The 69,802-nt window shown below is 55.9% G+C and overlaps 1 protein-coding gene across 2 annotated transcripts; it reads left to right on the top strand.

Moving 5' to 3' along the window:
- Positions 1-50,684: 50,684 nt before the first annotated feature.
- On the top strand, positions 50,685-69,224 carry NGFR (nerve growth factor receptor). 2 transcript variants are annotated; one of them, XM_045526236.1, is made up of 6 exons: positions 50,685-50,874; positions 57,304-57,445; positions 60,682-61,041; positions 64,677-64,929; positions 66,114-66,274; positions 66,939-69,224. In XM_045526236.1, the coding sequence occupies exons 1-6, from the start codon at positions 50,803-50,805 to the stop codon at positions 67,238-67,240; spliced, it is 1,290 nt and encodes a 429-aa protein (XP_045382192.1). In that variant the 5' UTR covers positions 50,685-50,802; the 3' UTR covers positions 67,241-69,224. The 2 variants fall into 2 exon arrangements, with proteins under 2 accessions (XP_045382192.1, XP_045382191.1); XM_045526235.1 differs by having other exon boundaries at positions 66,936-69,224.
- Positions 69,225-69,802: the final 578 nt, after the last annotated feature.

Genomic DNA, 69,802 nt, shown 5'->3' with positions numbered 1-69,802 from the left:
TGAGTCCCCCCCCATAGAAACCCCTCTCTCCTCCACCCCCATCCCTGTGAGCCCCCTCTCTGACAGCAGAGCAGCTTCCTCCTGCTGATCTCTGGGGGCCCCTGAGGGTCAGCTCTACAACACGGACCCCGGAGATGGTGGATGAGACAGGTTGCACTGGTTTGCCCATGTCCACCCCCCAAGCACACACAGTGTGCCCCCTACCGCCACCGGCACCACCACGCAGGCCCAGCCGCGAGGGCTCAGCCGGACCCATGTCCTGCCATTTCAGCAGGGCCTGCCAGGCTTCAAGTAGATAAGGGTCTGGTAAGAAGTGAACGGCGGGGGGGGGTAGCCTGGTAGCCAAACTCTGGGCCCTGAATCTGTACGATGGGGAGGCCCTGTGGTCTAGCCTCCTTGCAGGATCATTCACACACATCACTATTTCCCCACTCCCACCCTCTCCCACCCCAGGGACGGCTCACCCCAGGCCCGAGTTGGCAGGAAGTCACTGTCTCTGTCCAGCCTCAATTCTTCCCACCCTAAGTGCAAGCAGGGACTGTAGGTGTGGGATTCAGGGAGGGAGGGAGAGCCAGACCCAAAGGGAGCCGGAGACAAAGACAGGAAGCCGGGGAGTTAAGAGATGGAGAGACAGGGGATGGCAGGGAGGGAGGGAGAGAGACAGGCAGAGGGGAGGGAGGGCGAGGGAGGGGGAAAGAGGAGACCGAGCTAGTGAAGAAGTGCTGAGCCAAGACAAGGAGGAAGGAAGCTATTGGCCCCCCTCCATCCCTCCCTTCACCTGCCTCCCCTTCAGCCAGGCCAGGCAAAGCTCCAGACACAAATGCATCCCATCATCCCATCGGGCATCTGGCACGGAGGCTCCAAACTGCTCCGTGCTGAGCTCACCTGGCCAAGGTGTCAGCACTCACCAGCATCCCCCCAACACCACCTAGAAGAAGATATTTCTGGGGATAAGAAAGAAGCCAAAATCTGGTTGGGCCCAGTGGCTCATGCCTGTAATCCTAGCACTTTGGGAGGCCAAGGGGGGAGGATCGCTTGAGGTCAGGAGTTCAAGACCAGCCTGAGCAAGGATGAGACCCCATTTCTACAAAATATAGAAAAATTAGCCAGGCCTGGTGGCGCATGCCTGTAGTCCCAGCTACTCGGGAGGCTGAAGCAAGAGGATCCCTTGAGCCCAGGAGTTTGAGGTTGCTGTGAGTTATGGTGATGCCATTGCACTCCAGCCTGGGCAACAGAGCAAGACCTTGTCTCAAAACAAACAAAAAGAAGGCAAAATCTGCCCAAGTTCCCCTAGGGGGCTCAGGTCGTTTCTAGCCCCCTGCACTGTTGGAAACCCTCTCCTCTGTAACAAAACTGCGCTAACCACTATGAGGCCAGGCCTGTCGGCACAAACAGAGCTACCCCCTCCCCCGCCTTCCGCTTTGCCTCGCCAGTGACTATTTGCTGACTGTCTCTTTCATGTTGCTAATCGCCTGGCCCCGTCTAATTGGTAATTAGCCTTGAGAGCCCAGCCTGTGCTTGGCTAATTGCTGTTTGTCTCACCCTCATCTCCGGCAGCGGGGAGCGGTGCCAATGCGGCCGCCTGGGCTCTATCCGGGCTGCTGGCATCCATGCCAGGCTCTGTGGAGGGTTCTGCGGCCCCACCCTGCTCTCCTCCAGGGTGCTATGGGGTACAGCCTCTCTCAGTAGCCACCACATTGGCCCTGAGGGTGGTCCCAGGCAGTCATTCTGGGCAGCTGCAGACTGTGGCCCCAGCCTTCATGCACATTCCACACCCAGTTGTAGACAAAGACAGTCATGGGTGAGCCACCGTCCCTGCTGAGGGGTAGAATCTGGGAGAGCTCCAGGGAGGAGGTGTCCGTGTTGGGCCTTGGAGCATGTCTAGGATCTAACCATCAGAGAAGGGAGAAAGGGCATTCCAAGCAGAGGAGGGGGAAGGGCTGCTTGTAAAAGAAGGCCCCTAGGCAGGGCTGGACAAAGGGAACTGGAGGTGGCTGGCCCCGTGTGACTAGAGGGGCTGGAAAGGAGGCTGGAAAGCTAGGCAGGGCTGGGTTTCCTGCTCCAGGCAGTGGGAGCCATGGAAGGTTTGTGAGCTGGGGAGAGGTACAATTTGCTCTGCTCTGGGGGTATCATTTCGGAGGGCACAAGGAGGATAAGGATTGGAGAGGGCAGAAACCAGCTAACTCAGCCAGCACTTTAAACATGACTTTAGAGGACTTCCCACCCTTCTGTGACAACTTTGCTTGGCTAGGGTTTGTTTTACTTACTGATTTATTTTAATTAAGATCGTTCCAACCAGCTTGTCCCCTCTACTTGGAATCTTTTTCCTCTTTAACCCTGTCCAAATCCTACCAACCTTTTAAGCCCCGGGCAAAGCCTGCCTCCTCCAGGAAGCCATCCTGCATTTTGTAAGCCCTTCTCCACATGCTGGAGGTAACCTCTTGGGCATACTGGATTTTGAACTTCATGGCAGGACTTTCTCCCCTCTTCACCCTGTCCTGAAGCCTCCTGGAAGAGGGAAGACCCACCCCTGCAGGAGACCCCACACGTGTTGTCCATGTCGCCCTCGACTGCTCTGGGATGGGTCTTGTCCTCCCCACTGAAAAGCAAATGTCTGGAATCCCTTGGTCATCTTTAGGCCACCCCCACTGCCACCCCACCTGGCACTGTGCACAGGGTAAGTGCCTGCCGGTGGCTGTGTGCTGAGTGATGCTTTCCTGCCCAAATGGAGAAGGCACCTCTCGTTCACCAAGTGGACTCCAGTGGCTCCTGACTGTCCCCCAAACCCAAATTTACCCACCATGGCAGGGAACTTTGCCTTTGTCCAGGAGAGCCAGAGGCCTGAGCTGCCAGTTCTAAGACTGGCTCAGAGCAGGAGTTTCCCAAAATGTTGGGGGGCTCCTGGGAAGATTACTTTGAAATGGACCACACATGGTTAGATGAGTGAGTCCTGGTGCTTTTATCAAAACCATCAGTAACATCTTGTGTTTTCCTTTTGTGGCCTTTATTTCCTCTAGCAGTGCTGGCCTTGTGCCCCAGGGGAAAAAATGCACTAGTACAGCAGTCCCCAACCTTTTTGGCACCAGGGACCACTTTCATGGAAGACAATTTTTCCACGGAAGGGGGCGCGGGATGGTTTTGGGATGATTCAAGCACATTACATTTATTGTGCACTTTATTTCTATTATTATTACATTGTAACATATAATGAAATAATTATATGACTCACCATAGTGCAGAATCAGTGGGAGCCTTGAGCTTGTATTCCTGCAACTATACGGTCCCATCTGGGGGTGATGGGAGACAGTGACACCCCAAGTGTGTTGCTTAGGTCCAGTCTACTCCATAATCTCATTTTGGTTGCTGTCAATGCAGAAAACCCTGCTTCACAAAGATAGAATGTTGGAATGGAAAGCAGGCTTTTCAGTGCTTTTGTGGCAATCTCAGGATATTCTGCCTTGACTTTAATCTAGAACATATGGAGATTTGAAATTGTCTCAAACATACTTTTAAGGCCACCGTCATTTGTGATCTCAAGTAGTTGATCCTCTTTTAGCACAAAGTCGATTCCCCTGGCTTATTCACAAATGGGTCGCGGATCCATTCCTTCCCAGTTCAGGGGTCTTTTGTGGTTGGGCAGTAATGGTTGAACTCTTTTGAAAGCTGAGATAGGTGATCATGCACCAGCTGGGAGAAAGAAGGCCCTGGCTCAGTCTCTTTCAAAATCTCTGCTAATGTTTGAAACGTGTCAAAAATCCCAATGTTCACTCGTTGCCCCTGTAGTTCCAGTGTGGCTTTGAACGCAGTTGTCGTTCTCCCCTGAAGTGACAGATTGAGTTCGTTGAGCAGGTTGAATATGTCACACAAGTAACGAAGTTTTGCGACCCATTCTGTGTCACCGAAATGTGCTGCCAGTGGTGACTGTTTTTCTAAAAGAAATCTCTGGAGCGGCTCTCGTAACTCAAAAACTCTGGCCAGTGATCTGCCTTTAGAGAGCCGTCTCACTTCCGTGTGTAAGAGGAGACGTGTGCGCCCTGCATCCGCCTCCTCACAGAGCCGCGAGAACAGACGTGAGTTAAGGGCATGTACTTTAATGTGGTTGATAATTTTATCACATCCTGCAAAACGTTGTTTAGTTCAGGTGACATTTTCCGCTAGCCAGCATTTCTCTATGGGTGATACGGTGTGTAGACTCACATTCAGGAGTGACCTCCTTGACCCAAGTAGTGAAACCAGAAAGCCATCCCGTCATGGCAGCCACTCCGTCCATGCGTATACTGACACAAAATGACCTGTTCAGTTTTCCTGATGTGTAATCATTCAGAGACTTGAATAGTCCTGCAGCCGTGGTGTTGGTTGGCAATAAAAGTGCACGTAACATATCCTCATGCACATCCTTCTGAAAAATATATCACACAAGAACAAGGACTGTTGCCTTATCAACATAGGTAGACTTGTCAACCTGGATTGTGTACCCCAGTGACTCATTAATCCTCTCTAACAATTGTGCCTCAATATCCTCTGCTATTTCATCAATTCATCTAGTTATGGTGCTAGCCGAAAGAAGAACACGTGCCACCTTTTGACCTGCAGCCTCTCCTAAAAGTTCGTGGCAAATGTCCTTAGCAGCAGGCAGGATCAACTCTTCCCCAATAGTAAAGGGCTTCTTAGCTTTAGCAATGTGCTCAGCCACTAAGCATGATGCTGTCAGTGCACACACATCTGATGAAATGGTGGCCTTCAACAATTGCTTCTGTTCTTCGTGTTCACAATTTTTTCTTTTGCAAAACCTCCAAAGGCTTGTTTTTTAATGCAGGGTGCTTGGTCTCCATGTGGCAAAGCAGTTTTGAAGGTTTCATGGCTTCCTTGGATAGTCGGTCACCACATATTATACAAAGCGGGCTTGGAGAATGTGAGTCACCTGTTGCAATAAATCCATAATTTAATTAGGACTCTTGGTATTTTCTTTTAAATGCAGCTTTCATTTTGTCGGCAGTCTTAGTGTCTTCTGCTGTCTTATCATTGGGTCTCTCCCCCTTTTCAAAGAAGCTCTCCGGCAACGTTTGTTTTTTACTCATTTTTGCTGGGGTTAGCTTGTGGGCTTACCAAAGCTGCCTGAGATAAGTGCGCAGTGTGGGAAAGAGGGGTGGACAGAAGTGGTAAATAAAATAATGGGCGGGCCACGCGCAGACTAAAATAAGCGTCGGATTCTGACTTAAAGCCCGCCATCAGATGCAGCTGTACAATTGAAGTAAGATGCTCACTTGCCACTATAAAGCCTGCCACCAGATGCAGCTTAATTGTCACTTGCCACTCACTGATAGGGTTTTGATATGAGTCTGCAAGCAATTGATTTATTATGGTCTCTGTGCAGTCAAACCTCTCTACTAATGATTATCTGTATTTGCAGCCACTCCCCAGCACTAGCATCACTGCCTCAGCTCCACCTCAGATCATCAGGCATTAGATTCTCATAAGGAGCACGACCTAGATCCCTCACATGCGCAGTATACAGTAGGGTTCGAGTTCCTATGAGAATCTCATGCTGCAGCTCCTCTGACAGGACGAGGGGCTTATGCAGTGATGCAAGCGATGGGGAGTGGCTGTAAATGCAGATGGAGCTTAGCTTGCTTGCTGGCTGCTCACCTCCTGCTGTGCAGCCCTGTTCCTAACTGGCCCCTGGGGTTGGGGACCGCAGCACTAGTACCTTCCACCCGGACGCAGCTGGTGGAGCTGCAGTAAAGGGGCGGGTAGGCACATGAGCCCATTGTCCTCTGCCCCCAGTTAGGCCCCAGAAGAAAGTAACCTAAGAGCCAGGGTTGGAGACCCCCACTAAGAGAGGACCCTGGGAGAAGATTTAGCACAGTGTTTTCAGGTGTGTCTGGGAGATCTGTGGGGTCTTTGCATAGGCCTTGGGGGGACACTGAAGGGCAAAATATGGGCATTATCTACCTCAGTGTTCCCCACAAGTGTCCTTCAGCAGTGCCTGGTTTGCACAGTCACTGGAGACGTGGGCTCTACAGTGAATCTTCTAGGGGCTCAACTGGCTCTGCCCCTTACTGTCCGTGTAACCTTGGGCAGGTTACCCAACATCTTTGTGCCTCTGCAATATAGGGATGACAACAGTAATCATTCTACTTGAAGGTGGGCTCTGATGGTGGCAAAAATCGATAGCATCATGCCTCGTCCTCAGCAGAACTTTACTAAATCAGCCTATATTATTTTACCATCCACTTAAAAAAAATCCTCTCGAGCCTATGTGCCAGGCTTAGGGAACAGCTTGGCCCAGTGCAGGCGAATGGGGAGGATGCTCCTATAACTGTCCCACTTCCTGGGAACCCTTCTTTCTGGCCAGCCAGGGCTCAGCTTGGAGAGATGGAGAACAGCCAGGTGTCCCATGCCCTGATCCTTCTGGGAGCCCCTCAGCCTTCCCACCTCCAAGAACATTCAGGCCTTTGAGATATGCCCCCAGCCTGCCCCAAGCCTCCCCTCCACCCGACAATGGGGGCTTCAGAGGGGCCCGGGTGGCAGGACACAGCCCCCTCTGTGAACTGGAGCTGACCGCCAAGCTGCTGAGTCTCAGAAGACACATTCCTCTTGGGGCAGGGGAGGACAAAACGAGGGGGCTGTGCATTGGCCCCTTGGCCTAGCCCTGACCTGAGGAGCAGTTGTCACTGGGGCTTGGACAAAGGTCCCCTCTTCCTGCTCTCTGTCCTTTTGGTGCCCACCCAGGGAATGGTGCCAACAAGGGTCTGTCCCAGGGCCAAGAAGGAAGGCATGAGGCTGGGAGGTGGCGAGGGGTCCCCTCCGGGTTTTAGCGCAGCACCCACAGTGCGCTGGGTGAGGTGGACACGTGGGCGGGTGGCCACCCAGGGCAGAGAGTCTGCAGGAGCTTGTGGTGGCCACAGGCTGGGGCACTCCCTCCTCCTTCCCCGTGACCTCTCAGTCCTCTGAGCCATCTTGGAACATCTCCAGCATTCTCAAAATTCTCCTCTCCCCCTCAGGAGCTCTTTCTGGACTCATCAGGGGGAAGGATGGCTTCACTCAGCTCTACTTAGTCCGAGTAAAGGAATTCCAACGCCACACAACAGCTCTCTCCCCTCGCCGAGACTGGTGTCCAGAGATGTGGAACCCCTGGTCCCCTAGCAGAGCAAAGATAAAAGTCTGAACCAGGAAGTCCACCTTCCCCCAGCAGCGCTGTCTCAGGCTTTGGGGAATAACAACGGCTGACATTACTGAGCCCTTGCTAAGGGCCAGGCCTTTATTGACATCACCTCCCTTGATCCTTGCACTGGAAGGTAAGTGTCATCACTGTCCCCAGTGTAGGAAACGGAGGCTTAGCGTGGGTAAGCAACTTGCTCAACGGCTTGGAGAGGTGAAGTAAGCCACCCCGAACTTATACGTGAAGTAGTGGTAGAGCCAGGATTTGGACCCAAGTGTTTCACTTCTGAGATTAATTTCACTAAAAGCAGAAGCCTGAGAATGACATCCTAATCCCTGCAACAGGCCAGCTGTGTGAGGGCCAAGAATCCTCCTGCACAGGATTCTTGCTAGGGAAGCAACAAGGAGGCTAGAAAGGAGAGACTGGTAAAAAAACGGTGAAGACTGGTAAAAAAAACGATGTATTGGTGAAGAGGTGAATCCAGGAAACTCCTACCTCGGAGTCATGAAGGTGTTCATTCGTGAATCCGTCATCCATCCGATGAGCTCTACTGAGTGGCCACAGAGTGCAAAGAACATGAGCTGGAGCCTGACAAACTGAGTTCGGATCCCAGCTCCGCCATGATTCCCTGGGTGACCTTGCAGGTTGCTTTACTTTTCTGAGCCTTAGACTCCTCATCAATAAAACAGGGATAATGAAAGCATCTCCTTTGTAGGGTTGTGAAAACCACATGCTAGGATGCGTAGGAAGGGGTTTGTACGGTGCCTAGTACGGAATGAACACTCAGGGAATGTTAACTATTGTTATAACTTTTTGCTCCTTGCCACGTGCAGGGTTCAGATGCCAGTCACAAGGATGAGCGGGGCTGCCTCTCTGCCTGGACAGATGAGGGGAAGAGAGAGACTAGACAGACACAGTGCAGCAGGTGCCAGGAGGTCTGTACAAACAGCCGTGGGGACACGTACTGTGCCTGGAGGTCTAAGGAAGGCTTCCAGGAGGAGGTGACCTTATCTGGGACTTGAAGGATAAGTAGGAGCCTATGAGGCAGACAGAGAAAGAAGAGATAAAGCCATTCCAGCTGAGGGAACAGCAAATGCAAAATGCTCTAGTGCAAAGGAAGCGTCTTCGAGGGAGCTACATGCATCTTGGCAGCCAGGAGGCTCTGGGTCTGGCTCCAGAGCTGGGTGCGAGGTGGGGCTAGGGCAGGAGTGAGGCTCTGTACACGGGCAGGGCCTCCACACTCTGCTAAGCACTTTGCATTTTGTCTCACAGACATGAGGAACCAGTGAAGGGTTTTGGCTAAAGGCAAAACATGGATTACATATAAGACACTCTCAGTTAAGTGGATCTTAAGAATTGAGGTTGGATTCTGAGAATTTCTGATGATTAGGGACACTTGGGATTTCTTACGGCGGAAGTGGCAGAGCCTTTTGTTGACGTCGAAGGAGCAAGTGGACAGGTCTTCGGTGGAAATGAGAGCTGAGGACTGAAAGTGGCTCCTGAAAGGAGGGGAGTTAATTCACAGGACTCAGGTTCCTCCCTGGACCTGTCTCCGTGTGGCCTGCGGGAGTAGAGACCCCGCCTGCTTTGGGGGTGGGGCTGAGATCTGGGGGGTGCGTGTGTGTGAGTGTGAGCACAGATGGGGGCCGGAGGAAGGACCTAGATGCCACTCTGAGTCCACAGTCTGGACCTGGGAGAGGTAGACCGAGTCATCCCCCACGGGGTATGAACCGAAAGAAACCAGAATCCTGTCCTACGACTACAGTGGAGACAGGGAGAGTGAGCCCCAGGGCCCTTTTCTGCGCCAGCCTGACCGAAAGCCTCCAAGGCACAGATCTGGAGTCCTGCCCACCCCGGTGGAAGGCTCTAGAGCAGTGATTCTCTGACTTCAGCCTGCATCAGAATCCCCAGGGGGTCTTGTTAAAAGGAAGATTCTGACTCAGCAGGCTGGGATGGGGCCTAAAAGTTGTGCATTTCTATAATAACGAGACAAGCCCCCGCCCCCACGCTGATGCTGGGGACCCAGGAACCACTCACTCAGGGGTCAGGATCTAGAACAGTGGTCTGCCAGCCTGGCTGCACATTAGAGTCACGGGGGAGATTTTAAAAAGAAAAAGGATGATGCCAGGGCCTCACCCAGACCAATTGAATGAGAATCTTTCTGGGTGGGGCCTGGGCATCCATAGCTTTAAAAGCTCCCTAGGTGACTCTGGTGCACAGGGAGGATGCGGAAGGGCAACTGCTCCAGAATGTGCCCATTCAAGCTGGGGGCAGGGGGTTCAGAACTCGCTTCCCAGCGGATGGTCTAGAAATAGAATGCGATTCACACAGTCCCAGGACATGCCCTGTGAACGGCATTCCTGGTAACCCCAGAAGGGCAACCGAGGGGGATCCATATCAGGAAGGGGAAGGGGCAGGAAGGGCAGCCTCCTCTCAACTCTGTCCCACCAGCCCCTTGGAAGTGGCTTTGTCCAGTGTCTGAGGCACTGGGCTAAATATAGCCTGGGCTGGGGGCTGAATTCAGGCTATTGAGGCCTGTTGATTGCCCCTGCCCCAGCTCCAGAAGGCAGAGGAGGCTGGGAAAGAAGGGAGAAGGGTGGGGAGGAGGGGAAGGGGCAGGAGATAGTTTGCTTGGCCATTTAGAAGGGGAAATCTGAAGCCGGGCATGGTGGCGTGCAGGCCTGTAGTCCCAGCTACTGTGGAAGCTGAGGCGGGAGGATAGCTTGAGGCCAGGAGTTTGAGACCAGCTAGACAACATAGCCAGACCCCGTCTCTGAAAAAAAAAGGGGGGGGGGATTCAAGCTGGCTCATCTTTAAAAATGAGGGCATGATGTGGGGAACAAAGGAGAGATATTCCTTACTTTGTGCTATGGACTGAACTGTGTCCCCGAAAATTCATGTTAAAGCCCTAACCCCCAATGTGACCATATTTAGGGACAGAGCCTTTAAGGAAGTAATTAAAGTTAAATGAGGTCCTAAGGGTGGGACCCTGATCTGAAAGGATTAGCGTCCTTAAAAGAAGAGGCAAAGACACCAGAGCATGCTCTCCCAGCCCCACCCCCAGCCCACGAGCCCCTCCACTCCGTCTCACCCACAGCACATGCACCAAGGAGGGGCCACGCGACGACATGGCAAGCAGCAGCCATCTGCAAGCCAGGAAGGGCTCCCTAACCAAAAACTGAATTGGCCAGAACTTGATGTTGCACTTCTAGCCTCCAGAACTATGAGAAAACAGATTTCTGTCGCTTAGACCACCCAGTCCGTGCTGTTCTGTTATGGCAGCCCACGCTAAGCACCTCGGAAGCTCCATCCACCTTTCACGCTTTCATCCGTTTCTCCCAGAGCCAACTCCCCTTCCAGAATCTTTCCCCAGGGGGAATCCTGTGATGGTTAATTATATGGGTCAACTTGACTGGGCCACTGGGTGCCCAGATATTTGGCTAAACATTATTCTTGGTGTATCTGGGAGGGCGCTTCTGGATGAGATTAACGTGTATGGGTGCCCTGAGTAGGGCAGCTCACCCCTTCAAATGCAGTTGGGCCTCACACATCCCACAGAGGCCTGAATGGACCAAAAGGTGGGGTGAGGAAGAATTCGCTCTCTCTAGCTGACTGCTTGAACTAGGACGCTGGTCTTCTGTCCTTGGATCAGAACTTACACCACCAGCGCTGCCGGTTCACAGGCCTTTAGCCTCAGATTGCAGCTGTACCACCAGCTTTCCTGGGCCCCCGGTTTACAGACAGTGGATCAGGGGACTTCTCAGCCTTCATAACCCCTGAGCCAATTCCTTATACTAAAGCAAATTGTGCGTGTGTATGTGTGTACATACGTGTCTCCTGTCACCTCTGTTTCTATGGGGCACTGTCACTAAGATAGCTTCACTTCCTTAAATGTTGCTCATCCTTGTTTCCCACCCAACGCACACGAGGAAGTTCTTGTACTCTAACCACCATCTCTACAGCTGCAACTAGACGTGTGGGTAAGAAGAATGGTGCCCAAAGCCCCAGCCTGCAAAAGCATATCTCTTTGTTGGAGTGTCTACCGGCGGCTTAAGAGAGGCACAGGGTGGCCTGTGGGGGACACCTACCCGTCGCATACAAAGCTCCTCAGGCAGACAGGCACCCCGGGAGCACACACTGCATCACACGCAGACGCACAGCATCCCTGGCACACAGCGTGCTGTGGCACCAAAGCCACCGCGAGGAACGCGGGCCCTGCGGCTTGTCCCCACCCGGCCGGCCGAGTGGTTAAGCGGTGAGTTTGTGCAGCAGCAAGGCGAGAGGTACATTAAGGACTAGCTTCCTGGCTGCAGCCAGCCTGGCTCAGCCTTCCTGTTAGAGGAGTCTGTGGGCAGCCTCCACCCAGAGACACAGCTCTGCAAAACCGCAGCCCCCCTCCCAGGCCTGGGCCCCCACCCACCCGCCGGGCCCCCTCTGGCGCCCAGGCAGGAGCCGTTCCTGCACCTCCTGCCAAGGCCCTTCCAGATGTCTCCGAGCAGCAGGCCAGAGCCTCCAGGGGTCTCAGGTTGGGGGCAGGTGTGCGGAGCTGTCCTGGCTCTGCTGTCTCAGCTCCTGGCGCTGATGGTTAACAAGTCTGAAGGCCTAATTGGTTTGATTACCTTATTGGGGGCAGACCCCACCCTATGCGGTCCCCAGTCCACATCTGGTGGTTTAGGGGGGATAGCTCATGACTTCCAGAGCCCCCACCGTGAGGAAGATAGTCCCTTCCCCTCAGGGGCCCTGAGCTGATGGAGGAGACACAGCCCTTGCGTCAGGACTCCCGATCTGATGAGTGTGAGCGCCCTGGAGATGAGGGAAAGGAAGGGTTGGGGGAGACAGGGTGGGGACTGCTCGGCTGGACAGGTGTGGCAGAGGCAGGGCAGGAGATGCCAGGGAGAAGAGTACGTGGTGACAGGGTTGGCGTCACTGCAGGCTCCTTTTAAGAGTTACCAGGAAGCCCCCAAAGGCAGGAGCTGTGTCTCCCACCCCACAGAGGGGAGGGGCCCCTGCCTTCTGTACCCATCCTACAGCTGGGCCAGGGTCCTGTGAACTCGGGCTGGCAGCTCCTCCCCTAGGTGCCCCAACTAACAGAGGGGCTTCCGGGCTGCCCTGGGGCCCAGATCGGTCCAGCCTGTCTCCAAGTAGAGCCTGTCTGCCTGGGCCCTGGGTGCTGCCCCCCATCACCCCACTTCTGCTCCTCTAACGACGTCCACCTCACTGTCCCATGTAAACCAGAAAGCAGCCCAGGGTAGGGGTGGGTAGCCACTGTGCTGAGGGGAGGGGGAGCCATTAGGGAGCTGAGTTGCTGTAGGACTAGGAGGATTCTAATCGATGGGCTCATGTTATATTTATCAGCTACAGTACTTAGGCGCTGCCCTGAGCAGGACTAATGGCCTCCCCATTGGAGACGCCATTACAGGAAGTGTAGGGGGAGGGGTGGGGTGCTGAGAGGAGATGGGGACCTGGCAGGGTCTACTTCTCCTGGCAACTCCTCCACCCCCACCCCCGCCAGCCCCTACCACAGGGGCTGCTGTCCTGCAGGCTGTAGGGATAGGATGAGGTAGGCACAGAGCGTGCGCCATACTCTTGCCCTCTCCCCACTGCCTGGCTGGGAGGGATCACCCAGACTCCTCAGCCAGAAAGTCACCCCAGTCACCTCTCTGCCTCTCCGTTAGTGAGGTCTTTTCCTCTACCCTTTCTGGTTACCTTGGCTGAAGCTACTCCCTCCCTACCCTCATTGCTTGAATGACAGCCATTTGGGCCAACCAAATGGCTCAGCTTTTCCTGGGGTGGAGCCAGCAGTGGTTGCCATGGTGCTCTTTCAGGGTGGTGGGTGGAGGGGGGTCTGGATACTTCCTGTAACAGCCTTAATTGCTCATTTATTTAGGGCAATTAGTCCCTGGCGACCCTCCCTTCCGTGACCCCAGCAATGGCTATTCTCAGCTCACACAACATTCCACTAAGATGGGCTGGGGCCTGGTCCAGAACGAATGGGGGAGGGAAGGAGGCAGGGTGTTGGGACAGAAGCTCCCAAAGTCTGAGAATCCACATTTAGAGGCTGACCTGGTCAGACTGCTGCCTGTCCTGTCATTGGCCCCTGCTCCCAGCATCCTGTTGGCCCTCTCTGGCCGCCCATTCAGCCCTGAGGGTGGACCCACCCTTCCACGCTCCCAACATTGGTGGCCTGTGGACAGCTGCACTCCCCACCAATAGCACTACTGTGCTCCCTGGCCACCCCCCCCCCCGCCCCAGTCATGGGGGGCTCCTGCAAAAGCTTTGCCCCTCCCTCCCCATGGGCAGCTGCTCCAAGAGCTGCAACTCTCAGGGTGTCACCCCTTGTCTCTCCAGGTGACCACAGGGGTCCCCTCATCCTGAGCCTCTGCTCTGCACTCCAGCACCCTGCTGCCTGCAGTGTCTTAGTTCAGACGACTAGAACCTTGGCTCTGGAAGGATCGCATGGCACAGATGGAGGCAACTGCGTTGGCTCCAGGGAGACGACACAAGCCGGAGTTCCTCGATGAGTCCGAGGCAGAGCCAGGACTAGAACCCAGTGCCCTTGCTTCCTGGTGCAGTGCTCAGTGGCACCGCAGTGACATCTCCGCCAAACTCCATTCAGGTCACCCCCTCTGCTGGCCCTCCCTTCTTGTCCCTCTCAGCCCATCCTGACGGCAGAGCCTCCTGAAGGCCCTTCCATGGCAGCTCCTCAGCCACACCTGGGCTCAGACTCTGTCCCTGTCACTCCTCTGTGCCACAGACACTCCCCCCCACTCCTTCTCTCCCTGCCCCGCCCTCTTCCCGTCCTCTGCGCCCCACACTCTCCCCGTGTGGAGAGCCCTTCGCTTCTGTGGGGCAGGGGGAGTCCCTTTAAAGCCCTCCCTCTGATGTGTCTGGGAAACTTCCAGATCATCCGTGCTCTAAAGTTGAAGCAAGCAACTGGGGCCTGGGGGCTCAGACCCCTTCGTTTTTCCTTTCAGGTTTGCAGTTTTTGCAGGGCAAGGTCGTGAGTGCCTGGCGCTCCCTGTGGGGCAGGGTCGCCCGCTACGCTGGAGACTTTTCTCCGCTCCCTGTCCTGCCTCCTCCAAACTCACCCCGTGTCGTTCTCACGCCCACCAGTGCCTGCCGCGCCAGCCTCCTTCCTGTGACCCTGGGGAAGCCCTTCATGGGGAGGGGGCGGTGCCCAGGGGCTTGGGGACAGAGAATCAGGGGAGGCTGCCTGGACTCAGCCTTGGTGTCTCCCTGGCTCTGGAACAAAAAGAGCCATGTCGGGGGTGACCTCACCCTTTGGGCATCCTCCTGCTGGACAAAAGGACAATTGTTCCCCAGACTGGAAACAGGAGGCAGAGGATGACACTCTGATCCTGGGACCCTCTTTAGAGTGGCCACACTTGTGCCCGACACAGCCTACGCATGGGGTGGGCAGGCCAGCGCAGTGTCCCGCTGATGGCGGGACGGGACGCTGACCCAGTTTGGACTTCGAGAGAAAAGCCTGGAACGCCCGTTAAGAAGCTCCTCCCAGGGCCTCGCTCCAGTCTTGGGACGTGAAAGGCCACCGCTCTGGAGCTAGAGGCGCACGCTCTTTACCTTCTGCTTTCTCTTGTTTCCCAGCTTTGGCCTCTGTTGGCAGGGAGGGGGCAGAAACTTCCATTCCCTGAGAGAGCAGTGGATTTCCATTTCCCCCCCCAAAGTATTGGGACCCTTCAAATCAAATCTTTCTAGAGTCTGATCAGTAACACAGATGCAAGTGGAGCTACTGTGGCTGAGGTGGTGGCAATGGTGGGGTAGGGGCCGAGACCTCAAGCCCCTCGCCCCATCCTGCCCCATTGGGGCTCTCGATTCAGATTTTCCCCTGGGTGTAGGCAAAGCGTCAGCTTCTTTGACTCTCTGCTCCATCCTCCTTCATCACCTTGCCCATAGGTGTTCCAGACTCCTACCTCTTCCTGAAAATGAACTTCACCTCCCCACATACCCATTCTTTCTTACCATGTCTCCCCTGCACTTTCATAGTCCTCCTCCTCCAGGAAGCCCTCCCTGACTTCCACTTTATGTCACTCCCCCGGCCTAGGTTCATAGCCCCCTGAGCTGACTCCTGTCGAGGCCCTCCCTATATGTTGTCATCACCCTTTCTCTTAGAAGCTCCTTGAGGAGAGGGACCCTGTCTTTTCACCCTAGAATACCCACTGCCTGGTTCACAGCAGGGCCTTGTGGAAGGGAGGATGTGAATGACTCAGAGGCAAGTGCTCAGTTTGGGGTTGCGGGGGGCTGGCCTTGAATGGGCTTGGCCAGGCAAACACTCTAGACCTCAAACCTGCCCCGTCCCATGCATCCAGACAGCCCGGCACAGACACTCCAGCTCCCCAACCCCCCAAGAGCCACCACCCTCTCTCACACCGCAAGCCCCGTATGGGGTGGGACGGGGCTGGGGAGAGGACTGCCCTCCAGATGTTGTTGGAAATCCAACACGTCCCCTCCACCCTCCCTCTCCCACTTCCCGCTCCATTTCCCCTAAATATTTACTGATTTTTATTTACATTCTTTGCCCAAGGTGCCCAGCCCCTGTCAGGTCTCATTTGCTCGCCCCGTCCCTCCCACCAGCTCCCCGCCTCATCCCTCAAATCCAGAGCCAGAGTTGTGTGTGGTTAGGAACAACCTCCCCCTCGCCCCCCCCTGCCCCCCGGCCCAGGGGTGTGGGGGGAGGGGGGAGCCAGGGGGCTGGTAGCTCTGGGCAGCGCTGGGGGCGGGTGGGGACGGGGCAGCTTGCCTACACACTGCCTCCTGCCCCCAATCTGGGATCGCTTTAGCCAGCCGCCTTTGTTTCACAGGGACTTCTGGAAGGAACTGAAGGAAGCCAGATGCCAGGGGCACCGTCACCCAGGGAGGACTCTGAAAGGCGGGAGGAGCGAGAGCTGGGACAGACGTGACAGGGAGTGAGACCGTTCTGTTCCTGGCATGCCGGGTGGTTACTTGGGAGCTGGCCACCCACTCTGGGCCTCCTTTCCCCCAGCTCACCAAGGACCCTGGAAAAATGATTTTCCCTTCCATTCTCAGGCTCCAGCCCCGCTTGCCCTCTACCTCTCTCAGTTACTCAGCCAATTTTTACTGAGCACCTACTATGTGCCAGGCACTGTCCCTGGTGCTGATGGTATGTCAGCAAACCAACAGACAATCATGCTTGCCCTGCGGAGCTTGCTTTCTCATGGGAGAGTACGTAAATTATGGAGCCTGTTTGAAGGTTGCAAATTCTACAGGGAGGGGAGAAAGCAAGTCGAGGGGAGTGGGAGTGCCGGGAGCAGAGCTGGGGAAGGGGTGCAGTTTTATAGAGCAGCGTCGGGGAGGCTTCACTGAGAGGGCGAGGCTTGAGCAAAGTCCTGCAGGAGGTGAGGGAGTGCGTGGGGCTGCACAGGACCAGGGAGGGGCTTGAGCAGTGGGATAGGGTGGGCGGGGCTAGGAGAGGAGCACAGGCACAAGGTCTGTGGGGTTTCTGTGATTGAGATGGGAGCCGCTGGAGGGTTTGGAGCAGAGAGTGACACAACTGGACACACTAATGCAACGGCGTGATTGCTGCCTCCCTTGCACTCCCTCCTCCGCTCTGGTCACGCTGCCTTTCCTTGTCCCGCTGTCTCCTCCTTCTCAGCTACCCTGGGATGTGGTTCTCTCTCCCTGTTACCCTGGGCCTCGACTATCTCCCAGGCAGACTGTGGCTTCTATAAAGCCCCTCTACTCCAGGAAGCCCTCTAAGATTGCACAGAGGAGCCTGTGTGACTCTGCCTGGGCAGCAGATGTCCTTTCCCTTCCTTCTTCCCTTCCCATGGGAGAGATGCTAAAAGAAGGAGATTGTGATGCCCATCTGGGGCAATCCGAGGACCAAGAGAGGGTGAGTCAATTTCTCAAGGTGTCTCCCCAAATAGCCAACATGCTGCTCCCCACAAGCCTCTCCTCTGAGTCTTCACACAATTGTCCATCTTCCTTCTCCCTCCTCATCATCCTTCCCCTCCCCACTGAATCTCCACCTTTAAGCAAGGGACTGAAGTCTTCCACGTCCATTCTCTGGGCTGGGCCTGGGGACGACCATTTCAAAGGTAAAGGTGGAGCAAGCACCGGGCTCCCAAAGCCCCAGGACCAGAGCACTGGGAGAGAACAGCAGCCGTGCCACTGTGGTGGGATCCCTTTCTCTAACTGGCCCCTCCTCCACACCCAGTCCCCAGGGGGCTGCCTGTTCTGGAGCAAACTCTGTTTTCAAATGCAACCAATTGCTGGCCAAGCACAGAGCTGGTGTCATCCTCTTCCGGCGGGGCATGGACTGTGGCTTCCCTCCTAGCCCCCGGCAGTTAACCTTCCTCCCACTCCAAGGAGCCCAGGGCTCTGAGCTCCTGGTCCTGGCTTGACTAAGACCTCGCTGGGGTGACGTTTTACCAGGTGCATCACTCATCCGGGCCTCATTCAAACCACTATTTATTGAGCACAAACTATGTGCCAGGCACTGTGCTAGCCTGGGGACACAAAGAGAGCAGAGCAGACTTACCTCCTGCCCTCAAGGAGTCTGCCCTTTAGTGGGGAACAGGCATCAATCAAATAGCCACACAATGCAGTCAGAGTGACAATTGTGGTCCGTGCAAAGGAAGAACATGATGCCATGAGAGTACGTATGCAGGATTCGACCGGCCAGGAAAGCTGGGGACCTTCCACGAGGAGGTGATGTCCAAGCTGAAACGTGAGGGGATGGAAGAACAGTCCAGGCAGAGGAAACAGTATATGCAAAGGCCCTGTGGCAGGAGGAAGCACATACAAGATGCTGGGAGAAGGCAGATGAGACGGGAGTACAGGGAGCAAGAGGGACGAGTGGAGTGAGAGGTGGGCAGAGACCGACAATGCAGGGCCTTCTAGGTCACGTTCAAACTCTTGAGCTAAGAGCAGAGGCAGCAACTTAGCATTCTGAAGTTGTGTTCGGTGTGGAGGGGGCGACATGATCATCTCAGGCTGGTGCAGATCAGGGGTAATGGGAGTGGGGGTGGGAGTCTGTTAGGAGGCGGTGGCAGTGGTCCAGGCGAGAGCTGCTGCTGGCTTCAACTAGGAGTTGGCAGGGGATGAGATAAGGGGAGGAGGGCGGTGTCAAGGAGAATGACTGGATTCCTGCCTGCAGGGTTTCTCACCTGTAAATCGGAAAGAAACAGCTCTGCTTTCTCCTGGCAATAAATGAATTAATGGAGACAAAAATTCTCCTAGGAAGGCGCTGGAGTGAGCTGTGAGGGTGGCGTGGCTTACCGCCTCCACGCAGGTTGTTGTCCCTTGGATCTACCCCAAATCCTGCAGGCTGTCCATACCCCTACAGAACCTGAAAGAATGTGTGCACTTAACGCTGCAGCGAGCATGATTTAGATCAGACTGTCCGCTGCCAACGGGCTGGGGGAATACCGTTGGTAGAACCAGGGGCAGGGGATGAAAGAGGAGACAGGATCCAGGTGGAGGGCCACATGCCTGCAGCCCGGCAGAGAGGCTGTAAACACCTCCTGGAACGGCTCGGGATCTGGCGAAGCTGGCCTGGCCTGGGAAATGGGAGAGCCCAGGTGGAGGGAGCTTCAAAGGAGATCGCATGCTGTGTATCTGCACAGGAAATGCTCTTCAAACACCCCTACCCCCTACAGCCCACCTTCTGGGACCCCTGTTTGACGGAGGACATAGAGCACGCCCAGAACACAGAGAGCTGCAGTGGCCAGGGTGCCGGGTATAGGTGCAGGAACTGGGCGGACACACAGGGAGCACTCCTGGCTGGAGATGGTCTGAGAAGTCTTCCTGGAGGAGGAGGAGGAGGAGGAGGAGGAGGAGGAGGAGGAGGAGGAGGAGGAGGAGGAGGACACAGAGGAGAAGGCATTGAGTACGGGTTTGGGGAATGCTGGTTTGTCAGTCCTCTCTGGCTCAGCTGGGATGTGCTCATTTAAGCTGACCGCAAGTCAGATGTCGGGGAATGCCCCCCGCCATTCAGCCTCTCCCTCCAGGATCCCATCTTGCCAGTTTCCAGGCCCTCAGCATTCATCATCCTGCCCTCTCCTCATTCCTTTCCCCCTCCGCCAGTTTCTAATCCCATTTGCTTTGGAAAATCTGCGTGCGTGGCTCCCTGCTCCCACCTGCTCCTCCCCCCAGGCCCAGGGTGGCCCCCTGTGTGAGCACCCAGTTGGCCAGTGGTGCTGGCATTTGGGGAGGGACTGAACATCTTGGTCTTCCCTGAGCACTGCTGCACCCAAAGGAGGACCCTTGGAGGGACTGGCCTTGGCCTACAGGTATGGAAGTTCAAGTGCAAGAAGGATTTCCTGGGCTGCAGAGGGGGACAGCTGAGGGGCTAGACTTCAAGGAATCAATTTATACGCAACTGGTTTTGTGGAAAGCCCACAGCTGAGGGCTTGGTGGGGGAAGAGCAGAGCCTCAGAGAGGAATAGGGACCCTGACGACAGACAGGCAAAAACCAGCTGTCAGCTCCATCAGCCGGAAGGGACACTCACTGGGAACACAGCACCCGGGCCAGAGTGGGACGTCAGTGAATGCCTGCTGAGAGAAGAGAGTTTTGGGTTCACAGTTCAGTTTTCCTCTTTGTCTCCCTGAAGCTCTAGTTCCTTGTCTGCAAAATGGGGTAGAAATCTCTCCCCTTCCTATGTCATCGGGGTCTCATGGGGAACAAGGGAACCAACGGCAGTGAAAGGGCCTTGCAAACACCACGGAAAAGGCCTGAGCCCAGCACCGTGCCTTGCCCACAGTGGCCGCGCAGGGTCGAGCGAATGAATGAGCGACCCGATCCCTACCAGACCGCATGCTCCATGCAGGCACAGACCTGGCCTGTTCCCCTCAGCACTGCTTTCCCGGCTCCTGGTGCGTGGCCAGTGTCTGATAAATGCTTGGATTGAATAAATGAATGAATAAATGAATGAATGAATGAATGGTGAGACTTAATCCTACCTTTGGGAAACTTCTAGAACTTCGCAGTGGTGAGACTTATGCCACAGGGCAACGAACCAAACTGGCTTTGGAGGCAGCAAGGTCTTGGTTTGAGTCCTGACTCCACCAACAACCGGAAGGCAGATGAGGAAACGCTCAGAGACATTGAGTGACTTACCTAAGGCCCCACAGCAACTAGTCAGTGAAGGGATCAGGATGGGAACCTGGGATTCTGCCCCCAATACCTGTGCTTTTCCTACCACAGGAGGCTCCTGCCTATGGGAGAATCTACTGGAGCCTCCATGACTATCCGCCGGACAAGCTGGAATATTCTTTTGTGGTGGGAGGGTGTCTCCTGCTTACACAGCAACTCAGTGGCTCTCTAGTTGGAGGCTGCTGAGTCCAATGAGAGGCCAAGGTGTCCCAGGTCCCGAAACTCACACCCTTGCCCAGGATGTCCATGTTCAGATGAGAAAACCGAATGCAGAGAAGAGAGCTGCAGATGGAGTCTCCTGCCCCACAGGTCTCTGTCGCATCTACACACAGCCAGCACCTCCCCTCCAGCAGCCGGGGCCAGCGCTGCACCCTGAGTGCTCCCTCAGACCCATGCTCCCTTGGGCAGGGACTTGTCAGGCCACAGCTGCCCTTCCCCTCCCCACTGAACTTCAGGTTCTACCATTCAGTTCACTGCTTCCTAAAGCAGTCACTGTGGGACTAGTGTCTTGGGCTGTTCATAGGCATTTCTTGCGAAAAAGAGTGCATGTGATGGAATAGGTTTGGGAAAGCTGTGTCAAATGTGCTAACCTGGCTGCATGCTAACCTTGCAGAACTTCTCAGAGCCTTTATTGTGCTCGTGCGGAATGTGAATCCTCAAGTACTGGGAGCTCCATTAAAAAGCGTTTTCTAAATTTATTTGGCCCAAAACTGTTTCTTCAGGAGCATCTCTTAGGACTGGTGTGCTCTTGGGCACACTGGGGGAATCATTGCTGTAACTATGGAGAGAGAGCGCCTGAAGGCATTTAAGCAGTCAGAGGGCCTGATCATGTCTTAGAAAGACTGTGGGGTGGACTGAAAGAACCGAGACAGAGGCAGAGAGGTGCCCTCTGTCTTCAGATTAGGAAGCTGAATCAACAGTCTGTGAGAGAGGAGCAGAGCCCTTCTGCTAGCCAGGCACTGCGCCAAACCAGAGTATCTGTCTTCCGTGAGCGTGGAGTTGAACGAGGTAGACCGAGGACCCACCAGGAGCTCTTCTCCAAGGCAGAAGATGCTAAGTGCTGCAAACGGAAGCACATCTCCGATCCAAAAAAACTCCTGATGACTTATTCAACTGGCACTCCATGGCTTTGGCTGCCTTCCTTTCGTTTTTCTTTTCAGGAATCAATAAATGATTTGAAATTAAGTCAGGTGGTACATTTTTTTTTTTAAACACCCATTCATGGGGTTGATGGTCTCAGCATTCATCCCCAAAAGTAACGTGAGGTCAGCCGACCACCCCACTGGGGCATTGCAATTCAAATGGGGAGACTTGGCTCCAAGGTTTAACTGGCAAATACCTAGTTTATTTTTAGTCTGTCATGTTGTCAAAGGTCCAGTCTCTTGGCACTGAGGACACCTTAGGTTCAGCCAGGCTGGGAGGCAGGATGTGGTAATATCTGCATCCTCCCTGATCCCATGCGCCGCCCCATCCCACACCCACTCTGCAGCTCCAGTTCATGCAGACAGTGAAATGGGCTAATGCAGCCCCTCCACCTCCCCGGGTGGATCAGGCAGCCCAGAAAAACTGGACAAGAGCACAGTCTCATTTCATTGTCCCTCCAAAGAGTCAATGTAGGATACTGCCAGTTCTGCATAAGTCTTCCCTCTCTAGCTTGGATATTTGTCCAGCTTGGATATTTGTTGGGGTACCTTGGAGCAAGCACTGGGCTAGGAGTCAGGAAACCTGGGATCTGGTCTTGCCTCTGTCACTACTGTGTGACATTCTGTGGGCCTCAGTCTCCTTAGATGGACAATTTGGGTCTTGGCTTTTGACTTGCTGTGATTCTCCTGAAGCTCCCCTCCTCCCCAGAGATCATCTCTGAGTTCACAGTTGGAGGCATTGGAAACACCTCCTCCTCTCTGCCCTCACAGGCTGAATTAGCATGAGATCCCCTCCCCAAGTCTCTCCTCTCTCTTTAGAACCAACCGGTTTGTTTTCAAACATAAAATCTAATTGGGTCACTCCCCTCTTCAACAACCTTCAATGGCTCCCCCTTGGCTTCAGGATAAAACCATCCTTAGGATGCCATCAAAGGTCCTTGGTGATCCAGCTCCTGCCTATTCTCCAAGTGTCTCTCTTACATCTTGGCCACATTAGGCTCCAGCTTCCTAAATCTCGTTGCAATTCCGCTAAAGGTTGGTGTCCCGCCCCTGTGCCTTGCACATGCTGTTTTTTCCTGCTCAGAAGAGCTTCCTCCTGTTGGTTTACCTGAGGAGTTCCTATTTGCCCTTCAAGTCAGGACTCAAATTCTGTCTCCTCTGCAAAGCCTTCCCTGTTAGCACTCACTAGGTGATGGTCACTACGCCCAGCAGCCTCCGTACACCGTCATTTATTTCTCACACCCCCACAATGTGATTTTTTCTTCCCACTTTACAGATGTGGAAACCAAAGCTTAGCAAGGAAAGGTAACTTGCCCACGGTCACCAAACTGAGCAGTCAGGATGGAAACTCCCTTCTTTCTGGCTCCGAGGGCCCGAGTATTCGTCTACTTTTAGCTCCTGGATCACGCAGACCACAGCTTGGGCACACCCCTGTCAAAGATCACTCTTTTGCTACATGGTTCTTGTGTGTTTGCATGTCTATCATCCCACTAGACTGGATGCTCCCTAAGGGCAGGGGCTGTGATGACTCACGTGGCACGTGCCTGACACATAATAGGTGTGCAATTAATGCTGAGTGAGGAAGGATGGAAGAATGTGCTTAGGGTCCCCCCTTGAGCCCACAAAGCCTCTCACCTCCAAATCCTGTGTAGTTAGTAATTAATTAGCAATTCATTACCCATTGCTGCTGTAATTAATTGCCACAAATTTAACAACGTATAAACAAATTGAGCTCCGAAGTCAGAAGGCTACAGTGGGTCAGCAAGGCTGGTGCCTTGCCTTTTCCAGTGACCAGAGGCTGCCTGCGTTCCCTGGCTCATGGCCCCTTCCTCACATCATTCCCACCTCTGCTTCTGTCGTCACATCTCTGGGACTCTCCTGCCTCCCTCTCTCCCTTATAAGGACCCGATCCTCCCGCATCTCAGGATCCTTAATTTAATCACATCCACAAAAGTCTCCTTTGCCATATAATGTAACATATTCACATGCTCTGGGAATTAGAACATGGACATCTTTGGGGAGTCATTATTCTGCCCACAGTGCCCTGGAAACTGAGTCAATTTGGGAAGAAAGAAGATTTTTGAAGTGTCCAGTGAACCCCCTGTCTGGCCCCATCTGTAATCAGAGGGATGGAACTAGAGGATCCCCAAAGTCTTCTTGAGGGATATTCTATGAGCCCAGGTGTCTAACCCTGAAGCAGGGGGGATTGAAGTCAGATCACTCTCCTTCTCTTGCCATAGATGACACCTGCCCACTCCAACCCCAACTTTGACTATCCCCAAACCCCCTCACCGCCCCCCACCCCACTGAGCCAGAGTCTTGCTCCTCCTGAGACCAAGGCTGTGCAAGGGACCCACAGACCCCTCTCCCCAGGATGGAGGGCTCTGTCTGGGGGTGCTTCTTTGTACCTACAGAGCCTTGCTTGCTTGGCACTGAGTCCTCACTGGGTGTCTTCAGCAGGCAAAGACAAAGGACGAAAAATGCCACTGCTTCTCATGCAAAGATTTTTCAGGGAAAAGTTTGGTAATTTAACTGGGAGATAAAATATTTTTATATAGAAGCAATATGGATATGTTATGGAGAAGAATACAAAATTGGCCAGAATTTTGGAAATAAAACTGGAGAATCCATTGTGGGCAGCCACTGAGGGGAAGGCTGCAGGAAGCAGAGCAGAGGCCTCTCCTGGGGGCCTGGAGGGGCCAGGCTGGGGAGTTGAGAGAGAAAACAGGTGTGTGTTGGGGGCAGCCAGGAGCGAGGGGAACAGGAGGAGATGAACCACAAATCTGTGTTGAATGAGGCCTGGGGGAGGTGGGGTGAAGAAGACGTGCCCCCGCCCCTGCCCCGGTCCTGGCCTCCACCGGTTCTTCCTCCACAGCCTTATCTGGGAGAGGCAGATGTTTCTAGATGAGGCCAGATGCTGAGAAGCGGGGAGGGGACTGGCCCCTTTGGGCTTGGAGTAGGGGGGCGGGGGATGAAGACAGGGCAGGAAATGAGCGAGAAGGCAGTGTGATCTCTAGCCAGGGCCTTTAATGCACCAGCCAACTGATCCTCATGGCAACTGGGGGAGGCAGGTGTCACCCATTTTACAGGTGAATCAACTGAGGCTCGGCACCACCATGCCAGCTTCTGAGATTGCCCACCTGCCCCTTTACCACCCCTTGCACACCCTGGCTTGGGCTTTCTGCTTCAGATGGACAAACCCGCTCCATACTCCCCCAGGGACCCCCCTCTTCTCTCTCCTAGTCTCGCATAGAAACCTCCTCCCTCTTTTTCCCTGTCCTTGCTCTTTTGTCCTCTCCTTGCCTCCTCCTCCAGGAAGCCCTCCTGAGGCCCTCACTCAGCCTTGTCTTGCTGCACTGCCTCTTGTTCTACCTGCCCCTGCCCCAATCAGACAGGGAGCCCCTGTGCGCTCAGACTGCTCCTGCCATCAGTTCACCTCCCTTATGGGAGGTTGAGGACTGCTCACTTACAGTCCTGTGGGGGGGCAGGCTGGTCCTCCGTGGCAGGCGCCGGGCACGGGAGGAAGTACAAAGGGAGCCGCCCGGAGGCCCCAGATGAGGTGAGAGTCTTGGCTTCGTCCCCAGCCCCATAAAGAAGGATGTTAACAGCCTCATGGGGAGCGGGCGAGGGGCGATCAAAGGGCTGGGCCGGGGGCTCACTGCCGAGGGGACGGCTCCGTCCACCTCTGGGTCAGTGCTGGCACCTCCGTTCTGCCCCACCAAATGGAGTGTTGCAGACTGCGAGGCTGCTGATTAAAGGAGAGTGGTTTATACCAGCTCCCTATGCCGTTCTACCACCCCCAACCTGGGTCCCCTTGGACTCCCCCCACCCAGCCACAACCAGGGTCTGCTTCTTCCTCCCCCCAGGACACCCCCGCAGCTGTTCCTTTCCTCCTGTGGAACCAGTGAGGATCAGGTGGAATCAGCTGAGAGACGAGACCCGGAAAAGGGCAGGAGGCTGGAGCTGGCCTGAAACAACCTGTGCTCCCACCAGCCTGAGCTGCCCAAACCCGGATCTTAGAGAGCTGGGAGGCCTGCCCGGAAGCAGGAAGTTGGGAAGCAGAGCCGGGTAGGGGCAGCTATGGGAAAAAGCCTAGAGCAAGTCACCAAGGCATAGAAGGAACCCAGAGCCTGGTGGTAGACCCCTGGGTAGAGGGGTCAGAGGTGGTAAGCGTGGGGGGCGGGGTCTGAGGCTGGAAGGACCCCTGGTGGGAGCAACCTGGGTGTGCCAGGCCCATGGCCCCTGGGAATAGCCAAAAACAATGCTTTATTTCACAGATGGGGAACAGAGGTTCAAAGGCAAAGAGGGATGTGCTCAAAGTCACACAACCATGAGTCAGGGCAGGGCCAGGACTAGGATCCAAGTCTGTGTTTGGGATTGAGGGGTGGGGGCTTGTCTCCAGCACCACGTGTCCATCTAAATGGATGGCAGTGGAGTTCTCTTTAATTTGCGTATCATTTTCCTATCGTACATTTCATTGTACCCACATTCTCCTTGTCCTTCTCCCCAAGATTCTAATCCCAGGCTTTTCCCCTTGCATTGCTCCTTCCCTGAACCCCAACTCTCCCGGACCTTGTCTGTCTCTAGTAACCCCAGACCAGCCCTGGGAAAGGGTGCCACACCCCACCCCACTCAGTCCCTGGGAGTCTCCATCCCCCAGGCTTCTCCCTGTGTCCTGCCTCTGGCCATACCGCTGATTTCCACAATTAACTGACTCAGCAGAGCTATAGCCGTCCTCTGAGGGTGTGCCTGCCCTGCCCTCCTCTCCAGCTGGTCCCTCATTCTCTCAGCAGCCACCTCCCGGGACAGCAGCTTGTCAGCCCTGCACAGCCCACCTCCAAGCCACAGCTCCTGCTTCTCTTGCACACACCGTGCTAACTGTCCAGGGCCCTCCACACGCCGTGGAACCATAAAGTAATAAATCCATAAAACATCAGAGCTGGAAGGGACCTCAGAAGCACCATCTGCCCTCCACCTCGTTAAACAGATGAGGAAACTGAGGCCCACAGAAAAGAGGTGACTGGTTCATGGTCTCCCACTTTCGTTCAGAATTCGGATTCCCTGACTCCGATCTGTGTCTTCCATGCACTTGTCCCAATCACATACTTGTGGGTCTAGGGGTCACAAAGACCGTGGCCAAGTCCCAGGATTGCCTTCTAGCAAGAGCCCTTTAACTGGACGGTTTCAACTCGGGAGAGAGGCCCAAAAGGACAGGAAGCTGGAGAACAGAAGAGGAGGAGAGAGAGGGTGGCCCACCCAGCCACCAAGCCTCTACTGAACACATCGAACGTGCCAGACCCTATCACAGAGTTGAGCACGTAAGTCACGGCCTCTGCCCAGGCCTCTCGGGCAAGGGGGGTCAGACACACATGAATTGCACTGGCCTGTGTGGAAGTGCTAGGCCAGCAGTTTGAGCAACGCACTTGTAGGAGCGCAGAGGAAGGAACAATTCATCTTTCCTGGGCAGGGCAGGGGAGGCTTCAGCAAGGAGATGACATTTAACCAATCATGGAAGAAGAGTACGAGTTTGCCAGGTGGAGATGGGGAAAAGGCCATTCCTAGCAGAGGTGACAGCGGGAGCAAAGGCTAAGAGGCAAGGTGCGCAATCCCATGTGGCCTGTGGCTTACTGGGTATTGAGGCACAAGTGGCCAGACACAGGTTTAGAAAGGTATCCTGGGCCCACCTGTGAAGGCCCTTTAATGTTTTATCCTGAAGTAATGGGGAACTGACATTTTTCAAGTAGGAAGTGCACTCTGGCAGCAATAAGGAGGAAGGAATGGAGTGGAAGGGTCTGGAAGGCCCACGGGGACAGTGCTGGAATTGTCCAGGGGGAAGAGGCCCAGGCCTGAGCCACACCGCTGTCACACAGCTGGGGAGTTGGGGCCCAATGAGGAGCCCATTTTGAGGCAAAATTGACCAGACTCCACACCCAAGCGCCTGGTCAGATGTGGAGGAGGAAGAGGGGGAGGGAGGAATGTCCCCAGGTTGCTGGCCTGGGGAGCCAGTGGCCACCGGTACCTTTTGTAGAGGGGAGAGGAGTGGGCTGGGGAGGGAGACATGAGCTCAGATTTTAACACGTTGAGTTAGGGGTCCCTGTGGGACAGCTGGTTGGTGATGTCAAGCAGGCAGTTGGATAAATGACGCTGAGTTCAGGACAGAATCAGTCGCGTGGCTCAGAGGTCATCTGCTCAACCGCTGACATCAGACAGAGCTGGGTTCAAATCTGAGGCCTTGGACAAGACCCTTAACCTCTGGAAGCCTTGGCAATCTCATCTGTACAATGGGGAAACTAATAGTGAGGATCAAATGAGGCAAAGTCGTTGTCACATAGCAGCCAAAGCATTGGAGATTTCTCCCTCCACCTTAGACTCTAGTTCTCCAAATCTGATCCTAGGAGAATCCAGGCAGAGGACTCCCATCCTCCCCTGCCAGTACCTGACATCTGCTTGATGTCAACATTGACCAGTCACTGGAGTGCAGCGTTGGGGTTCCAGCCGGCTGCGAATGAATTCAATACAAAGACCCCCCACCAAGGGCTCAGAGAGGTGGCACTAGGCAGTGGCCAGGCTGACAAGGGTGTGACTGTCCACTACCTGGCTGGGCTAGCCCCTTCTGTGGGCTTCCACTCCCGCCTCTGCTAGAGCAGGGACATGTTTGGATGACAGGGGTCGGCTTGGGTGATCCCCGAAGCCCTAGCCCTCTACCTTGGAGGACGGAGGAAAGCTGCAGGTCGCCCAGCTCCCAGGCGGCGCTAAGGGGTCATAGCCCGGCGTTTTCTCAGCTTGAACCAGTCTGGCCGGATGGGCGGGGCAGGTGGGTGCGCCCAACACCCTCGTGCCATGCAAATGACACGCAAATGACCCAAATGCGGCCCCGCCCACCGCAGTTTCCCCAGCGTGGGGGTCTTCTCAGCAGTTCTGAGGGGGAGGGGCCGTGGGGAAGAGGGGCCGTCAGAGGGAAGAGGCTCCCCGCTCCCGCCAGGGCCAGGACCCCACTTTGGTGGGCGGGAGGGACGAGCCAGCCCGACTAATGGGCTCATGATTCATCCCCGAGCTCTTGTCTACGCTAATTGGCTCTGCCAGCGGACTGATTCATGGCAGGGAGCCGGGCTCTGGGGGACCCCCGTGTCCCTACCCCGCCTCCCGCCCAGGATGGCTGCGTGAGGCTTTTAGATCCAGGATCCGTTCCAAGGGGCCGCTGCCCGGCATCCATCAGCGCTGACAGACTGCTCCGGGGCGGGGGCTGGGACGGGGGCGGGGACGGCGACACGGAGCTACCGTCCGATGCTTCCGACCCCACCGGGCACCCCAGCCACGGAGGGGCATGCGAGGGCAGCCCGGCCCTGGGCTGGGTCCCAGCGAGCGACACTGGGGACATCCAGGCCGGTGTGAGTGGTGAGGGGTGGCTTCCTAGGGGAGGGGGAGATAGGGCGCTGTGGGGAAATGGGAAGAGCATTGAGGACAGGAGGAAAGTCTTTGGCGAAGGCTTGGAAAGGAGAGAGGGCGGGGCTCAAAAGGGACAGAGAATTGGGAGAGATGAGGGTGGTGACTCAGGGAGCAGAGATCTGTCACATGGTGCTCCTAAGCTTCATCTTAAGTTGTCCAGAACAAAACAGACCTAAGGCTTTGTTTGGGAAACTGCTGTGTGTCTGAGCCTCCACATCTCAGGACCTCTAGTGAAAGAGAATGACCCCCAGGCATCGGTACTTCGGGGAAGCTTCCTTTGGCAGTGTGTTTGTCCCAGCACCCAAAACCCCTGTACTGTGGGTCATTCTGTACATTTCACAATGACAGAAAGTGTCCACTGGTGCCTGGCCCCCGTGGTACAGGGATGGGTTGGAACCCTGCTTCCTGGACAGGACCCCCTCCCACACCCCTTTTCCTCTAGAGCATCTCACTGCGCAGAGATTTTCGAGCTCTCCAACGCCCCTAATGTCTCTACCCCACATCTGGATTGAGGCAGTGTGTGGGGCTACACCCACCAGGCTGGAGGGGAAGGGCAGCTGTCCATCCCGGCTGTCGGATTCAGGGCAGAAACCAGGCAGGGGCTAGGCAGGGCAGGACTGGGGCTTGGAAGGGGCCTGGCTGAAGCCCAGGAAATACCTCCTGCTGGAATCCATGAATGAACACTGCCCTGCAGCCTCCGCAGACGGAGGCCTGGGCTTGCAGCAGAAGATGAATGGAGAATACAGTCTGCAGCGAGGCACCACCAGCCTCTTGGCGGCTCCAGCCAAGTGCCCAGGCATCATCTCCATTCCTCCCTTTGACCCAAAGCCACATCCAGAGTCAGCAAGGCCCGCTGGCTCTAATTCTAAACCGAACCCAGAATCGGGCTCTTCTTTCTGTGCCTACGGCTGCCAGCGGCTCTGGGCTGAGCACTACAACAGTCTGGGTCTGGTCTCTGGTCGCAGCCTCCACGCGGGCACCTACAATGCATTCTCCAGACGGCAGCCGGAAGGATCTTTTAAAGACACAAATCAGATCTCATCACTCCCCTACTCCAACCCCTCTCGGGCTTTCCATCACATTTAGCAGACAGTTCAACCTCCTTGCCTTACCTTCCCAGGCCCTGTGTGATCTAGCCCCTGGCTACCTGTCTGACCCCACCTCTGGCCAGTCTCACCCCACTCACTCTGGCCTTCCTGCTCTGACTCTAAATCTAGCAAGCTCATTCCCGCTCAGGGATTTCAGGGTCATCCGCATTTCAGGGCCTTTGCGCTTGCTGTTCCTTCTGGCCAGATTGTGTTTTCCCCTCCTTCCACACCTGGCTGGCTCCTTCTTGGCCTTCGGGTGTCAGCTCACATGCACCTCCTCAGAGAGGCTCTCCCTGACCACACCACGGGCAACAGCCCCGGGCACTCTCTGTCATGCCATCCTGTTTTATTGTCTTCAGTAAAAACTATCTGATAAATTCTCATTGATTTGTTTAAAAATCTGCATCCTGCCCTGCACGCCCAGACCTGCCTCCTGAGCCTTCCCTGCACTGGCTGCTGTTTCGGGGGGTGTCTGGGTCTCCTAGCACTCTGAGGGCTGAATGAGGGAGTCAAAGGGCAGGACTTGCCACCAGCTTTTCCTAATGGAATATTTCTTCTTTTTGGGGGGATGGGGAGGTTTGTCGTCTCCATGCCTCCCCTACAGTGGGACCCCTGGCCCTATCCCATGGCCGGCCCATTCCCTCCACAGCCACCTTCTCTCCCACCCCCATCCTGCCCCCCTGCTCCCCCAGGCAGGAGCCTAAGGCCAGAGCTGTGGTGGGAGGGTGGTCACTAGAAGGTGGTCCCTCCCTGCGCAGTGTCTTCACGGCTTTGTAAGGGGACAGGGGACTAGTGAAGCTGGCAATGACACTCCCAGCAGTGTCCAGGAGTCAGCACCCTCCACACCACCACAGCCATGGCCTGCCCCCAGGGGAGGAGTGAGAGGAGGCTGTCCCAGGAAAGAGGGTTCCCTCTCTGCTGGGTGTGGCCACTCCCTGCAGGGCCGCTGCCCGCTGGGCCAGGAAGTCCCTCTACCTAGCCTCCATCCACTCTGCTGCAATTTGAGCTCTCAAGTGACCCGAGTGACCCCAATCCTCCCACAGGATTTACTTCTCTTCCTCCCACCCCACCACACAGGAAACTAGGGGCCAGGGGTCAGGACAGAGGAGGCCAAGTTCATGTCTTCAGTGTTCAGAGGCCAGGGCCGATGGGAAAAGGCTCTGATGTACAATCGGCAGTGGGGCCAGTCTGGAGGAACAAATCCCATTTTCTGGAAGGAAAACTGAGGCCGGGAGGGGTGGTTCCACCAGACTAAAGCCACTTGGGGACCAGGTTCCTCAGGCTGCTCCTGCCTTCCCCCCTCCACCCCCAGAGGACTCTGGCTTCCCCAAGCTCCCGCCACAGACACCCGCGGAGATTTCCGAAGTTCCCTGGGCTTCCTCCTCTCTCTTCTCCTGTCTCCCCTAAGGGGGGGTGGTGGGCTTCCTGAAGGAACATGGGAACCTTTGACCCTGGTGGTGGCCACTGCTGGTTCTGCCCAATGTCCACACCTGGGGGAGGCCGCTGGCCTCTGTAGCTGACTCAGTGGGCACCCTGAGGCAAGTTTTGTTCCTGCCCTGAGCCTCAGTTTCTCCGTTTGCATAGTGAGAGGAAGGGTCCCTTCCAGCTCTGCAGGTTTTTGTTCTGGGAAGTGTGTCCAGCTGGGAACATGGGGGAGGGGCCACGCACATACAAGGGCACGGGGAGTGGCCACAAAGGGGACTGCGGTGGAGACTGCAGTGCCATTCTGACATCTGTCACTTGGGCACTCTCTGGCCCTTTTCATTTCATTTCTTTGCGGGCTCTCTTCTTCCCCATGCCTGGCCCTGTTAACTGGGAGAAGGAAGACCAGGCTGGGAGCTGTAGAGGGAAAAGCAGAAGGCATGTGGGACCCCCAGTCACCTCCCATCCTGCTGTAGCCGTCAACCACTGACCATCGTCCCCCACCACCATCAATCAGCTGAGGAGGGAGGTGTGGCCCCACTCTGGGGGCTACAACTTGCTGGGAGGCACAGGCCTTGTTCCTCAGGGAGCCCCAGTTCACTGCAGGGGGCGTGGCCCCTGCCCTCAGGCCCTTTTGAAAGCAGAGGTCTCCCTGGCCTAAAGTCACTCTTCCCAAAGTTTACTGACGTTAAGACATGAGGACTGATTCCTCCAACATCAGGAGAGACTTGGCAGCCACCCCAGCTCCTGGGGGCTCAGAGAGGGTAAGACCCAAGTCTGGGACCACCCTGTGAGTAAGCCATGGAGGTTGTTGCGGGGTGTGGGGTGAGCCCACTCTTGGGGGGCACCAGAAAAGGGGCAAGAAGCCCAACAGGTTGAATTTCCAAAAAGTGCACCAGGAGCAAGCACATTTTCTCAGCCATCTTGAGTGTGGTTTTAAATGGGAAACACAAGCCACCAGGGCAGAAGCATGTTTAGACGAAGAGTCCCTCCCTCCCCCACCGCCTGGGAGCTTGCTTTCTGCAAAGGCAAACATGCGATTATATTTATTTCGCAGGCCTGGGAAGCCTGATTGTCACTCCTCCCCTCCTCCCAGCTGGGAGCATGAGATCTGGGCTTCACCACCAGCGGTTTCATCTCCCAGGAGCTTGGGGGTGGTGAGAGTTGCTGGGCTCAGAGAAGAGGATGGTCAGGATTCCAGCCTCTGCTTTCGGTGACCTGGAGAACCTAAGTGAGCCTCAGTTTTCTCCATCTATAAAATGGAGGTGATCAGATCTCCTCTCATGGTAGCCAGCCTCCAGCACTGTCCCCAGTGAACTTTGCCTCCTGCTATCCCCGCTCTGTGTCCCCTCCCACATTATACAGGGCTAATGTGTGTAACCAATAGAATATTGCAGAAATGACGGCATGTGACTTCCAAGGTTAGGTTATAAAAGACATACGGCTTCCTCCTTGTTCTCTGCTAGATCACTTGCTCCGGGGGAAACCAGCTGCCATATTGTAAGGCCACTCAAGCAGCCCCATGGAGAGACCCATGTGCCAAGGACCTGAAGCCTCCAGCCAACAGCCAGCATCACCTAGCCAACCAGGTGCACCATCCTGGAAGTGGGTCCTCACCCCAGTTAAGCCCTCAGATGACTGCAGCCCCAGGGGACATCTGACTACAACCTCTCGAGAGACCTCTAGCTAGAACTACGCAGCAAAGCTATGCCCAGATCCCTAACCCACAGAAACTATGTGAGATAATAAATGGTTGAAATTGTTTTAATCTCTAAATTTGGGGGTAATTTGTTCTGCAGCAATAGGTAACTAATGTACCCCAACAGTCCCTAATTCTCTGGCTTGGACCATATCAGCAGCTGCCCCGCTAGTCTATAGGCCTTGGGTCCCTGTATCCCATTTTCATGACCCCTCCATGCTAAACCAGCCTTCTTTACCTTTTGTCATCTGTTTATGCTTCCCAAACTTGCCTGAGCTTAATGATCACCTGGGACCCTTGTTAAAAACACATAATCCCCCAGAGCAGCAGTCCCCAACCTTTCTGGCACCAGGGACCGGTTTCATGGAAGACAATTTTTCCATGGTAGGGGTGGGTGGTGGGGCAGAGTTCAGGGGAGGCGGAGCTCAGGCAGTGATGCGAGCCTTGTGGAGCAGCTATAAATACAGATGAAGCTTTGCTCACTCTTCCGCCGCCCCTCACCTGCTGTGAGTCCAGTTCCTAAGTTTCATGGAAGACAATTTTTCCATGGATGGAGAGAGTGGGGTGGGGAGCTCAGGTGGTGATGTGTGGCCCAGTTCCTACTAGGCTGCAGACCTGGGGGTTGGGGACCATAGCCCTACAGGGTCTGAGTCATCCCAGAGAGTCTGTGATCCAGCAACTTTGGAAAACTCCAACCTATGTAGAAGCTTATTCCCCAGCTCCTGGCGCATAGTAGTTATTCAATGAATATTTTTTTCAAAAGCTCTGTTTCTACCCTTATCTCCTCGTGGGACACCACGTAATGAACACACGTGCCATGTACCAGGGACTGTGCTAAGCACTATCATCTATTCTCACTCACTGAGGTGGTCGTGCTAGAAAGCTGGGAGCCAGGACTTGAAACCAGCCACTTTCCCGCTCTAAAGTCTACTTTTAACCACTGCCCCACGCCACAGCCCATAGGAAGCTGCCACTGCCCACTGTCTGGTGTCCCCCTGAGGGCTGTCTTCCAATCCTTCTCTCATCCCACTTTGGTCCATTTTGACTTAATACACAGTTCTGGCAGCTCCACTGTGCCAGGTGAGCTCTCCCTGTGCCCCAGCCAACCCCTTTATGAACTTCCACACCAGCTATTCCCTGCCTCCACCCCTCCTCTGTATCTCCACCAAACTCTGTGGTTTCCTCTGCCAGGAAACCTTCCTGGGTTGCCCCCTTCATTCTCATGCCTGCTTCTCTGTCCCTAGGTCTAGGCTGGCTTCCCAGGGACGTCTGTCTGGCTGCCCCACCCCACCTGTCTCAGTCTCAAAGCTCTGCAAGGGCCAAAGACTCTGAACAGGAGTTACTCAGTTCAGATGCAGCCTTGTGCACTGCTGTGTGATTTGGGGTCAATCACTGGATTTCTCTGAGCCTCAGTTTCCTCATCCCTACAATGGGCATTTAAAACCTGCCTCCCATGGCTTTTGGTGAGGACTCAATGAGACGGTGATTTTTAAAAGCACCTTAGAAATTGTAAAGTGCTGTATAAATGTGAAGGGTTAGTAGATATGAGCTTTTTCCAACGCTGTGTCCCCTCACCTTGCCCCCCCCACGCACTCTCACACCCTCTGTGCAGTCCAGGGGTTACACTAGCTCTCCCCCAAACACCCCGAGTCCTTGCTCATGCTGCTTCCACTGTCTGGAAGGCTCTTGCCTTTTTTCTCCGCCTGGCTGGCTCCCATTCATGGTCCTCAGCCAGCTCAAGTGTCATTGCCTCCACGGAACCCTCTGCTTCTTCTCCTGCAGGAATTAATGCTTTCCATCTTCCACGTGGGTGCCTTTCCTGTCCTTGTCACCCGATTTATGTCAACATATCTACTTCCCCCAGTGGACCGTCTCATTCACCTCTGTATGTATGCATACATGCAGCAGGCACTCAATAAATGCAGATTAGCTTTGCTTTCCCTGCTCTACATCCCAGTCCTGCTTAATCATAGTCCAGCTGCTTCTCCTTGCTATCCACAAATATTTCCTCTTTCAAATAGGTCTTCATGATTCTCTCTCCATCAATTACCTGCCCTCTGCAAAAAGAACCCAAATGAGGCGTGACTGTGGTCTGCCGCTCAGCCCCTCTCCTAGGGCCTGGGATAGACAAGAAAGGCACAGGAGGGTGCAGGCGGGTAGGAGGCTCCGGTACCCCACCCCCATCATGGGGAATTGGCTTTGGCTCCATTGTTGTAGGGATGGGGGTGGGGGGGTCAGTATTTGGTTTTCTGGCATTTCATTTATGCCTTGGAAGTTGGCTTGAGCTGTCAGGGGAACTGGGGAGGGGAGCCTGGCTGGTGGCAGGGGGTGTCTCCATGAGTAGTCCCTGACATCTCATTGGCTTCTTCCCTGTGCTGAGGGCAAGATCAAACATCAAACGCGGCCCGGCTGGTGCCTGGGCTAATGGAGCCGGGCAAGCCTCTTCCAGATGTGTGCAGCTGTTTGCTCCCGCTTCTCATCCAGAGTCTTGGGCTTGGAGACCCATGTGAGCTGCTCTGTGGGTCCCAGATCCCCGGGTTTGGGGTGAGGAGGCTGGCTTCGCCTCCTCCCACCTGCGACCACAGCTCTCCCCTGATGGAGACTCTCTGCCTCCCCTGCTTCCCTTTCTCCTATCCAAGGATTCTTCTAATGCACCATCCACTGGGAAGTCCTTCTTGCTGTAGAACCTGCATCCTTCCTGCTGTAACAACATATCTCCTGGGACTGGAGGAAGGTAGAGGAGGAGAAACTCTCAGGCAGAGAGGAAGGAAAGAGAGATGCTCGGGATCATTTGACATGGGGAAATGTGGGGAGATAATGAAATATGTGGAGCTCAAGTTAATTTGAAAATGGGAGCACTCCACTTCCAGGCACTCAGCCGGCAGAGAGGATATCAGCCTCTTAGCCGCCCAAGTCCCTCTTCCCAAATGCTATCAGCTTCTAATAAGGATGTAATACAATTGAATTTATTACAAACTTAATTGTTTATAGAAATTGACCCAGCCGCAGACAGGACTGGGAGGACTGACCCAGTGGGAAGATGGGCGAGCTGGTGAAATAGAAGAGGGGAAGGGAGAGGATGGGAGGAGGGATGGGAAGAGGAAAGGGAGGAGGGTGGAGGAGGAGAAGGACTCAAGGAAGAGAAGGAAGGAGGAGGGGCGCTGGATGGGATGAGAAAGAAGTAGCTGAAGACAGACTGGGGCAGCCTCAGGAGGAAGCGGGGAGGAAGGCAGCCCCCCGAGGGAGGGAAGGGAGAATACAGACAGGTGAACGGGAGAAGGCGGCCAAGCAAGGGAGCAAACCTGCAGACAGGGGAGGGGCCTCACTGCCCAGAGAGGGCGGCCTCTGTCCTTGGAGGGGACCCAGGCCACAGGTGCCCAGCCACGCTCAGAGGACTGGGGACAGCGGAAAACATGGGCATTATTGGGGGATTGTTGCCAGAGGGAGAGAAAGTGGTGTCCTTTCTAGGCCAGCAGGAGGGCTGAACACTTAACTATGGATCACCCTCCTCCAAGGTGGCTTCCCCAGGTCAGCAAGGGTCAGGCCACTCCAGAAGGCCTCTGGGGGGCTGAGGATCTGTGTGGAGGGGTTTGAGCGAATGGCTTCCATCCCTCCCGGCCTCCATCTGTGAGACGGGAGGATCACTCTGCCTTCGTATCTCCCAGGAATCGTGTGGGATTTGGAGCAGAATTGTCTAGCTGGGAGCTGGGAGGAACATCAGGTCGACCAGAGCTGCCTCCAGTTGTCACATGGAAACCTGAGGCTCGGGGAGAGGAAGTGGTGTTTCCATGGTCACCCTTGGATGGTGGCAGGGATGGGATCAGAACTCGGGTCTTACTCCCAGTCAGGAGCTCACTCTGCAAAACCACTGGAGACAAAGTTATCAAAGGATTTCGGTGCTTATTTCTAAAGTGGCAGAAGAGCTGGAGGAATGGCTGTCAGTCCATGGACTCCCATAGGTCCCTTAGCCTGAGACGGAGAGGCTATGTTGACCCTCACATGGGTGCAGGTAGTGGCTAGGCGGGACACAATGGGTGGGGCTTGCAGAAGGGCAGAACTTCCAGAGATGGGCTTTCCAGGGTTGGTGCAGAAACAGGGATGCCCACAGTGCACATGTGGGGACTCCTTTTGCAGGAAGGCTTATTGGATTGATCAGAGCAGTGGGCTGGCTTTTCTGGCCAAGCCCTAGCTAGATCTAGAATCTTCCAGGACTATCTCCTCTGCAATGGGCTGTACATCACATGTCCTTCTCTTTGGCTATTCACTCCCTCACCCCAACACACGTAAACACGGAGAGACACACATTCTTTCATTCATTCAACAAACACAAGCAATTAGCACATACCAGGCACTGCCCCAGGCACTGGCGGTTCACCAACATGGTGCCCATCATCGAAGAGCATACAGCCCAAAGGCAGAGGCAGACATGGTCTATGACAATAGGAAAAACCACGGAGCCTGGCATGTACCTTTGTTGAATGAATAGTGTGAACATACTGCCGGGGAGCAGAGGGGAGATGGGGGCTCGCTACTGTGGAGGCCGCCCAGGTAGCCACAGGGGAGCAGCATTTGGACGAGGTTCAGGAGAGTCTGAGGTCCTTGCAGGCAGGAGCTGTACCCCTGTCGTCCCCAGATTCCACCACCCAGCGCAGTGCTGGGCACAGAGCAGCGGCACAGTGAGGTTTGACAAACAAATGATGTGTTTGGGTTGCCAGTGACAGAAAGCCATCTCAAACTGGCTTAAGCCAAAAAAGAGAATTTATGGCTCAACATAACTTAAAGTTCCTGGAGTAGGGTTATGGTCAAGTTCCAGGTAAAGCTAGGTGCAGGTGCTAAATGTCGCCACTGAGCATGTCTTGGCTCTGCTTTTTTCTGTGCTGGCTTTATTTTCAGTCAGGCTCTCCCCAAGGGGTGGCACCCCTAGCACAGAAAAGCACTTCTTTCCTGTAGTCCCAAAGAAAGCCCAGGGCTGACTCTCATTGGGTGGATATAGTGATGTGCCCATCCCTGAACTAATCAGATAGCCGGGGGTATTATATATGCTAATATATATTATATGCTAATATACCAGGTCACATGGTCACTTTGGTCACATGACCACCCCAGGAGTGGGAAGAGAGGTGAAGGTGGAGTGAAAGTAAGCTTCTCCTCATAAAAGAATTGGGAAGAGAAGGTTTCCCATAAGCAACAAAGGCAAAGAGGTGGTGGGCAACAGATGTCCATGACGAATGAATACATGAATTATTAGATAAATGCATTGGGCCTTGAAGGGTGAATAGGAGTTCACCAGGTAGAGAAAAGAGAGTCACCTTATATGCATGTGTACACACACAGAGTCTGATTTCACATCCTGTTTTATTCTCATCCCTGGCTGTCCATCCGTGTCTGTTCCCATCCGTGTGTCTGGATCATCCTGGAAGCCCCAGAGGGCAGGGACAATGTCTGCCACACTCCATCTGGGCACTGCCCAGGCCTGTCCATTTAGACACTTAATCAAGGCTGTTTGGTCTCTGCAGCTGCCCTCCCCTGCAAGCAGGGTGTTCTCTCCCTTCCCTGGCAGATCCGGGCTGGGCCAGGCCACTGTCCAGTCCCAGGGGAAGGGGTGGAAGCAGTGAGGAGCCAGAGATGCGAGAAAGGGATGTTGGGGACCCCCCTGCCCACAATCTCTCCTGTTCATCCGGGATTCCTCCCTGCTCTCACTGGCATCAGAAAGTCCTTAAAAAGTCACTTGTCAATTGTAAACATAATCTGACATTAAAGGAGAGTTTTTGAAAAGGACAAAACACAATTGCTCCTCTCCGGCCCTTGAGCATGTGGCATAATGAGTTTAGATTGAGTTGCAATTCCACTGTTTTCTACTTATTTCTCTCCCATGCTGCACCTTGCTTCCTAATCATAGTTTATGCCGCCTTCTACATCCCTGATCCCCTACCAGTGGCTGCGTAAGCTGCTGTTGGTTCATCTGCTCTTTCCCTCCTTCGTTCCTTCATCCATTCATTCACCCACGGTTACTGAGTACCTGCTATGCAGGCCTGTTCTAGACAAGGACACCCAGATTACAGATAGAATCACTCCTCTCCCCAAGAGGCTCAGCACCCAGACGGACAAGGGGGGAAAGCACTAACCATGCCACAGTGTGCTGGTGACAGGCAGGGAAGCACAGGGTGCCTGAAGTCCACATTCATCGCTCAGGCTGGAGTGAACTGGAGGGTTTCCTGGAGGAGGTGATGCCTGTGCTGGGTTGAGAAGGATGAATAGGAGGGAGTGAGACCATCCCAAAGGGGGACATGGTGAGGTGATGAGGCTGGAGAAAGAGGAATGATGAGTATCATTGGCTTAGAGTGTTTTCTGGGGCTGAGTTCTTTCCCCTCCCTCGCTGCCATGCCTTCATTCATTACTTTGCTTGACCATTCACACAGCTCATTATTCTAACCTGCCCCCCTCAGTGCCACGCACAGGCTAGGAGCCGTGCAGCCCAGCAGGGATCTTCTGTTGGGACCCCCGTGGAGCAGTGGGCAGCCCTCTCCCGGATTCTGGGGGTGGATGCTGAAAGTGGGGGTGAAGACGTGGAAAGGCACCATTCTGCCCCTGAGATCCAGAGTTGGGCCGAGATTGAGGGTCACACCATAGCCCCCCCCATAAAGCTTGGGTGACCCCATTGCTGGCTCACTGGAGGAAGGGCCTCTAAGGAGGACTGGGAGGGGAGAGGAACCTCAAAAGGCAGAGGAAGGAGAGAAAAGCCGCCAGGGAAATTACACGTTTCCGAAGCTGCCTGGGCTGCAGTAATGAGAACCAGAGAAGGGGCTGATGGAGATCAGATTGTCCCGGGGCTGGCTCCCAGCAGCCCTCTCCCCGCTGCGCTAAAAGGAGAGGCCTGGGGACAGGATGTAGATGGGAGAGGGCCACTGTCCCCACCTGGTCCATCCCTTAATCTCAGCTGGAGTTGAGGGAGCTGAAGCTGGAGGATGAGGAGCTCCAGATGGACTGTATCCAACGGGAGGTGGCCAGAGGTGGGGCGAGAGTGTCGCACCTGGCTAGTCAGCCCCAGGACTTGGACTCCACAGGTGGCCCCTCAGTCCTTGCTCAACTACTTGCCCCCTGCAAGGACCCTCTGGCCATGAAGGGCTGGGGTGGGGCATTGACGGGACTAAGAAAACCTGGTCTGCACCCCCAAACACTTCTCTGCTGCTGGAAGGGACATAATCCAGGAAGCCCCAGCCTGGGATGGAGATCACAGCCCTGCCCTCGGGGAGCCCCAGTTTGGCGAGCAGGTAGCTGGTGCAAAGGTCTGCCTGGCTGGGGAAGGTGACAATGCTGCCACCTGGAAGCCCTCACAACAAGGGGGTAAGACAAGGAAGACAAAACTAGCACCACTGCTAGGATTAGTACTTCTGCTACTAGTACTGCTAGTAATAGTAGCAACAGCACTCCTGAATCGAGCACTCATTTTGTGCCAGGCCCCCGGTTAAGAGTTTTGCACCCATTTACCCTCATTTAATCTTCACAACCACCTTAGGAGGAGGAAGGGGCTGACATTGCCACCATTTTGCAGATGGGGAGGCCAAAGCTCAGAGAGGGGAAGTCACTTGCCCAAAGACATGGCCCTCGAGGGAGCGCACTGAGGACTGGCCTCCCCAGCCTCGGCTCCTGGTGTCCTGTGACCCGGACACTGAGGGACCAAGAGCCAGTGAGCCCCACCTTCTCTCCCTCTCCCCTCTCCTGTCTTTCCTCTCCGCCGGCCTCGCGATCCTTGCTTTTCTCTCCTTCCTCTCCTCTCTGGCTAAGCCCCTCTTTCTCCTTCTCTTTCTCTCTCTCTGCTTCTGTCTCTCCTTCCTTCTTCTTTTGTGTCTCTCCCTTCTCTCTTCTCCTCTGACTCAGTCTCTGTCCCACCTGACCCACGTCCAGTGGGTCACTTGGTCCAGGAAGGTGCTGAGCTGACCCAGGGGAGCCCCCCGTGCTCTTGTTCTGGGAGGCCGGAGCCAGGAGCCAGAGCCTGCAAGTCGGGGGCTGCCAGGGCACTTGGGTGGGGCACATAGGCCACGTGACTTCTTGAAGGATGCCAGCTGCCCTGGCAGAGGAGACAGGGGAGGATCTGGACGTGAGGCAGCTGCACACAAGGCAAGACAGGGCAGCTCATGGGGTCCCCTGGCCAGAGCCATGGCACAAAGTCCCTCTTCCTTGTCCTCTCCATCCCTCTTTCCTCTTCCTCCTCTTCTCTTTCTCATCTTTCCACCCCCTTTCTCTTTTTTCTTTCTCCTCTCGCCTTCTCACTTTCTCCCCCACCTGCATTTCTCCTAGGGCTTGCATTTTCTCCCTTTCACTTTCTCTCCCTCTTCCCTCCTTCCCCATCCCTCCTCCTCACCAATCGATCGGTCTCCCCAGCTCTAGCCAACACGGAGGCCTTGGACGGTACTCACAGTCTTGCTTTAAGATTTATTGCCCAGTGAACGAGGCGGCAGATGGAAGTCTCCACCTCCCCACCCCCACCCACTATACTCCTCATCCCAACAAAAGCCAATCTAGACACGAACGTCGTCCGTCAAATGCACCAATATGGGGTTATTTATAGGCTACCCCCTTCCAAGAAAGCAGAGTGGTTTTTCCCCCCCTCTCTCTTTTCTCTGAGCTTTCCCAGCTCGGGAGTGAGGGGGACGGTGGGATTCGATATTTGAAAAGCTGCACAATGAGGTTCCCATCACTCAGATTCTAGGGTAGGGGGGCGTAGAAGTGTCTTGATTGGAAATGAATTAATTAGAAGTGAGGCTCTTCAAGTCTCGGAGTTGGGTTATTTATAGTGTTCGGTTAATTTTGATAATTAACACTGGGGAAGAATAGCGATTTCCGGGCAATGCAGTGCCGCCAACGGGGACGCGCTCCCGCCCCGTCGCTGCCCCTCCCCACTTGCTCCACTTGGACTCTGTCAAAATAGGCTACTCCCCACGGCGCAGGCCCTGGGTTTTCTAAAAGTAGAACGAAGGAGGGAAGGCCAAAGGTGTGGGGGCCGCAGCCGGGGACTCAGGCTGTCAAGGTCCAACCATCTAGCACCAGACCGACGCCCCTCCCCTCTCCTGGCCAGATGTCCTTCCTGGGAAGCAGGTGCCAGGCTGCCGGTCCAGGTGGCATTCTGCGTGGCAGCCCACCGCGCTGGGAGAGTGGGAGAGGGTGCGCCCAAGGTCTGGGCATAGATGCCCATTCTACCAAAGCAGCCAGGGAGAGAAAGGCTGGACCAACCAAGGTGACAGGAACCAGAGACAGCGTGACAGCTACCAGGTTTGGAAGGAGAGAGAAGGTGACCGGGGAGAGCTTCTCGGAGAAGCAGGACGTTTTGACCCGGAGCCTGCTGCCTGCCTGTGGGCAGGAAGGTCATTTCAAGGAGATGGAGTGATCTGTCAGCTACCGGGAAAAGGGGCCTTCAGACTTGGCCAGCGCCTGTCTCATCCATTCGCTGCCCCCTCCAAAATGATGGCTCAGCATTTCCACACACACCACCCCGTTCACAAGCAGTCCCCTCTGCTAGGAATGCCCTCCCCGCACCTGCACCCCCATGAGGGTCTTCAAGGCCCAGCTCACATGTGGCCTCCTCTGAGCCCTGCTGAGTTGATGGCTTTTCTCCTCTAGGGCTCCCCTGACGTTGTCTGGTGGGATTCTCGGTGGTGACAGGGGGAGCTGTGGCAAAGACAGGACAGGAAAGACATGGGGGCTGGATTCTGAAGGATCCTGAATGTCCCACTATGCAGTTTGCGCCCGTCCCTGGGGGTGGCGGGGAGCTGCCTTCTTGCCTGGGAGTTGGGCAGTGGGTTGGGCTCTGGCTGTCCCCTGACACCAGGGTGGCTCACCAGGCAGGGATCACTTTTCTTCCCAGGATAAGGACCAACTTCCCACCCAGAGTGCAGGGCAGGGGGACCACCCCAGCGCAGGTACAGGAAGTGGTGGGAGGCCTTTCTCTCCGGGCCCAGGCTGCTTCTGCAGTCTCCTGTCCCACTGGAGCACAGAGGCGGGTCTGGAGCACGAAGGGGAACTTCAGATGCAACCGCTCTGTCTTATGCTCTTGGAGGGAAGCTCAACTCCAGGGCCTGCCAAGGGCTGGGGCCAGACCGGAAATGGGATCTGTGACCAAGGACCGTGGGCTCCTGTTGTTCCCGGAAGCCGGTGCCAGCTCCCGCTCCCCTCCTCCCCTTCTCCCTCTGCGGACGTTCTCAGGTGTCTCAACCAAATCCCTTCCCCTGCCACTCCTCTCTCCTCTCTCCTGATCCTTGGTAAGGAGGGGAGAAGGGCACAGTCCTCCTGATGGCTCCTGCCTGCTCCCATCTCCCTGCCTTTCAAACAAAGCACACTTCGCCTCTTCCCGGCGTCGCGTCGGGTCCCCCAGGGAAGCCCACAGAGACTCGCCGCCCACACGCACCCTGCCGCCCACGTGCACCCTCCATCTTCATTCTCCAGGCTCTGCGCAGCGGTACCGGGGGACAGGTCCGTGTTTGCTCCAGGTTATTTAGGAGTTACTTATCCATCTCCTATCCTGAAGTCTCTGTGTCAGACTCCAGTCCTTGAGGACAGCGACTTGGTCCCCTCCACCCCAGAGTGGCTCCCAGTAGTGAGGGACGGTGGAAGTGGAGGCTTCCATTCTCCACCCCACCCTCGACCCAGGTCTAGGGGTGACCTGCACACCCACCTGCCTGGGTTCTTGCTCTGTTCCAGTGACCACTGGCCTCCAGGCCCCTGCTGCCCTCTCCGCAGGCCCTGTGGCATGTGGCAGCTCCCGGCCAGGCCCCTGACCTTGGGCCACCACGGGCGAACCCTCAGACACCTCGGAGTGTTTTTCCCTCGCTTTTCAGCCCAGGGGCCTTTGGGGAGCCTCCATTCCGTCTCCTGCTTCCTCTGAACAGAGAGCACATTTTTAATTAAAGTGGAAAAAGAGCTGAAAATCTGTTCGCATTTAATCATCTTGACGACCTTTTTGCTTAAGAGTTTCCAGCTGAGGTGGGGGGGATGGTTAAAGGAGGGTGGGGTGAAGGCATTTCTCAAGACTGGGCCTGGGTCGGGAAGGAGGAGGGTGAGCCTCTCACAGGATGAATAATGGAACAGGAGCGGAGGTGGCAGGGGCTCTGAGTGCCGACTCAGCACTTCCTCTGCTGGCTCCTCCGGGAGGCCGCCACCCCAGCCGGCCCCTCCCCCCCAGCCGGCCCCTCCCCCCCAGGCACCTGTGGGCTCAGCTGGGCTGGGGCTGGACAAGAACCTGCCCTCAGACTCCCCAGGGACAGGAGCACGGGCAATGTGGGAGGGACGGTTTCCCTCATGTCACAGGCAGGGACACAGGCCTGGAGGGGCACAGTCCCCCATTACACAGTCCAACGAGGAATTGGGGCAATGCTGAGAGACCTCCCCCACTCCCGCCCCCATTGCCCGCTCCAGGTCCAGGGTCTTCCTCACTGTGCTTAAAGCCTGAAACTGCTCTAAAATCCCCTTCTCTGCAACTGCGCCACCGAGTGACTTGGAACATGTAGTGCATGTCTCTGGGCCTCAGTTTCCCCAACTGTTGATGACCCCTGGGCTGTCTTCCACTTCTGAAATTCCACACCTGGGAACTCTTGTGTTCCTGCCCCAGGTGTGACACGCTCTTGTTTGACTGAGGACTCCTTAGACTAGGAGATCCCCGAGGCCATGGGCTGTGTTCCCCCCATCCCCCAAGTATAGGACAGGACTATTGCACCGAAGTTTCCTTCCAAGTTTAGACCCATCTCTGTGCTCCTGCAGACCTTGAGACTGTGTCCCCCTCCTCAGAGTAGGGGGACTTCCAGGCCAAGGGCTCTCTCTCCCACCTCAGAGTGGAGTATCTGCCAAGACAGGGCTGTGTCTTCTCCCTCCTCCCGTGGGAGGAAGGCATTCCGTGGGCAAGCAGAGTCCATGGGACTGAACGAGATGGCACAGGAAGGACTGGTGACCCGGCCTTCTGTTCTTAAATTTCCAACCCCGTCTCGGGGTCTCCTGGCCCAGCAGACCCAGCCTCACGTTGCATGGGACTGGAGGGCGATCCTCCCCCTCCAGCCCCTCCCCTTCCTGAGCCCTCAGAGGGGTCTTCCCTTGAGGGGGAGGCGGGACTTAGTCCAGACTGTGCATCCGTGCCCTTTACCCCCCCTGCTGGAAACCAAGCTAGACAATTGCACTTGACCCCACTTCCCAGACAAGCCGGAGTGAAGATAAGCTGGGGCCTGGGATGTCTCCTCCCCCAGCGATTCCCGTGGGAATTTCGCTGGAGCCCGAGGCCTGTCACAGCTCTGGCTCTTATCTGCAGCAGGAAGGACCCTGGACCTGGTCTCCAGTGCTGAAATGTCATCTCACCCCTCATCCGGTCTCCAGCCCGCAGGCCAGAAGCCACCATCAGAGGCAACATCAAATAGAACAAGACTAATTGACATCCCTCCAGCTCGCCTGACTTTCAGAGCACATTCAAACCCAATATAGTACTTCCTTGACTCCTCAGAGTACTCCTGTGAAATTGGCATCTTATGCCCATTTTACAAATGAGGAAACTGAGGCTCTGAGCAGGGAAGGGATTGGCGTAAGACCATGCAGCAGATAAATGGTAGACTGGCACCTGGGTCTTCCGATGCCTCATCCTCTTACCTTCCCCACTGCTGACTCCACTCTGCTCCAGCCGTGGTGTAGATATACCTAGCTCTTCTTTAAAATGTCCTGCCTGTCCTTGAATGCAGGATACAAGGTGAGAAAGATGACTGGACGCTTCAGGACTGCAGGGCAGCTCCGCAATCCTTCAGGGTTGGGAAGAAGCAAAGTTGGGAGTCAGGAGGAACTTGCCAGAGGAAGGCTACTAGAGGAGGCTTGTGTGCTACAGAGGTGAGCGGAGAGGCCAGACCGAAAGGTGGGGGTGTGGGGAGGTGGAAATGGTTGCCCTGGGGCATGGAATACCCTGCATCTCACCCCTGTGTCTTTCCCACAAGGCCTGGAACTCTCCATTCAAGCACTTCGGTTTAGCATGGCCCACTCTGGGTATCCCTTCTCTAAGACACAAAGCCTGGGGAAAATGAAGTCCCTACCACCTATGTTTGAATGAAGGGATAGGATCTTGTGAGTCCTCGACAGAAGGTGTAGCACGTAGTAGGGGTAGGAGGGACGGTTGCCTGGAAGGAAAAGACTGCAGACGGGAAGACGGAAGCCTTTGACCAACTCTGCTGTCATGTCAAAGGAAGAGAGAAGACAGTTCTCATGGGGGCATAACCCATGCTAGGGCTTGGAGGAGGGAGGAACTGCGAATGTGGGTCAGATGGAGCTCTTTGCAGGACAGAGTGGAGGCAGCACCAGCCTCTGAGGCTGGAGCAGACGGTTGGGGAGGGCACCATGCAGCTGGCCCACTTTGATGCTCGAGTTAATCTAACTGGACTCCAACATTGCTAATCCCAGCTACCCCTCTCACTACTAACCAGTCCCCAGGCCCCACCCTGTCCCCTCATTGGGTAGGCCCCCTTTGCAGCCCAGAAGGAGTCAGCTCAGAGGTAATCACTGCATCACGCTTCAAAGCCACTGAGCCAGCTCTGAATGGGGGGCAGCAGGTTTCACTTACCTTGCCTGGCCGCCTGCCCAGGGCAGATGAGATGCAGCTAGGGGAGGCCCGGCAGCTCCTCCTTCCCTCTCTCCCTCACTATCTCCCTCAGAAATTGTTGTCTATCCCTTCTCTGGTTGGACACTGGAATTGGGGTTTAGGGGAAGTGATTCCCCCAGAGCAGAGCAGGAAAAGTGAGAGCTGGCAAAGCTCACTCCCCTGACTTGCCTCCACCCATCTGGCAGGAGGGGGCATGTGGGTGGTAGCTGGAGGGCAGAGTTTAGCCCCTCTGGGATGGAGGTTCTATTCCCCACCCCTGTCTCCCCACCCCTTGGTGGCTGCTGATCTAGCTGGGGCAAAGGCTGGAGAGGCTCAGGTGGGGAGAGCAGTGACATGGGAGTGTGACTGTGGAGGACCTTCCGGTGGAACAGTGGCCACTTAGGTACCACTGCTTCCTTCTGGGGGCCCCTGGGCAAGTGGTTTAACCTCTTCAAGCCTCAGTCACTTCACCTGTAAAATGGTGATCCCGATACTGTCCTTCCTCCCTGGGACTGCAGTGGGGATTAAGGGGGATAATTGTGTGGCTCTCCTGGCCCATGAGAGGTCTCAGAAAGGTGAGTTCTCATTGTCTGCTCTCCCATTTCTACCCAGAAGTGGGTGGAGTGTCCCTGCGGACGTGGGGCACAGGGAGATGTCAGTCGTGCTTTGCTGAGGGGCCCGAATGGAACGGGAGGACAAGGAGTGTGTGTCAGGGAGCTTGCCTTCCTGGAGGGGCGGGGTGATGGTGGGGTGGTGAGACAATAGGGAGGGGTTGCCCCTCCCGTTTTGACTCCTGAAGGTGCAGTCTGATGCACCACCGCTGCCAACTCCATGCAGAACTGCATTGTTCTCGACCCTTCTGCTTTACATTCACTATAGGACCAGGAAGCCTGGGGAGGGAAGGGGGGTCTCTCTGTGTGCAGCTGTATCATGGGAGATGGTTCTGGGGGGCCCACCATGAAAATCCTTCCCCTTGTTGCTCCCTGTGGGATCCCGCTTGCTGGTCAGCTCCTGAGAGCCCTCTCATGCCCCACCGCACAGCTGTAGCTGCAAGTGCTAAGAAGCAGGGGAAAGGGGCTGGGGAGAGAGTGTGGCTTGTTGGGCCAGGGAGACATTTTTGAAGACCATTCATGTTTGGGGCCAGGAGTCACAACCACTAGGGAGTTATGCTCAGGCAGGCCGTGGCTCCAGAAAGCCTTCAATATTGTTCCCAGCTTTCATTAGGGACAGGAATCCCTGCTGCTTGTGGTGCTACAGATGCAGGAAGGTAGATATTGGTGGCCACGGCCATGGCAGTCATGTGGTGGTGATTATAGTGATGGTGATGACTGCGGCCATGGTAGTCAGTGATAGCTGTGCTGGTTCTAGTGGTGATGCTGATGGTGGTGGCATGGTGACAGTGGGCACAGTGGTGCCCGTGTTGTTATAGGTGGTGGTGATTGTGGTCATGGCCATGGTGGTGGTGGGTGGTGGAGGTCATGGTGGTGCTGGTTTTTGTGCAGGTGGTTGTGGTCACGGTGATGGTGGAAGTCCCTGCAAAGGAATATTCTGATCACAGCTATGCTATCTATGGTACCGTCAAGCCAAGGTATCACATTATAAAGTAACCCTTCACACCAAATAACTAACACTCCATGAGGGCAGCTGCTGTTGCTCGCTGCAGAATACCTAAGGCCTGGAACAGTAGCATATAGCAGATGCTCAATAAATACATAGTGAATGAATAAAAGGGGATTGAGTCCCTCCTTGCAATGAACACTATGTTACCTCATTTGATCCTATCAGGTTTCTTCAAAATTCCCATTTTATAGATGGGAAAACTGAGGCCAAAAGAGATGATGTAACCCACCTAAGATCACACAGGGGTAAGTGGTGGGGAAGAGGGAGGTAGGCATTTATACCCATGTCTGTCTGACTCCCAGTGCAGTGCTCTTTCCTCTACCCGCTCCGCAGCCACTCCACCTGCCAGCACTCAGCATTACATCATGGGCTTGTGCTCAGGCTTAATCATAGAAATAGTGCTAATAATAGTGACAATTGCTGTTTGTAATTGTTCAAGCAAGGCTTAAATGATCAAGACCATGGAAATTATTAATAACCCAGGCCCAGCCATGGTAGTGTGGGTCATATTAAGTTGTGTCGAGATGGATAACCTTGGCAATAATAGTAACTGGGATCATAAATTAATAACAGGAGTATTTAAATTAATGCCACACTGTCCATACCCTTGGTAGTAAGCAGCTCAACGGTGCTGTTAGTACTAATGTTGCCCGTTCCTGGCTTTTATGAATTCAGCTGAAAGGAAGGCAGAAAAGCAATGGGAGATGTTTTAGAAGCAGCCCCTCTCTGAGAGGAGTGAATCTTCAGGGACTTTTAAAGAGGTGCTTGCTGCCTGGCCTCTTGTGCCCAGCCAGGGAGGTGATGGCTCATTAACCAACATTCATGTTTAGAGCCACAACCATGTCTATCTGTCCTTTCCAGGGCTGCCCCCTGGACTTTGTTGGTTACACAGGAAAGAAATTCACAGGACAGACTTTTTCCCTCCACAAATGAATGAATCACCTTTGGCTGAACTCAGAATCTCCTAGTGCCTGCTAGTATGCCCTCTTCAAAAGCACTCTTGATCTCCCCCTTGTTCCTGTAATTGGGGAGGGTACCACCGTTTTTTACAAGGAAGTAACTGAAGTCCAGACATGGCCAAGATCTGGGTGCTGGGATAGGCTTTGTAGACTTGCTCCCCAGCCCCCAGCTCTGTGCTCCAGAGCTTGATGTCTGGGAATGAGGAAAGTAGGGGGACAGACAGGGGTGAGCATCAAGGTGGGGGTGTATTGGTGGGCACACTTTCTGGATTAGGGGGCTAGGATTTGGACCAGCCAAGGTTTCTAGGGCAAAGTGAGTGTGGTCCTAGGAATGCCAACACAGTACATAGATGGGAACAAGGATGGGTACAAGAATGTGAATCCATTCAACCCCTTTTCTATCCCCTTCTACAAAACTTTACTGAACACCTACTGGGTACCGGGCATTGAGATAAACCATAGTCCCTGCCTTCAGAGAGTTCACAAGCTCATAGAAACACTAACAATCTAATGAAGTCTATATTGTTGAGGATGAATCTGTGTGTTTGTGTTTGGGAGTGTGTGTGCTCATGAATGTGTGTACACTTGAGTAACTACATGTATATATGCATGTGTAGGTACGTGTTTGAATGTCTCAATCACATGTGTGCATGCGTGCATGCCTGTGGAGGTGCACATGTGTAGGACATGCAGGTCTATGTGAGTGCACGAGGATGGTGTGGGCACATGTGAGTACATGGGCGTATATACAGGTGAGCTTCAGAGTGTGTATTCCTGTGTTTTATGTGCGCACCTGTGACCTCTTCAAACCCTTATTTGATTATGCAAATGACGTTGGGATGGACTCCACCTTGATTGTCCACATCGTCAGAGTCAGCCACCTGCACCCCTCCCCCTAGGCCCTTTCCCAGAGATCTCCCGCACTGGCCAGGGGAGGGACGGTGGGCAGGGGATGGACCCAGAGATGAAGGGCAGGAAGGGCAGCGGGCATTCTTGCTGATAACGGCTGCGTTATCTCCCTGAGCCTTGCCCCGGAGAAGCTGAAGCCAGAGGCGGAGGAAGATGGATAAGAGAATGAACCCTGCGGCCGGCCGCAGCCAGAGAGGAACAAGAGCTGCAGCGGGGACGCCCTGGCCCGTGGGCCCACAGCATCCGGGACGGACGCGCAGGAGCGCGGGCCGGGCACTGGGTACCGGGGCGGGGTGGGTGAGAGGCTCTAGGGGCTGGGGCGCGGAGATGGGGCAGTGGGGGGCGCGGGCGCAGGCGCGGCTCCCCGCACGCCCGCCCTTCCCCTCCGCTCCCCACCCCGAGGCGGCGGGGCGGGCGGGCGCGGTTCCGGGGGTGGGCGGGCGGGGCGGGGAGGAGGCGGGGCCGCCGCACTGGCTTCACCCGGCCCCTCCCGCCCGCAGCCAGAGCGAGCGGAGCCTCGGCCAGCTCCGGCGGGCGGGCGGGCGCTGGAGTGCGGCGCGGCGCTGCCCTATCGGTCCGCAGAGCGGACTGAGCTGGAAGCCGAGCGCTGCCGCGGGAGGCGGGCGATGGGGGCAGGTGCCGCCGCCCGCGCCATGGACGGCTCACGCCTGCTGCTGTGGCTGCTGCTGCTCCTGGGGGTGAGTGCTCTCCAGACGGGAGCCCGTTCCCTTTCCCGGGATCAGAACCCCGAGGGGAGCCGGGCGCCGCCACCCAGGAAACAGAAGAGAGGAGTGGGGTCCCAGATGCTGGGGGTGGGTGGCAGAAGAGGAGCTCTGATGCCGGCATCCACCGAGGAGCGTCTAGGGTTCTCGGAGCGCAGAGGCGACTCCGAGCCCCACGGTAGAGATGCGGGCAAGACCGGCGCACGGACGCCGGTCCTCAGGTACCGCGGGGCGGGGCAGGCGAGCTGGGAGGTGTCTCTCGGGAGGAGACGTGGGGCTCTCGGATGCCTGGGTTCCTCGGAAGAGGACACTTGAATGCTGGGATCCCGAGGGGACGTTCCCCTTCAGCATCTTAGTCTCTGGAGAGTCGTGGACGGAACCAAGGCGAGAGAAGGAGGGGGAATGGAACGAGGACTAGAGATGCGAGGGGTGAGCGGGGCTGGGGCGGTGAGCCGGAGACGAGGGGATGGAACAATGGAGGCGGAGGTCGGAGGGACTGGAGGCAGTGGGGACCCAGTGTGGACAATGGGGACCGGCCAGACTGCGGGGGAGGGGCGTCGGAGGGAGAGGTTGGGGAGCCGGAGAGCGGTTGAAGGAGCAGAAGTGGGTTAGGGAGGGCAGAAAAGGGACGGCAGCCAGGGAGGTAGAGAGATGGAAGCTAAAGGAGAGCGGACCGAGAGGGGGTTCGGACGCTAAAGTGGTCGGGGCCCCGCCTGCCCGCTGAGGGACAGTGGGACGCGAAGAGGGAGCGGAGGCACGGACGTTTCCCGCGCCTGTCCCCTATCTCTTTCTCGCGGCCTCGCCCAGTCCGGGAATTGAGGCTGGGGATCGGGGCCGGGAAGGGAGCGCCCACTTCGCGGGGGCGAACCCGCTCCTCGGGTTCCCCTACGGCCCGCAGGCTCCCCCGACGCGCGTGTTCTCACGGTTTGAAGCTGCGCGGCGGATCTGGAGGGATGGAGCAGGGGTCCCCGAACCCGCCTGGCCGCGGCCACTGGGTGCAGAGCGCCTGGACGCACAAGGCGGGGACCGTCCCGGCAGCGCGCAGCTCCAGGCCGCGCAGGTGCGAGGCGGCCCGCAGGGGGCGCTGGGGGGCGCGGGACATGCCTCCCGCAGCTGCCTGTGCGCCTGGGGCTGCCCTTCGTCCCCCATTAAGTTACGCGACTCGAGCACCGCGCCCGCCGCGCTCTTTGGGCTCCAGTGCCCAGGAGGGTCGGGATCCCGTCTGCATCCCGCTGGGCATCTAACGAGACGGGGGCGCTCGGACGCCTCGCATTCTGTCGCGCAGTGTCCTGAGGCACGGACTCGGCAGAGATGGGCGGGTCCTCCTCGAAAGCACCTGAGTCCTCCCGGTGGTTCTAACAAGATTTTTAGGAGATGTGACCCGGTGTGTGTGGTCATGAACTAAGTGCCCTGGAAAGTTTGGCAACGGAGGAGGCGTCCTCACTCTTCTGCCATCTTCATCTCTCGTCTGAGCATTGCCCCCCAAATCTCCGTTTTACAGATATGGAGACTGAGGCTCTGGTAGTTTAAACGACTCTGCCAAGATCCCACAGCAAGTCGGGCCAGAGTCATGGCTAGACTCTCCTCACCTGACTCCCAGCTCGACACTCCCCTCATCTCTTAAGGGGGCAGCCGGGCTTGCCAGCTCGGGATACGAGCTGTGTTTCACGAAATCGGCGGGGTTGACACCGTCTCCTGAGTCAGGTGGAGGTGGAACATGCGAGTGGGGTGGGCAGAGACCCTATGTGGGCGCTGGTCCCATCCCTGAGGCTCAGCCCCGGTTCCCTGGAGCTGTCAGTACCTGTGGCTCATCCGGAGCTTTGGGAGTGACTGCGGGCACGTTTGCTGACTAAGGCCTCCAGTTAGAGATGCATCTCACACTGGGGTGGGGAGCGTGGACGAGGGTGGCGGGGAGGAAGGACGGGGGTTGCTTGTAGTCCGGATCCTGGAGGGGCGAGGGCGTGGGCTCGGGATCTGGGCAGGAGCGTTTGTCCCCGAGTAGAGAAGCAAGGAAGGAGGGGAGCTGGGCGTGGAGGGCCTGGGGGCTCGGGAAGGTGGCCCCTGAGCAGAATCTGCCCTCTGCAGCCCCTGCGGCTCTCGCCTCCGCCTCCACGCGGGGCTGCGCGGTACGGGCCGGCTCTGCGCACAGCGGCGGTCCGGGTCCCTTCCTGGGCCGCGGCGAGAGCGCTGAAACCAGAGCGCGTCCCGGCGGGTCGGCTGGCGGGCCGCGCCGGTAATGGAGGCACTTTGTCATTCAGACGTCTGTAACCGGAGCCGCCAGGCCGGCTAATGCGCCTAAGAGGGATGCAGCGAGGACAGCAAATGGGCCGGCGTGAACGGCGGGGCTGGGGTGGATGGTGGGTGGGTGGGGAGGCGGCTCTGGGAGAGAACGGCCCCCACCCCACTGTACCAGCCCAGTCTGGCTCAAGCGACTCGCTTCTTCCTTGGGGGGCGCGGTGGGGAGGCGGGAGTGATAAAATGCGTTGAGTGCCTCCTGTGTACTTCACACTGCCTTGGATACTTTCTCTTGAGTTATTTAAGACTTACAAGGTCCTAGCAAAATAATTTAGGGAAACTAAATGGGAATCTATTTTACAATTGAGGAAGCTGAATCTCCCAGACTTGCAGGCAGGAGATGGTTCTGTTCCCCTAGTTAGCAAGCGGTGGCACCCTTGTTGGAGCCCAGGATGTTTGGCGTGGAGCTCATCCTTTCCTCCGTATGTCAGGCTCCCTCCCTGTCCCACCATCTAGGTCCCAGAAGGAGCCCTGGCCCTGAACTCGCACTAGCCTGGGAGGTTAGATCCATGCCCTATACCGTTGTCACCACCAATTTAGACCTGAACCCTATTCCCCATGCAGAGCCCCTGCCCCCTCTCAAGTCTCCATATAGCATCATCTAGGTAATTAGCTCTTGCCTCCTACCCCCAACTGAACCTCTACCCAAAGCTGGTGGGAGGAATGAGCCAGTACCTCCCCCCCCCCCCGTTTGCATCAAACTCAAAAGACCCTCCAGGTATTTGAAAACTCCATGGCTGTGAGGGTGGCTCCATTCACCTAAGGAACCCTTTGCCGAAGCTGTCGTGAGTGGTCAGGACTGATCACACTGAGGCAGTCATATAGCTTCAAATACTTGCAACTATTTTGGTGCATTTTCTCTTTTCTCCAATTAAAAGAAAATAAGATTCTAAAAAGTTAATTCATCTAAGGATATTTCCACCTTAGTTCCTTGAAAGACTTGAAATGGCATAAACAAAGCTGGCAAACATTCTTAAAAATCGGATGAAATCATTCTATTGAATTTAAATGAATAAATGTAATACATGTAAATTTCAGGCAAATGTGCCTGCCATTTTGCTAAATTGATCATTTTGGATCTGATTTTGGAACAATTAGCCTGAACTCTAGTCACCCCTCCCTGCTTGGCTAAACTCCCCCGTCCCATTACCTCCTGCCTGGGGCCAGCAGCTCATTCTCCCTAAGATACTTCTTGGATAACTAACATTTATTGAATTCCTACTCTATGCCAAACATAATTTGCATTAATTACTTCATTTGATGCTCCCAGCAACCCTGTGCCACGGTAGATATTATCAACCCAGTGTTTTAGGTGGGAAAACTGAGGTTTAGGGAGATTAAGTAATTTACTCAAAGTACCATACTATTTATTAAGTAGCAGAGCTAGGATTTGATGACAGAAGGAATATAAAACAAGCACAGGAAACACATTGTTACTAGTTATCTGGTCCTGTCTCCGAGTGCAAGTCTTGGGAGAAGAGAGAGGACCTTGGGCTGCCTCAGGGAGGACGGGTTTCTTGGCAGAGGGGTTTGCACAGAGCTGCCATGCTGCCCACCACTACCATGGACAGACCCCTCAGCTATCCAGGGTTCAGGTCTCTGCTGACCTCAACTAACTGGAACACAGCCAAGAGCCACAAAAGCAGCAAGACAGACCTTGGGGAAGAAAAAAGCGGGGTCTCAAAGTATATTATAAACACCTTGTTCTCTCGTTTAATGCTTACAGCAATCCTGTGAGGCAGGTACAGTCATGATTACTGAATGAGGAGGAAACAGAGGCTCAGAGAAATTCAAAACCTGTCCCAGGTCCCCGAGCTCCTGAGGGAGAAGCCAGGATTCAGAGCCATGGAGGAGGGAGGCACCGTAGCTCACACATTTTACTCAGAGAGTTGCCCGCTCCTGGTCTAGATCCTGTTTACACGCCTTTCTACCAAGGCTAGTTACAGTCTCTGAAGAGTCGATTAGACCTTAAATAAATTAGAGTGGTGGGGGAAAGGCTGCTTCAGGTCACACTCTGGTAGCAGCAAGCAGTGACAACTGATACCTTGACAGGAAGGGAGGAAGCAGAAAAACTATAAAAAAGCTGACGGGGGAACTCAAAAAAGACAAAAGTGTAGTCATTCGGGATAAAGAACACAAGAGCTTCCCTGCATTGCAGCCAAGAGGAATCACTGGTGTAAATACTGTGTCCCTGAGTCATGGGATACCATGAAGGCACGTTCCAGAGACAGAGAAGGTGCAGCCACTATGGTGAAAATGAACAACACTAGCTGATAACAGCAGCAAATCCTTGACTAGGGAAACTCAGCTGTCCAAAAAGAGTCATTCTCCTGGTGTTCTAGTTAATTGAGGTCATAGAATATTTTCATGTTAACTCCCACACTTATATACATTGGGTCCCTACTACGTGCCAGATACTGTGTCAGGCACTGGGGCAACCTAGCTCCTTCAGGGAGCTGGCAGCTAGTAAGGGATCTATAAAGTATCAGGCCAGACCGGAAAGGAGAGAACTTAAGAGCAGGGAGGACGTGTAATGAGGCAGCTCCACCTCATCTGGGAGGGGTGGGGGCAACAGGACCATTTCCACGAGGAAGTAACATTTCAGCAGAGCCGTAAAGGATGAAAAGAAATCAAAACAGATCCTTCTGGAATCTCTTCTCCTGGGGGGAAGCCTGCATCTGGCCCCCCTTACGTCACCCTCCCAGGCTCCTGGTCTGCACATGTTCCCAGCACTCTGTGTTGCTGTCACCTAGGAAGAGATGGTGGCAACACCCAAGGTTTCCCCTCCTCTGATGCCTGTGTCCTCCCTGCTAGTCCCGTGGGGACCACAGGTTGCCTCCTTGGTTGGTCCAACGTATCCATCCTCCTGTCTCCTCTGCTTTTTCCCCCACCAAACCTGGTGAGGCCACAGGCTATTTTAAAAGACTAGAGGGAAGGGAGTGTCTTGGCCATGATCTGGCCAATGTGGAAGCAGAGGAATGCCCCAAACAACCTTGTAAAGCTCCCCCCTGGTCCCGTGACCCAAGAGCTCAGACTTCTCAGCATCAAATGGGGGCTGCATGGTCTGGAGGCAGTGAAGCAGGGTTTGGAGTTTTATTAGACATTAAGATTGTTTTTTAAGGAACAGAAATATAAAGCAAGCCTCCAGCAGCCCCTCCCTCTAGGGAATCTGGTGTTAAATCGTTCCATCCATGAGCAAAGATGCTTCAGTGGCAGGAATCTGACTCCCCTTTTCCCTGGTCCCAGCACTGTTGCCAGTGGCCACATGGCGGGGGGGGGGGGGGGGGGGTGCGGGGGGCGGGGGGGGTGTTGTGGCTGGTAATCAAACCCTGATGGGGCAGGGCTGCTGGGTGGTGAGAGCAGCCACCATCTCTTCATTGACAACAAACATCCCTTTCTCCCTACCTTGGCGCCAGACTCTTGCCAGTCGGCTGGTCCTTTGCCCTGGCACTGAGCTGTCTCTATCTGTATAGGGACATGAAGACTCGGAGCAGGAAGACAGGCCAGGCCAGACCCCCAATGCAGAGTCAGGATTCCAGCCCAAAACCCTAGGCCTCTGCCCTGTGCTCTTGGGCACAGACACCTCCCACTTGTTATTTAATATGTGGAAATAAGGGCCTGGAATAGGGCTCTGCTGGCCTCTGTTAGAAAAAGACCTTCCTTGAATACACGCAGCCGTGCAGGTGCGAAGCCTAGTGAGTGGAGCTTGGGCTAGATTTCAGCCCTACTTGCCCCCTTGGCTGGGAGCCCTGTGCAGGCTGCAACCTGTCCAACCATTCAGGACGTCCCTGCCGGCAGGCCCTCTGCTGGGCCTCAGTCCTCCTTCGCCATGTGGTGAAACCTCAGGATTCCAGGACTTGCTCTAACCCCAAGGTGAACTTTCCCGAAGGTCAGCAGCTGAGGCTCTGGCCTCCCACGTGCAGCAGCCTGCAGGGGCACACTGTGCCCCACTGCCTCTCCCTGCCACCTTTGATGTGCCTAATGCCTCCCTGGTGAGCTCATCCCAGCCCAGGTGGTTCCAATAGAAGGCATTAAGAGGGGGGGTTGATCCCCTGGAAGACAGCCCCCCCTTCTCTTGCCAGTCTGACCCTCTGATCTCCCCTCACACAGGTGTCCCTCGGAGGTGCCAAGGAGGCATGCCCCACAGACCTGTACACCCACAGCGGGGAGTGCTGCAAAGCCTGCAACCTGGGCGAGGGTGTGGCCCACCCTTGCGGAGCCAACCAGACCGTGTGTGAGCCCTGCCTGGACAGTAAGTATCTCGTGGCAGGCAGGGTGAGGGCAGAGGGCTAGGAGGGAGGAGAGGGGACTGCGGGGGAGCATGCCCAACAGAGGCCTTATAAGTGCTCTGCCTCCTAGCAGGGTCCCCAGCCCGCCACTGTAAGGTCGCCAGAAGTGGGTCTGACCCGGTAGAGGGAGCCGACAGGAGAAGCTGAGAATGGAGGGAAGTGTACAGAGGGAGGAGGGGGACCTGATGGGGGATTCCCAGGGGTGCCCCCTTCCCAGCTCCCAAGCAGAGAGGCCTGGTAGAAGAGGGTGGCCAGGTGGGGAGGAGTAGCTGATGCTAAGACCAGCTAAAAATACCTGCACTGCAAAATCAATGGCTGCCACTTACCCTCCTGTGTCTGGGGGAAGGGAGAGGAGGATCAAATCCTAGCAGCCCTGGAGACTGACCTTGGGGGATCCTGGGAGGGTGTGGCCACCCCTCCCCCAAGGCCAACTCTTCTCCAGCTTCGGCCAGGAAGCAGAGCTTCCCCAAGCAGCAGGGATGGGGTTGGAGCACTATAAGGACATCTTTACTGTGGGGTGATGTCTTTACTGTGGGGTGGGGGAGGAGAGGGGGGAGCTGTGGCCATTCCTTTCTGGGATCTCCTTCAGGAGGGGAGAAAACCTCAGGCCTGGTGGAGGAAGGAGGCAGAGCGATGGGGGCTCTGGGCCCCTTGGCCCCAGTCTCGTCCAGGGTCTGAATTTTGTGCACGTTTGATTCAGGAGTCTCAGTCTGTGCTAACGCCCCCAGGCCCCAGCCCTTGGTTGCTGCCTTCAGGGCACGGGCTTGGTGCCCTTTCCTGACTACTGACAGTCAGATACTGCCTTCTACCTGGCATTCAATGCCCACTTGGAGGGCCGGTGGGAACCATACTCAGATTATTGTTTAATCCTGCTTGGAATAAGGTATAGGGCTGGAAACTCTGAACCCACCTGCTGACCTCGTCTTACCTCTGGAAGCTTCCCTCCCTAGTCTACCTCCTTCAGGCCGCCCCAACTCCTTTGTGTTCCCCACACACAGTCTTCCCATCTCTGTGCTTGTGGACACTGTAACCCCATTCCCAGCAGAAGGATGCCCAGGCCTGGGTGGGAATGTCTGGCCACGTGCCCTGGCCCTGGCCTAACAGGGTTTCCATCCCAGGACAGTGTTGGCCAAACCATCTGACATCCTGGAACCTCCAGTGTCTGCCTGTCTCACCTCCTAGACTGAAGCCCAGGGCTCTCCTCCTTGGGCCTTAATCTCCTGGGATGGGAGCCCACTCCCTTCAGTGGAAGACTCTTCAGGAGGAGGTGGGGTGCAGTAGCCCAGGAGAAGGAAGTTCTGGAATCTCTGGGGAAGGGGAGGGGAGGCTCAGAGGCAGCTTTGAGAATCATCCCTCCCACTTCCTCCCCTCCCTTCCCCTCCTTCCCCCTCTCCCCATCCCCTGCCTCCAGCTGTGTTAACAGGCTGCCTTTACAAGCCCACTTTATGGGATGGCGACCCCAGCGGACTTTCTCTCTATCCTCAAAACGTTTCCACAAGGAAACCTATTAAGCTCCTGCCTTCATTCTCTGCCAAAAACGACCACATTTTTCACACCACCTAAAACCCTCTCCCAGGAGTTTTCTGCTAATTTTCTTTGTTTTCCCAAGAGCAAGGCTCCCCTCCTCCCCTCCAGTGTGACTTGATCCACCCCCCTGCCACACGCCAGCCAGATAGGACCCTCTTGTTCATATAGATTGGACATCCTGCCTCAGCTGTTTATATTTGGAAGTCCTTTCTGCTGTCTGACCATATCCCTACCACCAAAGTTTACTGTACTTATCACCGCTCACCCCCATGGGGCCCAGCCTTTATAGTATCCCTGCTACGTGCCAAGTGCTTTACGGCTGAATTTCATTTATTCCTCACCACAACTCAGTGAGTGGAGACATTATTCCCTATTTTACAAAGAAAGAAATAGCTCAGAGAGGTTAAGTAGAATACCCAGAGTCACACAGCAAATAAGTGATGGAAGCAGGTTTGTTATCCAGGTCTGCCTGCTCCTTAGGAGGAGAAACACAGGGTCCCTCTGTGGGAACTGACTGGAAACTGAAGTCTCCCTCCAGGTCCCTCTCTGTCTGTCTTATCTTCTCTCCCGGCCCCAACTTCTTCCCCTCTCACTTCTCTCTGGCTGTTCCTTCCTTGCCTCCCCTCTCCCCCAAGATAATGACCCTGTGCTCCATCTTGTCTCTTGATGCCTTTAGATAATGTCCAGACCCCACAGCAGGGCTCGGTTTCCTTCTGATGGAACACCAGTCTTTATTCCTACTCCCACATTCTGAACAAATCCCGCCTTCCCTCGTTCTTAGGTTCCTAAATCCATGCTCTGCCTGCCTGGGCAGCAAGGATGGGTCCTCCCAGATCCAGCAGCACAGAGTCCCCACCCCGGGCTGGAGGGAGTGAAGACGATCGGGCTCTGCGCCTTCCCCCTCCCTGCACAAGGAGGCGAGCACCCTGATGTGTCCCTTATTCTGGAGTGTATGTCCATTACTTAGGAGCCCATGAGTCAAGCGTGAGCTTGGACATCTCCTCTTTATGCCAGTTGAAAGGGCAGAGGACTGCACATGCAGGTCCTACTTGCTTTCTAGCTTAAGTGGCTCCTGCTGTGCGTGCACTCTCTTGCCTGCAGTCCTGTCCCCACCCTCAGGAGCCAAGCCCTCCAGCGGCGTGGGGAAGCGCCATGGGTGGGAAATTCTGCTGTCTAACCCTCCTCACCCCCATGCAGGCCGCACCTGAACCTCCACCTGTGCAGAGAGGAGCAGAAGGCCGCCAAGGCGGGAGGGAGGCTTCCTAGGGGAGGTTCACAGCCCAGCTCTGCCCTGCGGGCAGGGTTGGGTGGGAACCAGGCTCAGATTATTCCTTAATCTTGTTGGGAACAAAGGTACAGGGCTGGGAACTCGCTGAGAGAATTTGCCAAGAAATTCACCGGTTACCCGTGAAGCCTCAGGGCCCGCGTTTCTGGGGCATGGAAGCTGGGGTTTCTGGCTCCTTTCCCCCTTTGCAATCGGCTGCCACCAGCTTTCACAGGCTGGGGGTCAGGGTCCCTGGGTGGGAAGTCGGTGAGGGGCGAGGCTGAACCAGGGCCGCGTCCTGGCAGGCGGTGGGGAGGGAGGGACCCCACCTCCTGTATCCGCAGTGCTCTAAAAGCAGGCGACTAAATTCTGTGCCCGCTGCTTCCCTGCCCATCCCTCTGCGCTCAGGCGTGACGTTCTCCGACGTGGTGAGCGCCACCGAGCCGTGCAAGCCGTGCACAGAGTGCGTGGGCCTGCAGAGCATGTCGGCGCCGTGCGTGGAGGCCGACGACGCCGTGTGTCGCTGCGCCTATGGCTACTACCAGGACGAGACGACGGGCCGCTGCGAGGCGTGCCGCGTGTGCGAGGCGGGCTCGGGCCTCGTGTTCTCGTGCCAGGACAGGCAGAACACCGTGTGCGAGGAGTGCCCCGACGGCACGTACTCCGACGAGGCCAACCACGTGGACCCGTGCCTGCCCTGCACCGTGTGCGAGGACACAGAGCGCCAGCTGCGCGAGTGCACGCGCTGGGCGGATGCCGAGTGCGAGGGTGAGCGCGGGGCCGGGTGCAGGGCACCGGGTGCAGGGCGCCGGGTGCAGGGCTGGAGCGTGAGGAAGGGCGCGCCTGCGGGTGGACAAGGGCCTCGCCTGGCCTGCCAGGGTTAGCTCTGTGACCTTGAGCCAGCAGGCACCTTCCCTGAGCCTCAGTCCATTCCTGGTAACCTGAGGGAGGAGGTCGTTCCCTATCCTATCTCACCAAAGGACCCCTTTCACTATTTCCTTCTTCGGGCAAAGTGTTTGGAAAGCTAACATTATCATGGTCCCAGGCCGCAGTTACTACCTTGCAGCTCACGTTCATCCATGGCTGCCAGCTAGCAATTGGATGCCAGGGCTCCGAGGTGGCCCCCGTGGCTGGAGGACAGAACAGGACGTATTTGATCCTTGAGGCGGGCTTTCTGAACTGGAAAAGGGGCTTGCAGACCCTCCGGAGTTGGGACCCTTTGGCTCTGAGGCCTGGTCTAGGTCCCTGGCACTCTGGGCTCTAGGACCTGAGATGCAATCCACCCTGTCACTATCTGAGTGACATTAGAGTGGTCACTCCTGTCTCTGGACCTCAGTTTCCTCACTGGGCATGCAGTTACCAGGGTTGTCGTGGGTTAGGGGACACAGTGGGGCTGCCCACTTCAACTGTGGTATCTGGGGGAGGGGTCAGCAGTCACTGTTGCAGTTTAGTGAAGGCTGAGGTTGGGTGCAGGGAACACTAAGGCCACCGGAGGGGCAGGCCTGGGGCCCCAAAGCCCGAGGCCAAGGCAGGTAGGCACGTGGGCTCCCAAGTGGGTGGAAGCTGGCCCCAAGGAGGCAGGGCAATTCCCCAGAGGGGAGAAGGGAGTACCATGGGAGCGAGGGCAGAACCGTCTTGGTCTCTGGTTGGTGACATCCGTCTCAGGGGAGATGAGTGGGCTTTTCCAGAGCAAGGAGAGGCTGTCAGTGCCTTTACATCCTGTCCATCCTGTGGCTGTGCACCCACTGAGCTATTTCCCTTTGGGACCTAACCCTTAGGTTGCCCTTACTCTGAGCAGGCAACACAGCACCTCCTGCAGGCAGCCCCCAGTTTGACCAGAGAGAAACAGCCAGCTCCCAGCTGGGGGAGAAGACAGCCCCAACTTTGGAGATCCCCATTCTGATGGAGGCAGTACAGCCTCTGCCTCAGTCAGATGGGAGAGATAGATCTCCTGCCCCTGGAGACCCCCCAGTCTGACAGGGGCTCTGACAACCCATGCCTGCCTTTCAAGTGATCTCTGGCCCACGCAACTCAGGGCAGAGAGGGCTGTTAAGCTAGGCTGAGGCCAGGTATGTGTTTGAAGTTTCCTGCACTGCAGAGGAAGGTAGAGGAGGAACGGGGCACAGGACATAGTAGTTCCCGTGGCGATTGCCCTGGGCCAGCAGACAGGCAAATGGCATCAGGCGCCAGGCAGAACAGGGAGGGAGTTTCAGCAGCCAGGCAGCAGGCAGGCGGGCAGCACGGTTCGGGCAAGTCCAGACCAGCCAGTTGGGGGACTCAGTCCAGGGTGCGGTTAGAGCAAAGAAAGGTGGTGGCTGGGGGAGGGTGGACTCTGCCTTTTGGGGCGTTCACAGAGTTCTCCCAGATACCACCCCACTTTCCCAGCCACCCTGAAGGGGAGGGGGGCTGTGTTTATCCCTGCCCCTGTTCCCCTTTCAGATCCAGCCTCTGAAGGGTTAAGTGTCAGCTCCAGGACAGAATGACCATTTCAGGAATGGAATTTGATTCTTGGTTTGGTTGCCCCCTCCGCTCCAGTGGACCATACTTAGCTGCATATACATTTCAGGTGTCAACATGGTGACTCACCCACCCTGGGGCAGGAGGGCCCCCCCCCTTGCCCTGGTGAAATTTGGGCTTAGGAGGAGTAACCAGGTCCTTCCTTCCACCCCCAAGTCTGACAGCCCCCATTCCGGAAATGGCTGTCAGGACCTGCCAAGGGCTTAGCGGGTTGGAATGCTAGTGGACACGGCCACATCTGGATCTCATCCCCACCCCCGTCAGAGGGGACTGGAGAGGGAGGGAAGCGCCCTGGACAGTCGGCACCATCTCCAGTCTGGCCTGTCCCTCGCTGCTCCCCACCGGGCTCTCATCTCCATAATGGGCTCATCACCACCCTCCCACCGCTTTCGCACACCTTCAGCCTCAGGCTTGGGGTCAGTCTGAGCTGAGCTGTATCGTCAACCTCTGGGCTGGAGCTGTCCCCCTGGCTCGCCCAGTCCTGCAGCAGGGCAAGAGAAGACCCTTCCTGGTACCGGGGTCCATCTAAGGCTGCCAGGAGACAGGGCTGTATCTCCTCCACTCCCCACCCCACTCCCTCCAGCCCCTCTCAGGACTAAGCCAGGGCAAGGGCAGGAGGGGGAGGCAGAGGGAAGCCCCCTCACACTGCCAGCCAGATGGATTCCAGATTCACATGAGGCGGCCTAACCCCTCAGAAGGCGTTGAAAACGGGGGCCTTTGAAGCATCTCGTCTTGAGCTGAGAAGGCCCAGAAGACCAGTGGGCAGCTTCAACTCCTACTTGGGTGGGCAGACTGGGGAGCAAGGTGCCCTCCCCTTCACCCCATTGGCATGTCCCGTCTGCTTTCCCTGCCTGCCCCAGGCGTGGGAAGCGAGGATGGATGGGGTAGGCAACTTTGCCCAGACAAGTACCCCCAGGCCATCCAGAGCCCACAACCCCTCGCACTGCCCCGCTGTGTGGCAGAATGGAAAATCCCACCCACCGGTGCCAGGAAGTGCTGGGTGCCCTGCCAGGGAGGCTGGCAGTGCCCAGCTGGCATGAGAGGGCCTGGGTGGGTGGCAGGGCACAGTTTCCCTCCCTTGACGCAGTGGGCAGTACCTGCCTTGTCGGCCCCTCTCCACCGGCACTCTGCTTCCTGCCCAAGGAGAGCTCGGGCTACCTGACACTGTCTCTCTGGGTGGCAGGATGAGGCTGTGTGGGGGCGAGCAGGGCAGGAAGCAGAGGCTGGCCACCGTCCAAGGACTGGGGGAGGGAAGCAATCCAGCACCCCCCCCCAACCCCACCCAAGCCTAGAGCCTAGGATATTAGAGACAGGACGAGGGGCTCTCAGGGAGTGGTGCAGGGGAAGCTCCTCTCTGACCAGACCTGGGGACCCCCATTTTTCCTTATGACAGGGGTGACTGGGGTCATCTGGGACAACCAGGGGCCAGAGACACATTTCCACAGAGTGACTCTGGCTTGAGGCTTCCCTGTGGCTCAGTCTTGTGTGTTTGTCCCCATCCAGGGTTCTGGTACCCAGGGAAGGTGGAATAGAATTTTAGGACCACAGCCCAAGATGGAAGGGAGCTTAGAGACCATCTCTGTTAATATTCCCGTTCTATAGATGGGGAAACTGAGGTCTTGTGAGAAAAAAGGGCTGGCCCAGACTCACACAGCAAGTCAGAGACAGAGCTGCAGCAGACCCAGGTCCCTGGGCTCCAAGGCTCTTGCTCTGTAGCATCGCGACATCATGCACATGGCCCCAGCCCCAACCCCATGCATAACAGCTGGGCACAGGAGACCCCGGAGCCACGGGTGGGGGCTCAGGAAGAAGCATGGGGTGGGTCAGGACATAAGAGGAGTGTCCTTTGGGGACTGGGCCCTCACTCCTGTGGCCCTTTCTCCCAGAGATCCCTGGCCGTTGGATTACACGGTCCACGCCCCCGGAGGGGTCGGAAAGCACAGCCCCCGGCACCCAGGAGCCCGAGGCACCTCCAGAACAAGACCTCATAGCCAGCACGGTGGCAGATGTGGCGACCACAGTGATGGGAAGCTCCCAGCCTGTGGTGACCCGGGGCACCGCCGACAACCTCATCCCTGTCTATTGTTCCATCCTGGCCGCCGTGGTTGTGGGCCTCGTGGCCTACATCGCCTTCAAGAGGTGAGAAGGGGCATGGTGGGGACAGAGAGTGGGGACGTTTGTCCTCAAAGAGGGCTTTGCTCTGGCCTTGACCTGAAAGCACACACCCCCTTTTAACTCAACCCCAAACCAAGCTCATCCTCACTCACTATCTGCCGTGCCACTCCAGGGCAGGGCAGGGCAGGGCGGGGCAGCAGGAGGGGAGGGGACAGGATGGGCCATGTCCTGTGCTGGCCTGGCCTGGCTCCAGCCCTCCCCACTCCCTTGCTGCTTCCCGCCCTGATTCCCCTCACCCCCAGCTGCTTGTGCCCTCAGCCCCCGACCCCATTCGCCCCACGGTCACCGTGTGCGTGTGTGTCCCTTCCCCTTCCCCTTCCCTCATCACCCTCGGGATCCCTCACCCAGGAATCTAGAATGTGCTAGAACTCCTGGAATGCATTTTACAGTTTTAAATACATTTTCCATTTTTCTTTTTAAAAAAATCATCAAAGTAATACATGCTTGTTTAGGAAAATGCAAACAAGACCAATATCTTTCAAAGCAAAAAGTAAAAGCCCCCTTTTATCTCCCCAAATCCTGTTCCTCTCCTAATGGGAATCTGTTTGCAATGGATCCTTCCCAATTATTTTCTGTGTGTATTTTATATAAACACGTATATAAAACTTATATAATAATATGTAAACATGCAGGGTTTTTCTTTTTAAGCATCTGTGGGATCATACCATACGTATTCTATAACTTACTTTTTCACTTACTCTCCCTCAGGATTGCTTTCCTTGGGACATACACATTATCTGATCATTTATAACCACTCATTCAATAATATGGATGGATTGTAATTTATTTAGCCAGTACCCTATGGATGGACATTTGGTTTGTTGTCAGTTTTTTGTTATTGCTTATAATTGCAGAGGAAATCTTTTTCTATATCCCTACCTACATGTGGGAGTATTTTAGAAGAGTAGATGGGGAAAAGTGGAAGTCCCAGGCAGTCATTTATTTATGCCGCTCTACCCTCATGGAGCTTTCGTTGTAGGCCGGGGTGCTGGGGGCCATTATGTAAAGAAACAAGAACCTTAGGTACTATGAGGGGGTGGAGTGGGGCAACCTCCGTGCCCTGGCCCCCGGGTGTCAGAGCACAGATACCTCAGCCCATCGGCCACTACAGCCTGTCACCCTGACACCAGCCTGTCCTCCGGCTCCAGGTGGAACAGCTGCAAACAGAACAAGCAAGGGGCCAACAGCCGGCCGGTGAACCAGACGCCCCCACCGGAGGGAGAAAAGCTCCACAGTGACAGTGGCATCTCTGTGGACAGCCAGAGCCTGCACGACCAGCAGCCGCACACACAGACAGCCTCGGGCCAGGGTGAGCAGCGGGCAGGCAGGGCAGCTCAGACCGGAGGACAGACATGATTAAGATTAGACTCGGGGAAGGACTGTCAGAGGGCTGGGCTGAGCAGGGCCTCTGCAGAAGGATGGGAGAGGCTGGCTGGGGGGAAGGGGTAGGAGAGGTTCTGTCTAGTGGGAGGACCTGGGAAACAGAGGCTTTTACAAGTTGGAGCATCCAGACTCATCAAGCTAATTGTCCCCCCTGGGGGCTAATTACTTTCCAAAGTAGCTGCAATTAGCCTCCTGCCCTGGACTTCTGGGGAACAAGTAGTTAAGCATGTACCCTAATTAGTGGCCCAGAGCCCGGCACCAGGACACTTGCTGCAGTTGTCTGGAACTGGGAAGTCCAGTCTCCTCCTCTGCCTTGATTAATGGCTGGGGGAAGGGGAGGAGGGGTAGGTGGTGTGGATCTTGCTGGAGCCACCAGTGAGGAAGGGACAGTGAGTCAGCATCCCCCAGGCCCCTCCACTGCCCCGGGCCCTGTCCAGGACCTCATCTTGACCATCCCTCTGCCTCTAGGCCCCCAGAAATGGGGGACAGATGCTCTGGCCCTTCTCGGGTCTTCCCGAAGGCCCTTGTGCCCCCTGTGGGGGAAGGGGGATGCGGGGGTGGGACCTGATGCCCCTCTGGGTTCTCAGCAGCCCTCAAGGGTGACGGAGGCCTCTACAGCAGCCTGTCCCCAGCCAAGCGGGAGGAGGTGGAGAAGCTGCTCAACGGCTCTGCAGGGGACACCTGGCGGCACCTGGCCGGCGAGCTGGGCTACCAGCCCGAGCACATAGACTCCTTCACCCACGAGGCCTGCCCTGCCCGTGCCCTGCTCGCCAGCTGGGCCGCCCAGGACAGCGCCACCCTCGATGCCCTCCTGGCCGCCCTGCGCCGCATCCAGCGCGCCGACATCGTCGAGAGCCTGTGCAGCGAGTCCACGGCCACGTCCCCGGTGTGAGCCCACCTGGGGAGTCCCTGCCCCACCCCAACATTCCAACAACTGATGCTCCAGCCAAGCCCCATGGAGCCTGTCCCCCCTGGGGTGGGCAAGCCCGTCAGGGCTGAACTCCTCTCCTCTGGGCAGGGCCTCGGAGTCCAGGCCCCCAAACCACAGCCCTGTCGCTGCACCCCGAGTGGCCCCTCACTTCCGATCACGCTCCCTGTCCAGCGAGAGAAGTCCCCCTGCTGCCTGCCCCACCCTGCCTGCCCCTTCACCATCTCAGGCCACTGTCCCCTTCCTCCCACGCTGCTAAGTGGACCAGCCCACTTAGCAGGTGTCGTGGCTGGGTGGGGGCTGGCACCAGGGGTGGTGTTGGGGACAGTGGCAAGGCCCTAGAGACTCAGAGGGAGGTACTGAGGAACCAGAGCCATGGACTCTACACTGTGAACTTGGGGAACGAGGGAGCATCCCAGTGGCCTAAACCCTCCCTCGGCCCCCTTGCCCCTCCCCTCTGGCCTCAGGTGGAGAGGAGCAGAGGACTGTCAGAAAGCCAGTCCACCCCCTCATTTTACATTCAGGACAGTGAGGCCCAGAGAGAGGCAGTGACTTGCCCAAAGTCACACAGCAATGGGGAGGCCAAGTGTAGGCTGGCACCCTCCTCTCTAAATGAGGGGCCTCAGGCTTGCTTGAGGGAAGGGAGAGAGGGGGAAGGTGGCCTTCTGGGAAGTGTCCTGAAGCTGTCGCTCTGCCTTCTGCCATCTCCAGGCACCCGTCCCTGCTCTGCGGAGATGGGACGCTTGCCCAAGGCCTGGTTCATTGGTCATCGTGGCCGAGTCAGGTTTGGGTTTTGTAGAAAGGGGTGCTGCTTCCCTCTGCCTGTCCCCTTCAGGCATGTCAGTGTGGCATCTGTGGCGTGGCCTCAGTTGGTTGCCCTCTGTCCTGGCACAGTCCCCGAGCCAACACTGGCCCCTAGAATCAGCCCTAGGGGTTGGGGACTAAAGACCCCTCACCCTGCAACACACACACACACACACACACACACACACACACATGCACGAACGCACCGGATGAGAAATCTCGCTTTTCTCCATGAGCTCCCAGGGCAGCTGCCAGAGAAGCATCAGAGGGAATTGGACTCTGCTCGGCTGTCTTCCCTCGCCCCTGGGTTTGGCGGGCCAAGGATGGCTGAGGCTTGAGCTGGCGTCTGTCTTCAAGGGCCTGCACGTGGAGGAATGCGGAATGCGCCCCCATCCTCCCCTTCCCTGCAAGCAGGGGTTTGGCTGGACCCAGAAGGTTGCGATGAAGAAAAGTGAAAAGTGGGCCAGTGTGGGAACACGGCAAGAAGGAACTGAGTTAGACTGTGGCCCCAGGGGGTTCCTCCCAAGCTTAGAGGGCCCTGCAAAGGACTGTTGTTTTTTCCTTAGCTTGGCCAGAAAGGGGCCCTGAGGTCTCAGTGGCCTTTCCACGCCCTCCCTGGTCTGTTCTGTTTTGCTTGATGTTGGAATGAGTGTGGCTCTCCCTCTATTTAGCATGAACGAGCCCCAGGCAGGCTGTGCGCTGACAGCCAGCCCCTCCCCACCCAGGGTTCTCCCGACCCTGTGGAAGGGACTAGGAACATTGTATGTAGATGGCATTGCTTGGACCTCAGTCTGTGATGAGAGGAGGAAACTCACATGCTGGCCCCTCACCTGTGCACCTGGCGAGTGGGACAGAGTCCGAGTGTATTTATTTTCCTCCTCAGCAGTGGGGGAGGGGGTTGGGGGGGGTCGCAAGTATGTTTTAGCATGTGTTTGGTTCTGGGGCCCCTCCTGCCTCCGCTTGGGCTGAGGTGGAACACTTTTGGCCCCCCAGCTGGGACCTGCAAGCTCTGGACCCCCTGTAACCCTCCCTGTCACCTCTCCCTTGCATTCTGTGTAATCATTTCTTGGGCCCTCCTGAAACCTTCACGTAAAACATAAGTGATGAACATTAAATAGCAAAGAAAGAAAAATGGTGGCAAAGAGATTTTCTGGAAATACCCGTGGATTAAGTTGGCTGGGGCTGGGTGTGTGGCAGGGACCCGGGTATAATTTCCAACTCAGTGAGTTTTTGTGCTATTTTTCCCTCCACCAAATGGAGAAGTCGTAACAGAAATCCAGAAAGTTCACTTGTGTAGATGAGGAGTTAATTTAAGTGGGGTAGGGAAGGAGTGGGGGCCCTTTGCCCCCAGGTCTTGGACAGGGAAAGTGAAAATGACCATGCAGGAAGCCGGCCAGCTGTGAACTTGACCAGATGTCAGAAGTAAAACTGACCACAGGGGAGCCAGAGGCTTGCTAGGAGGGCCAGGTCACAACCTCGCAGCTTCCAGCCACCCACATGGCCTGGGAGACAACACACACACACACACACACACACACACACACACACACACACACACACACACACACACACACTCACGCACATGCACAGGAGCTGGCTCCAGATGGCCTGGCGGGAGGCTGGCTGGCCCGGCCTGCTGTTAGGCGGGCAGGCTCCTCCCTCGCGTGGGTAGGTCCTAACCCTGGCTTCTGCCAGCCTGGCTTTGAGCCCCGCCTGGCCCAG

This window comes from Lemur catta, chromosome 15 (assembly GCF_020740605.2).
Source record: "Lemur catta isolate mLemCat1 chromosome 15, mLemCat1.pri, whole genome shotgun sequence".
Classification (NCBI taxonomy): Eukaryota; Metazoa; Chordata; class Mammalia; order Primates; family Lemuridae; genus Lemur; species Lemur catta.
This window is presented reverse-complemented; position numbering and strand designations above follow the sequence as displayed.

Coding starts and splice junctions, on each gene's coding strand:
- NGFR (XM_045526235.1), top strand. CDS start 50,803: ATGGGGGCAGGTGCCGCCGCCCGCGCCATGGACGGCTCACGCCTGCTG. Junction 50,875..57,303: donor GGCTGCTGCTGCTCCTGGGG/GTGAGTGCTCTC, acceptor CCCCTCACACAG/GTGTCCCTCGGAGGTGCCAA. Junction 64,930..66,113: donor GCCTACATCGCCTTCAAGAG/GTGAGAAGGGGC, acceptor CTCCGGCTCCAG/GTGGAACAGCTGCAAACAGA.